We start from the raw sequence: 72,089 nt of genomic DNA, 5'->3' as shown, positions 1-72,089 counted from the left end.
TTTCTACTAATTATCCATCTCTCAATTCCTTCAAATCTTTCTCCAATTCATTATTCCCACAATCTCTACATGTCCTGTTTTCTCTTCCTACTTCTGTCCCCCTAGTCTCTGACTCATAGATCTATGCTGTCAGTTAAGCAGAGAGGAGTCAAAGTGAGAGAGGAATGGAGAATTGCTGGAAGAAATATCGGGACATCTTTCTGGGAAAGAGAGAGAAGTAGAGAAAGAGAGAGACAGAAAGACAGAGACTGAGCAGAATAGTAGGAAGAGATGGAGAGGGGAGAGAGAGAGAGAGAGAGAGAGAGAGAGAGAGAGAGAGAGAGAGAGAGACAGAGAGAGAGAGAGAGGAGGGAAGAACACAGATAGCATTCAGACAAAGAAGGGAAAATAAGAGAAAGCTAGTGTGTTGGAGAGAGATGAACTGAAATGAGTGACCTTGAAAACTAACAAAGGAGAGGAAACAAGGGGACAAAGACAAAAAAAAAAAAGCTAAAAATAGGGAAAAGCAGGAAAATACATGGGGGGAAGGGGAGAGGAAATGACAGAGACAGATTCTAAGAAACAAAGTCAGATCTAGCCAGGCCAGAGTTAGCATGTGCAGCCTTTAGGTGGGCAGACAGACCAGAAAGAGGGTACCAGGCTGAAAGTCACTCTTACCTGTTGCCCTGCACTGAGGACGAACGAACGACTGGGTGGATGCTGTGGGTCAGGACCTGGCATTTATCCCTTCCTCCTTGGCTCAGCTCCACCCACCCCGCCTTCTGCTGGCCTGGCCTTGCATTGGCCCCAAAGGTATCTTAGGCCCTTCTTAGAGATAAAACCCAATGTAGTCCTCTCTCCCCCCTCTCCCCCAGCATTGGTTCTCCCCTTTCTATTTTATTTCTCTTCTTCCTCTGATGTAGTAAAATGAACTTGCTGGGCTTTGGAATCAGATCATTCATATATAGCTAAGGCACCTTGAGCAAAATTATCTCTCTGACCCTCATTTTCTTCAGCCATAAAAGATGGGCAATCAAACTCAAAAGCAACCGTAGCACAAGTAGGAAGGGCCCTCTCTAGCAGTCAGCTTCCATAGGTGACATCTAGGGCATTGTAACAATTCAATAGCATCATGTACAGAAAACACTAAGCACAGTGCCTGGTCCAAAGAAGTAACAATATCAAGTGCTTATTATGCACCAGACCCTTGGTTAAGTGCTTTACATGGATTAACTTAGTTTATCCTCATGAGGACCTTTCAAGATAGGTATTATTATCCCCATGTTACAGATGAAGAAACAGGCTAAGAAAGATGAGGTAACTAACTGCTAATTAGCCAGCTAGTAAGTACATAGCCCAACTATGAACCCAGGCAGTTTGCTTTCAGATCCACACTTTTTTTTTTTGCTTAATCCCTTCACCTTTTTTCACCAGCTCCCCAACCCCCTTCCCCTCTGACAACTGTCAGTCTGTTCCATGTGTCCATGCCTCTGTTTCTATTTTCCTCCTCAGTTTATTTGTTCGTTAGATTCCACATATAAGTGAGATCATATGGCATTTATCTTTCTCTGACTGACTTATTTCACTTGGCAAAATAATCTCCGGATCCATCCATGCTGTCGCAAAAGGTAAGGTTTTCTTCATTTTTACAGTGGAGAAGTATTCCATTGTGTACATGGACCACAGCTTTTTTTTTTATCTACTCATCTACTGATGGGTATTTGGATAGTTTCGAGATCTTGGCTATTGTAAATAATGCTACATTGAACATAGGGGTGCATATATTCTTTCAAATTAGTATTTTGGGTTTCTTCAGATATATTCCCAGAAGTGGAATCATTGCATCAAAAAGGAAGTTTGATTTTTAATTTTTTGAGGAAACTCCATACTGTTCTCCACAGTGGCTGCACCAGTCTGCATTCCCACCAGCAGTGCACTAGGGTTCCCTTTTCTCCACATCCTCGCCAGCACTTGTTGTTTGTTGATTTGTTGACGAAAACCATTCTGACAGGTGTGAGATGATACCTCATTGAGCTTTTAATCTTCATCTCTGTGATGGTTAGTGACATTGAGGATTTTTTCATATGTCTATTGGCCAGATATCTGTATGTCCTTTTTGGAGAAGTATTTATACTGGTCCATTGCCCATTTTTTTAAAAAAATATATTTTATTGATTTTATTACAGAGAGGAAGAGAGAGGGATAGTCAGAAACATCGATGATAGAGAAACATCGATCAGCTGCCTCTTGCACACCCCCTACTGGGGATGTGCCCGCAACCAAGGTACATGCCCTTGACCGGAATCGAACCTGGGACCTTTCAGTCCCCAGGCCGACGCTCTACCCACTGAGCCAAACCGGTTTCGGCCCATTGCCCATTTTTAATTGGGTTGTTTGTCTTCTTGGTGTTGAGTAGTATAAATTCTTTATATACATTGGAAATTAACTTCTTATCAGCTATGTCATAGGCAAATATGACCTCCCATTCAGTGGGTACCCTTTTTATTTTGTTAATGGTTTCTTTTGCTGTGCAAAAGCTTTTTAGTTTGACGTAGTCCCATTTGTTTACTTTTTCTTTTGTTTGCCTTGCCTCAGGAGATATATCAGCAAAAATATTGCTATGAGAAATGTCTGAAATTATACTGCCTATGTTTTCTTCTAGGATTTTTATGGTTTGTGACTTATATTTAAGTATTTAATTCATTTTGAGTTTATTTTTGTGTATGGTGTAAGTTGGTGGTCCAGTTTTATTTTTTTGCATGTATCTGTCCAATTTTCCCAACACTATTTGTTAAAGAGACTGTTTTTACACCATTGTATGTTCTGGCCTCCTTTGTCAAATATTAATTGCCTGTAAAAACATGGGTTTATTTCTGTGCTATCTATTCTGTTTCATTAATCTATATGCCTGTTCTTGTATCAATACCATGCTGTTTTTATTACTATGGTCTTGTAGTATAGTTTGATATCAGGTAGTGTAATACCTCCAACTTTGTTCTTCTTTCTCAAGATTGCTGAGGCTATTTGGGGTCTTTTTTTGGTTCCATATACATTTTTGGATTATTTATTCTAGATCTGTGAGATATGTCATTAGTATTTTAATAGAAATTGCAATCATTCTACAAATTGCGTTGAGTAGTATGGACATTTTAATGATGCTAATTTTTCCTATCCATGCTTCCACTTATTTGTGTCTTTCTCAATTTCTTTCTTCAGTATCTCATAATTTCCCTAGGACAGGTCTTTTACCTCATTGGTTAAATTTATTCCTACGTACCTTATGTTTTTGTTGTGATAGTAAGTGAGATGGTTTTCTTAATTTCTCTTTCTGATAGTTCATTATTGGTATATAAAAATGCCACCAATTTCTGAATATTTTGTATCCGGCTACTTTGCTTAATTCATTTATTAGATCTAGAAGTTTTTTTGTGTGGAGTGTTTACAGTTTTCTATGTACAATATCATGCCATCTGTGAATAATGACAGTTTTAATTCCTCCTTTTCCATTTGGATGCCTTTTATTTGTTCATCTTATCTTATTACTGTGGCTAGTGCTTCTGCCAATACTATGTTGAATAAGAGTGGTAAAAGTGGGTCCTGTCTTGTTCATTTTTGCCCATTGAATATGATATTGATTGTTGGTATGTCATATATGGCCTTTATTATGTTGAGATATGATCCCTCTGTTCCCACTTTGCTGAGAGTTTTTATCATAAATGGGTTCTGATTTGATCAAATGTTTTTTCTGCATTTGTTGATAATATTATGTGATTTTTATCCTTCATTTTGTTTATGTGATGTATCACATTTATTGATTGGCTAATATTGTACTAACCTCGCATCTCTGGAATAAATCCCACTTGATCATGGTGTATGATCTTTTTAATGTATTGCTGGATCCAGTTTACTAATATATTGTTGAGGATTTTAGCATCTATTTATCAGGGATATTGCCCCAGAGTTTTCTTTCTTTGTAGTGTCTCCATCTGGTTTTGGAATTAGGATAATGCTGGCCTCATAAAAAAGAGCTTGGAAGTCATCCCTTCTCTTGAATTTTCTCGAATAGTTTGAGAAGGATAGGTGTTACTTCTCCCTTGAATGTTTTTTTAAAATATATTTTATTGATTTTTTACAGAGAGGAAGAGAGAGGGATAGTTAGAAACATCGATCAGCTGCCTCTTGCACACCCCCTACTGGGGATGTGCCCGCAACCAAGGTACATGCCCTTGACCAGAATCGAACCCGGGACCTTTGAGTCCGCAGGCCAACGCTCTATCCACTGAGCCAAACCGGTTTCGGCTCTCCCTTGAATGTTTGATAAAATTTACCTGTGAAGCCATCTGGTCCAAGACTTTTTTTTTTGCCTGGGAGTTTTATTATTATTGTTATTATTATTACTGCTTTGTAATTGGTCTATTCAGGTGTGTTTTTTTTTTAATTCTTCCTGATTCATTTTCAGAAGATTGATTGTATGTGTCTAGGAATTTATCCATTTCGCTGAGTTTGTCCAATTTCTTGACATATAGTTCATAGTATTTTCTTACAATCCTTTGTGTTTCTTTTATTTTTATTGATTTCAGAGAAGAAGGGATAGATAGAAACATCAATGATGAGAGAGAATCTTTGATTGGCTGCCTTCTGCACACCCCACACTGGGGAACGAGCCAGCAACCCTGGCATGTGCCCTGACCGGGAATCGAACCGTGACCTCCTGGTTCATAGGTCAACCACTGAACCAGGACAGCTGGGCTATCCTTTGTATTTCTGAGGTGTCAGTTGTTACTTCTCTTTCATTTCTGATTTTACTTATGTGAGTCCACTCTGTTTTTGTGGTATTTCACATAATTATCAGATAAAATTTTTAAATTTTTAACAATATTTTATTTACTATGCCAAAGATTGCTGCTATTTTCTCTACTGTCTATTTTGCTTTCTTCAGGCTTGCTTGTTGAACAATTTTGAAAATTTAGTGTTGTTGTGGGTTTTTTGTTTGTTTTTTTAGTTTCTCTTATTTAAAAGAAAAAGAAAACAGTTCAAGATGAAAATTAGCCTGAAGATAGACTTGAATCGTTCCTTTAACTCCGAATTTATAATGTTTTTACTGATTCCATTTCAAATTATCATGTAATTGCATTTTAAAAATTTCATCTTTACCCCAAGATAACTTAGAAGTTTTTTTGTTGTTATAAACCAATGAATATGGGTGAAGGTAGCTGTTGTGGAGTAGAGTATAGGGTCTTAGCTCCAGCCTACAGCCGGGCCTCTGAGAGGGAGGCTAGGACTGGGACTTATATCAGTAAGGACACCCAGATCACTTGGAATAGAGATAAAGTTATAAACATATCTTCAGCTCATCAAGCTCTTTCCTCACAATTTAAGCTTTGGTTGCTTCCTTTAAATTGTTCTGTTTTCTTTTTCTTTTTTTTAAAATTAATCCTCACCTGAGGATTTTTTCCATTGATTTTTAGAGTAGAAAGGAGAGGAAGAGACAGACAGAGAGAAACATCAATGTGAGAGACGCACCAATTGGTTGTCTCCGGCACACGGATCAAGCCTGCAACTAAGGTATGTCCCCTTGACCAGAATTGAACCCAGGACCCTTCAGTTTGCAGGCCAATGCTCTATCCACTGAGCCAGTGGTCTGCAAACTCATTAGTCAACAGAGCCAAATATCAACAGGACAACGATTGAAATTTCTTTTGAGAGCCCAATTTTTTAAACTTAAACTTCTTCTAACGCCACTTCTTCAAAATAGACTCGCCCAGACTGTGGTATTTTGTGGAAGAGCCACACTCAAGGGGCCAAAGAGCCGCTTGTGGCTCGAGAGCCGCCGTTTGCCGACCACGGCACTAAGCCAAACTGCCTAGGGCAAATTGCTCTATTTTTTACAGGGAAAATATTGGCAATGATATCCTTATCCTGCATCTCCTGCTCCCTGACGCCCTGTGGGGGCTGGGAATGGGGAAACTGGGGTTAAGAAAGGATAGAGGTGCACGGGAGAGAATTTAGAGGCCTTGATGTCCAAAGCCCTATAAGTGGTAGGAGTCTTTTAGGCCAAGAAAGAGAGGATTTGAATGTATCCTTACACCTTGTTGCAACTAAAAACTAGAATCCAGAAAGGGATAATCTTGAGGCCAAGATGATAGAGCCAATCTAAGGGCATATGTTTGAGGTTTGCTAGCATTGAAGTTTATCCCAGATAGTTGGATTTCTAGGAAGCCCCTTTGAAGTGTGATAAGAGTCACAAAATGGTTTATTGTGGGAGGATTCACAGTAGATGTTGAGAATTAGAATGGTGGCATGGATGCCAATGAGGATGATTTAGAGTGAGAACACAATGCTGGACTGGAGAAGATGAAGGCAGGTCTCAAACAAAAAGCCTTCCTTTATAATGCAATGTGGAGGCATTGATAGGAGTGACTGAAACCTCTGCTTTGGAATAGCTTACCATTTAGGGATTCCAGGAGTAGTGCTGGCCCCTGTCTCCTCCGTAGGTCAAATTTCTTCTCTTCCCTCACTCATTTCAGTAGACATGAGGAGATGGAATAGGAGAACAAAAAAGTATAGAGCTGTTTTCTATGATTAGTGATAAAAATCCTATTCTATATTTCAGAGAGGCAGGAAGGAGTAGAAATAAAGATGTCAAGGGTTCTTAGTCAAGAGTCTCTTGTCAAGAAAACCTCAGAGCCTAGCTGGTGTGGCTCAGTAGTTGAGCATCGACCTATGAACCAGGAGGTTAGGATTCGATTCCCGGTCAGGGCACATGCCTGGATTGTGGGCTTGATCCCCAATGTGGGGCATACAGGAGGCAGCCAATCAATGATTCTCCCTCATCATTGATGTTTCTCTCTCTTCTCTCTCTCTCTCTCTCTCTCTCTCTCTCTCTCTCTCTCTCTCTCTCCTCTCTCTTCCTCTCTAAAATCAATAAAAATATATTTTTAAAAGAAAAAAAACCTTAGATTTTTACCCCAGATGCATAGATGGGAGCAAGGGAATTTGGACTTTACATGTGGGATTAATCTCACTCAACATCATCCACAGATTTAATTTATTTTTGTGGATAATGGCTAGAGTGGTAGAGAATTATTAGACTGTGGTAGGGAAAGGCAAGGGAGATAAGGTATAACATTTTTTAGCTTCCCTCCCCCATTCTTTGTTTTTCCTTTTCTCTCTCTCATGACCAGAAGTCTAGACAGGAAGCAGTTTGGTTGCCAAGGAAACTGAAGCTGAACATGCTTGATTCCTCAGCTTGTGAGATAAAAACCAAATTGGTATTCAAAATGCACAACCTTATGGAGGATGAGTGTTTTTCATTTTCTACTAAATTTATTGGGGTGACATTGGTTAATAAAATTATATATGTTTCAGTTGTACAATTCTATAATATATCATCTGTATATTGTATTATATGTTCACCATCTTGTCAAGTCTCCTTTCATCACCATTCATCCCCCCTTTACTCACTTCTACCTCCCCGCTCCCTTTCCTGCTGGTAATCACCATACTATTGTCTGTGTCTATGAGGGATTTTTTTTGTTTAATCTCTTCACAGTTTTCACCCAGTTCCACTTCCCCCTCCCCTCTGACAGCTGTCAATCTGTCCTCTGTATCTATGAGTATCTGTTTCTATTTTGTTTGTTGGTTTATTTTGTTCATTAGATTCCACATATAAATGAAATCATATGGTACTTGTCTTTCTCTGACTTGCTTATTTCACTTAGTATAATACTCTCCAGGTCCATCAACAAAATGAAAAGACAACCCACTGAATGGGAGAACATATTTGCCAATGATACATCTAATAAAGAGTTAATATCCAAAATTTCTAAAGGACTTATAAAACTCAACACCAAAACAACAACAACAACAAACAAACAAACAAAAAAAACCCCAAACAATCCAATTAAAAAATGGGCAAAGGACCTGAATAGACACTTCTCCAAAAAGGACATACCGATGGCCAGTAGATATGAAAAAATCCTCCATGTCACTCATCATCAGAGAAATGCAAATTAAAACCACAAGGAGATATCACCTCACATCTGTCAGAATGGCTAACATCAATAAATCAACAAACAAGTGTTGGCGAGAATGTGAAGAAAAAGGCATTCTTGTGCACTGTTGGTGGGAACGCAGACTGGTGCAGCCACTGAGGAAAGCAGTATGGAGTTACCTGGAAGGTGGGTTTAACCAAACAAGCAGACACATCCATCCTTATAATTCTTTTACATACACTATATAAATACACAAAGATAAACAGAAAGATTTTTTTAGAAGTTTAGTTAAGAATAACTCTATGGAATGACTTAGAATCCAGACCCTGCTGCGTGCTATTCTCCCATTTGATGCTGTGTCTCATGCTGAGAGACAAAGGCCTCACTTCATCTAGCTTTAAAAGCAACAAAAGTATATACCACACCAGTCAACATCTTCCCCTAGAGGTCCTCCTCAAATCCCAGAAAATTGGTCCCAAAGTATCAGTCTTTCAATTTCTAATTAATATGTATTTGTTTTTGGTCAAATATTACAGTCTGTTAGAAATGTCATGGGAATCAAGAACCATTTCTTATATGTTGCTGCCCCTAGTGTAAAAAATGTAGACTGCACGCTCTTGACAGCTGCAGGCAGCTCAGAGCAGTTTTGCTATTTGAATGTTGTATAAACACTTTTAGCCTCTTATCTGTACATTTTCACATATACAATTGTGAAATAAACAATAAATATGTTAATGTTTTTGATTATAGAGTATTAAAACAGGTAGTCTACCACTGGCGATAATACTCTTCTGATGATAAAATAGATTCTGCTCTGTGGCAACTGCTTTTTGATTCAGTCCCTGTTGTTTTAATCTTGTGATCACCACAGAGACGTTATAAGTTAAAGTGAACTGCCTTTAACGTTTAAGAAGGGATTAAAAGGGGGGTGATTTATATCGGTCTGTAATCTCTTCTAAGACTGGAGGATTTTCATAGAAATAAAAAAAAAACAGATTTGAGTAGAATTTGTGGTATGTGTGTGTATAGAGTAGATAAGAGCAGGGTGATAACTTGAATGTATCAATATTTATTGAGCACTATTGTGGTAGGCAGTTAGACAAACATGAGCAGAGCAAGGACGTTGGGCCAGGTACAGAAGGACACTAGAGTGGAAAGCTCTGAGTGACTAGCAACAGACAATTATAGGGTGGGACCTCATTCCCAGGGTGACCTTTCCTCACTTAGCATATCACTGGTCATACTATGTGGACCCCCTGACCTTTCAAATCACGAGTCATTCAGTTTATACCTCCTGACTTTTCCTTCTTAGAGATAACATCTGGGCCTCAGTTGTATTTCAGCTCCAGACCCAGAAAAGCAGCAAAACCAGACAAGGGATATCACAGCTGATTCAGGACAAGCTGCACTGAATAATGACCCCAGCCCTGGTACTGAATCAATCAGCACACACTTGGAAAGCTGCTGAATATTCTATTGAGATCTTCCCCTAGGACCTCCCCTAAAATCTCCACCTTAAAAACCCTTAGAATAGAGGGGAGTACTCTCTCTCTCCTGAGAGTACAGCCTGATGTTCCCCTCCCTCTCCCCATAAGCTCCACGGGCCCTTCCTTTGCCTCTATAACTTATTTCCTAAGCCCATTTCTTCTAAGAATTATTTCTTCTACCTCTGTGATTTTCTAAATAAACTAGAGGCTCAGTGCATGAAATTTGTGCCCTGGGGTGGGGGGTGTCCCTCAGCCCAGACTGCACCCTCTCCAAACTGGGACACCTTGGAGGATGCCCGACTGCTGGCCTAAACCAGCAGTCAGACATCCCTCTCACAATCCTGGACCACTGGTTCCTAATCGCTCACCTGCCTGCCTGCCTGGTCACCCCTAACTGCCCCCCTTGCTGGCCTGATCGCACCTCACTGCCTCTGTGTGCCAGCCTGATCACCCCTAACTGCCCCCCCTGCTGGCCTGGTTGCCCCCAATTGCCCTTCTCTACTGGCCTGGTTGCCCCCAACTGCCCCCCCCACACACACTGGCCTAGTTACCCCTCACTTCCCCCCCTGCCAGCCTAATCACCCCCAACTGCCCCCCTGCCAACATGGTCACCCCCAACTGCCCCCCCCCCCCCCGCTGGCCAGGTCACCCCATGCAGCCTGCTGTTCCGTCTTTTAGTCATCCCTCACTAACCCCCCTGCCGGCCTGGTAGTAGGCAGCCATCTTGTGAGGGCATGAGGATCAATTTGCATATTACCTCTTTATTATATAGGATGTTCTCTTATAGTTTGAGTCTTGGCTCTGAATTCTTTCCTAACCAGAATTCAAGTAGTGAGGTTGCTGAACCTAGGTCCAGCCTGACCCCACCAGTCTAACACCTGGTGCTGTCTTCCCTGCTGCCAACACTATTAGGTGTGAGATAATTTGTATTGTTTATTTCATCTGACCATTACTAACTTGCAATTGGTTGGGTATATGGTGTCCTTACACAGACCAACATGGGAGGCCCTATATAGGAGTCAAGAAAGACTGGTTGATTAAACAATGAATGGGTTATCAATGAAGTCCAAGGAATAAAAAAAAAAACTCCCTGGAAACAAATGAAAATGAACATACAACAACCCCAAATCTATGGGACACAGCGAAAGCAGTCCTGATAGGGAAACTCATAGTACTACAGGCCTACCTCAAGAAATAAGAAAATTTTCTAATAAACGATCTAACCCTAAAAGTTAAAGAATTAGAAAGAGAACAACAAGAAAAGCCCAGGGTAAGAAGAAGGAAGGAAATAATAAAGATTAGAGCAGAAATAAATGACATAGAGACAAACAAACAAACAAAACACAAACAAACCAACCACCACAATACAAAAGATCAACAAAACAAGAGCTGGTTCTTTAAAAAGATAATAAGATCGATGAACCTTTAGTCAGAACTCATCAAGAAACAAAAAGAGGACCCAGATAAATAGAATCAGAAACAAATGAGGTGAAGTAATAACTGACACCATAGAAATACAAAGGATTGTAAGAAAATACTGACCAACTATATGCCAACAAGCTGAACAACCTGGATGAAATGGAAAAATTCCTAGAAAATTACAATCTTGCAAAATGGAATCAGGAAGGATTAGAAAACCTGAACAGGCTGATAACAATTGATGATAGTGAAGCTGTCAACAAAAATGTTCAGTGCAAATTTTATTATGATCTCTGAACACATAATAATCTGGCCACTCAGTGTATATCCTATCTAATAATAGACAAATATGCAAATTGCCACACCTCCGACACACCCACAAGCCACGCCCATAAGCCACACCCACCGTCCAATCAGAGCAAGTATGCAAATTAACTCAAACCAAGATGGCTACAGCCACAGAGAGCAAGGTTTCCTAGGTAACAGAGGAAGCCAAGCTTTCTGCCTGCCCTTGACAGGCCTAAACCTCCACTCAAGCTACAAAGTTTCAATTATAGAAGGTAAACAAATTCAAACAAATGGTGGCAGAATGGAGCTTGAGAGAGCAGGCCAGGGTTGCCTCCGGCAACAGGGGAAGCAAAGCTTTCCACACACCCTAGCCGGGCCCACCTGCTTAAGGCAACAAAGTTTCAATTATAACCCCAACACAAATGGCTACAGGGCCTCGGAGGGAGCCCCAAGCTTGGCTCCGCTCCAGGCTACAAAGTTTCAATTGTAGAAGGAAAATAAATTCCAGATACCAGGGCCTCTGCTTGCATTGCCAGGGGGCGTGGCCGGCCTGCAAACCACCACAGGCCCCTCGCTCAGGCTGCCCCACACCCCAAGGGAACCCCCACCTGTTCCGGGACACCCTTCAGGGCAAACCAACTGACCCCCACCCCTGTACCAGGCCTCTATCCTATCTAATAAAAGAGTACTATGCAGATAGATCATCACTGCAACACACAATATATCTGCCCCCATGTGGTCAAAGATCCTGCTCCCTTGTGGACACAAGATGGCCAGCAGGAGAGGGCAGTTGGGAGGCACCCGGCCTGCTTAGGAGGGCAGTTGAGAAGGACCAGACCTGCAAGGGAGGGCAGTTGGAGGTGATCAACCCTGCAGGAGAGGGCAGTTAGGGGTAACCAGGCCAGCAGAGGAGGGAAGTTGGGGGCAAACAGGCTGGCAGCAGAGTGGTTAGGGGGGTGATCAGGCTGGCAGGCAGAAGCGGTTAGGGGCAATCAGGAAGACAGGCAGGCAAGCAGTTGGGAGCCAGCAGTCCTGGATTGTGAGAGGGATGTCCGATTGCCTGTTTAGGCCCGATCCGGCATCGGGCCTAAACGGGCAGTCGGACATTCCTCGAGGGGTCCCAGATTGGAAAGGGTGCAGGCTGGGCTGAGGGACACCCCTCCTCCATGCATGAATTTTGTGCACTGGGCCTCTAGTCCTATATAATAAAAGGCTAATATGCAAATTGTCCCCCCAACCAGGAGTTCTACCAGCAGGCAGGCTGGCCAACCGCCCATGTCCCCTCCCCCTGGCCAGGCTGGCTGGACCCCACCCATGCATGAATTCATGCACCGGGCCTCTAATATATATACAGTATAATCAGTTATAGGTCCATATCACCCTCCTCCACACTTCCTTGACCAGAGAAAATATAGTTATTTTCTAAAAGATTAACTGTGGGAGACAAGCCCTGATTATAGCCCAGAACTGTTGTAGGTGGGGACCCACCAGCTGGGTGTCATGGCTGGGTGAGGCCTGGGATACCAATTCTAGTCCTCCTGTTCTACCTTGGGTGAAAGACACACACAGCCTAGCATTGGCCTATAAGGAGGCATTCACACTGTGCCTGGGTAAGCTACAATCACTGTGGAGAGAAGGGATGCCAGACCATTGGGGTTCTAGACTGTCTTTGGCTTGTCATGACAGCATTGGGTGAAGGGGCAGGGTTGGTTCTATTTCTAGAATTTTCTTTCTTTTTTTAAATTTACATAGCTTATTAATCATAGGTGTGCTGTGCTCACAGGAATTAAAATGATAGACTCTCAATGAATAAAGGCCACCCTCACAGGTCCGTCTTTAATCACTGGTGCATACCTAATATTTATAAAGAACTCATAGGCCTTGGTAGAACCAAAATGGCAGCACAGGCAAATACCTGTACTTGCTGCCTCCCACAACCACATCAAAATTACAACTAAAATACAGAACAACCATCATCCAGAACCACCAGAAATCTGGCTTAATGGAGGCTCTACAACTAGAGAAGTAAGGAAGAAAGCACACTGAGACTGGTAGGAACTACAGGCTGTAAAAACTAGTGCAGATTGGGGCTCAGTGACATAGAGGCTGCTGGAGACCCAGCTGCTCCTCTTAAAAGGCCAACACTACGAAATGAACTTACAAGCTCCCGCTTCCTCTGAACTCCAGTGACAAGTGAGGCTCTGGGGGGATCCAGACACATATGAGGAGACACTGGGCTGTTTGGCATCGGGGCAGGAACTCGGGGGTGGCTTTCTCCCAGATAGAGGTGGTTGCAGTTGTCATTGTTCCTATGTTGGGCCCTTCCCAGTTGTAGGGCTGACTGGCAGCCATTTCTGTTTGCTCAGCCCTGGTGATTCCCTGAGACCCCGCCCCACCCATTTACAACCCCACCCAAGCTCTGTGCAGCAGCTTTTGCATATGATGGGCCTGTCCTTTCTCAGACTAAAACCTGTCAAAGGAGCTGCAGCTGGATTAGGGATCCCCAAACCTATCAATAAAAGGCCCAAGATCCAGCACCAGCACCAGCTTGCCTTGCTTCACAGCTGGGCCTCATCTGGGCACTTCCAAACCAGATACAAAGAGGAGGAATCTGCAGATCTCTCTGTAGCTCCTGCTGGGTGGCCCCAGGCAATGGCTGACTTTGCACCTCCCTGGAGACCCAAGAGCCAGCGTACCCAGTGGTCAGTGTGAGACCATACCAGATTACAACTCCTCAGATCCATAAGGGACACACTCAAGGGGCAGACTCAGTGAGCACCAAAGCCCCACTGAAGCAAGTCCTGCCCCATAAGGGAGTCTCCTGAACAGCAGCTCTCCACTGTAGTCGCAGCTGGTCCCCACAGCCAATTGGCCTGGAGGTCAATTCCTCCCAGTGACACCAACAGAAATCAAGGCTCAACTACAACAAGACTTTGCACACAGCCCACAAAGGGGTGTATCAAGAGTGTCCACCTCAGGTTATTGGGGAGGCTGAGCCACTGGGCCCTATAGGACACCTACTACACAAGGACTCTCTATGAACTCAAGGAGACTTAGCCCAGTGTGGGGCATACAGGAGGCAGCTGATCAATGTTTGTCTCTCATCGATGTTTCTAACTCTCTATCCCTCTCCTTTCCTCTCTGTAAAAAATCAATAAAATATACATATTTTTAAAGTCCTGGATGGAATAAAAATAAAAAGTAATTTATAAAGGTCACTGTTCTGATGACATTACAAGGGGACTATGCTACTTTCATATTGTTGTTCTTTCTCCTTTATTGCACATTTCCAGGATACATTCTCAACAGCAGTAATGTGCAGTGCAAAATGTGGAGCTGATTCTTTCCATGTGTTTCCTATTAAGACCAAGGAACTGTCTACTAGAAATTACATGTTCTTTCAGACTCTGTTTCTACTGGGTGTATTCTGAATACTATATTAGTCCAGTGGGGAAAGATATAAAGGGTTCCCATCACATTCCACTCAGTAAAAGTTTCACATCCTTTCCTTTTGCCTTTTCATCCAGATATAACCTTCACTGGAAGATTAAGAAATTAATCTATCCTCATCCTAACATCTGGTCTTCAACTCTGACACAATTTATTCAAAATGGTGTACCAGGTAATATGCAAGTCTCTTGGAATTCAGGGCTCTTGCTTTTATGGAGGTCATTATATCAGAGACAATATCTATACTAATAAAAGGGTAATATGCTAATTAGAGTGGACAGCTTCTGGACGTCCTTCCAGACAAAGCTGCAGCAGCTGTGAGGGCCGAGGCTCAGGCAGCCGTGGGCAGCTGCGAAGGGCTGAAGATCAGGTCGGCAGTGGCAGCAGCAGTGGGGTAATGGGGGCGGTGCCTTCCCCTGATCTGCCAGGTCACATCCCACAAAAGGAGGCCAGACTGGGGGCCGAGGCAGAGGTGGTTAGGGTTGATCAGGCCAGCAGGGGGGCCAGGTAGGGGTGATCAGGCTGGCAGGGAGGCAAGGTAGGGGCAATCAGGCTGGCAGGCAGAGGGGTTAGGGGCAATCAGGCAGGCAGGCAGGTGAGCAGTTAGGAGCCAGCAGTCCCGGATTGCGAGAGGAATGTCCGACTGCCAGTTAGGCCTGATCCCTCAGGGGTCCCAGATTGGAGAGGGTGCAGGTGGGGTTGAGGGACACCCCCCCTCCCCCATGCAGGCAGAGGTGGTTAGGGGCGATCAGACAGGCAGGCAGGCGAGTGGTTAGGAGTCAGCAGTCCCAGATTATGAGATGGATGTCCAACCACCAGTTTTAGATGTAGATTAATTTATTGCCTTTTCTATATTCTATTTTATTATAGTAATATACCAGAGATTATGATCAATTTTTTTGTTGATGGACATTTGAGGGATTTTTATTTTTATACTGTGAACATTACTATACTTATACTAGAGGCCCTGTGGGATCAAACCTAAACTGGCAGTTGGACATCCCCCAAGGGGTCCCAGATTGGAGAGGGTGCAGGCCGGGCTGAGGAAACCCCCCCCCCGCCCCCGCTCTGTGCACAAATATTGTGCACCAGGCCTCTAGTTAATAAAATAAGCAGTGCTGCAATCTGAGAAGACGTCTCTCTATCACAGGGCCATTCTGTGGGCCCTAAGAGAGAGCTTAGCCAGAAAAACTCATCTAAGGTTAGTAGAAGTTAGGCAGGTGTAGGAAGAGGGTATAGAGGAGTAAAGTTTTATTTTAAAGACCTGGTTATTGATTGGATGGATGTGTTAGGGGTGGTGAGAGTAGTGGAAGAGTCTGAGGTGGCTGGAACTGCTGAATAGATGAAGGTATCTTTCACAGTTACTGACATCAGAGAAGGCACACATTTGCCAAGGCTAAATTTAGGGGTGTACATGTTGAGTGTCAGGTGTTTATGGGACCATAAGACAAAGATGTGCAGAGGGTTGCTGGATACTCAAGACTGTCATCAAGGAGAGAGACTGAGCTGAAGATGTGGATCTGGGAGTCATCAGTGGATGGCAGCATAGCATAGTGGTTAAGGTCCAAGATGATCACGAATCTAGGCTCCAACACTTACTGCATTTGTTACTTTGTGTAGCATACTTAAGCTCTCTTAAGAACCTAAAGTGCCTCAGTTTTATTTATTTGTTCTTTTTTTCTTTTCAAGTGCCTATTTTATCATCTAATACATAAGGATAATGACAATCATTTGCAAGAATCACATCTGCAGTGAACACTTAGTATAAAACAATGCTCCATTTTTTAAACGTTATCTTTGAAATTCTAACCATTGAGCAACACCGACCAGGGCCATTTTTTAGTCTTTAAATAACTATTCAAGTGTCAGTTATCCCCTAGGCAAAAAGAGAATGAATTCCTCTGTGTGTGCTTGCATATGCATACAAGATACATTGAGTTTTTTCAACATGTGTATGTATTCTCATTAAAAACAGGTGTAAATAAATGCATACAAATTGTATTCTTTGATGTGTATGCTAAAAGAAATAACACCAGTCAGTCACATAGAGATTTATGCATCCTATAAATCCTTCTACCCATCACCTCCTCCTGCCTGGACACACCCTCCTCTCCCCCGTCACCACAGGGATGGGGTTTATGACCTGTTTCCCAATCACTCCACTGTTACATCATCTCTAGTGCCTTGGAAACTCTTATTTTGTCATCAGGTGTCCCAGTAAGCATCTAAAGCCTGGGGGAGGGCCCCCTCAGTGGTGCCACTGTCCAGCTAGAGGTAGGAAATGGGGTGTTAGTTTCAGGGGTCTCAATCAGGGTTAGTGATTTATTTCACATGAAAAGAAAAAAAAATTCTAACCCACTTGTAACACCAAGAAGCTGATCACCATTAAGCCCCTGAACAGTTGTTCTCTAGTCACCCTAGACCAAAGGGGGGGAAATTTGGGGCCCTGTTTATCTCATTTGTACTATCCCTGTAAGGAAAGCTCCAATCCTTCAGAAAGTCCTGCTTTTTCTCAAGAATCACTTGCCACATCCAGTCACTACTCCCTACAGGTTGGCTGCTGGAAGACTCCGCTTCTCTAGAATTTCAAGAGGACTTCTGCTCCGAGTGGTCTAACTTCTATCTTCTCCACGGGCCAACACTTCGAGACAAGTGATCCAGAGAGAGAAAGAGAAAGAAGATCTCCTGAAAAGGCCAGGTGAGAGTTAGTATCTCTATACCTTATGTGAATGTACTCTTTATTGCTAACCAAAAGTGCGGCTTTCGAAGTGAACAATTGTATTCCTCAGATGCCCTGCCTCCAATCTCAGATTTCTCATTTGAAACTCTGTGTGGAAAATTTTATTTTTCTGGTTGTAGAAACAGGATCTTTAGACTTTCTATGGTGCTCAGGAACTAACTGAGTTTGTTAATCCTCACCTGAGGATATTTTCCATTGATTTTTAGAGAGTGGAAGGGAGGGGGAGAGACAGAGAGAGAAACATTGATGTGAGAGAGACACATCAATTGGTTGCCTCCCACACGCACCCCAACCGGGGCCGGGGATCAAGCCTGTAATCGAGGTACATGCCCTTGACCAGAATTGAACCCACAACCCTTCAGTCCACAGGCCGACGCTCTATTCATTGAGCCAAACCAGCTAGGGCAGGAACTAAATGAGTTTGAATCAGTGTCCGAGATCATTCCTTGGCACAGTGCCACAAAATTCACCAACATCTCTAAAAATAGATTAATAATAATAATTTCAGTAAATAAACGTGTGGTAGGCAAACATCTAAAGATATTCCCACAAATTCCCTTCCCCTGGTTATTCAACCAAGTACATATCTAGGCACTACTGTTGAAAGTACTTTGCAGCTGTAATTCAGTTGACTTTAAAACCGATGATCTTGGATTATCTGAGTGGGCCCAATGCAATAACATGAGCCCTTAAAAGCAGAAGAGGGAGGCCAGAAAAGTCAGTCAAAGAGATGCAGCAGAAGGGAAAGGCAGAGAGATTCAGAGTGTCACAGGGGGACTTGACCCACTGTTGCTGGAGAAAGCCACATAGTAAGCGTGAGAAGGGATGCAGGCAGCCCCTCGGATAAAAAAACCGGCCCTCAGCTGACATCTGGCAAGGAACCATATCTACTAACAACCTGAATGAGCCTGGAAGTAGGTTCTTTCTCAGAGCCTCCAGGAAGGCTTGATTTTGGCCTTGTAAGACTCTAAGTAGAGCACCCAGCCAACCCCCGCTTGGACTTCTGACACAAAAACTGTGAGATGGGAACTTAATATTGTTTGAAGCCATGAAGTATGTGATAAATTGGTCAGGCAGTGATGTAAAATTACTTTGATATGGAAACCTACATTTTCCATATTGAGGTCATTGAAAAACCTCACTGAAATATTGTGTGTTCACCATCCAAAGTCAAGTCTCCTTCCATCACCATATATTTGACAGTCTTTACTACCCACCACCCATAGTTCCCTCTGGTAACCACCATACTATTATCTGTATCAATGAGTTTCTGTTTGTTCGTTGCTTTCAGTTTTATATCCCACATATGAGTGAAATTATATGGTTCTTGACTTTTTCCATCTGACTTAGCTTGTTTAACATGATATTTTCAAGATCCGTTCTTCTTGGCCACTGTGAGTAGTGCTGCAGTGAACATAGGGATACATATATCTTTGCAGATAAATACCTTCAAAAATTTTAAATAGATTCCCAGAAGACAGATCGCTGGGTCATACAGTAACTCTAGTCTTAATTTTTTTACAACCCTCCATACTGTTTCCCATAGTGGCTGTACCAGTTTACATTATATGTCTATAGGAGAAGTATCTGTTCAGGCTCTCTGCCCATTTTTTAAAAATTGGATTGTTTGCTTTTGCCTTTTTGTTTTGTTGATGGTTTCTTTTGCTCTGCAGAAGCTTTTTAGTTTGGTATAGTCCCATTCATTTATTTTTGCTTTTATTTCCCTTGCCTTTGAGGTCAAATTAATAAAATCCTCTCTAAGACCGAGGTCCATAATCTTGGTACCTACATTTTCTTCTATTTTTTGTTTGTTTGTTTCAGTCCTTATATTTAGGTATTTTAATAATGATAACTTTTTTCCTCACCCATAACCACCTTGTTCATCATCCTCTAACCAGACTCAAATTCTCTCCATTTATTAGCATCTACTAGAGTGCTCAAAATAATTTTATCATTTTCATTTTCTAAGTTTTTCAGATTTTCCATTAAGGTTTCTCAATATGTTATTTGAAGAGATTTTCCGACGTATTCTCTTGCCTCTCTCAGGTAAACAATAATATCAATTAAAATTAATGATGGGATATGTCACCCAGTAAGTAACACAGTATTTATTACTAGTAGTTTTCATAGTATTCTATATATATAAAAAGCCAGCAACTGGAACGCCATAACGACCGGAATGACCAGTTGCTATGACACCCACTGCTGCTAGTGAACCAGCCTGATCGGGGGTGGGGCTGGAGGCCAACCTCCCACGCCCCGCCCCTGATCAGCCTCTCCCACCCTGAGGGAGGGCAGGGTGGCTGGCCAACCCCCCCACAGCCCTCCCCTCAGGCCGGCCCCACCCCCAATTGGCCAGCCCTGCCCCTGATCGCCCCCCCCAACCCCAATAGAGGGTGGGGCTGGCTGACCAACCTCCTGCAGCCCTACTGCCTGGCTGGCCCTACCCTTGATGGCCCCCCCCCAACTCTGATCAGGGGCAGGGCCAGCCAGTCAACCACCCATGGCCCCTCCCCTAGGCTGCTGGCCTCCAATAGCCCCCCCACCCCAATCAGGGGCGGGCCTGCCAGCCAATCGCCCGTGGCCGCTCCCCCCAGCCAGCCCAGCCCTGATGAGGCCGGCCAGCTGGCCAACTTCCTGCTGTCTTCTCCCCACAGGCCTGGCCCCTATCCGCCCAGTAGTTATACTGTCTTCCAAACAATCCTTTTTTTTTTTTGGTCTGTTTTTTGGGGGTGTTTATCTTATGTTCTAAATCAGTGGTTGGCAAACTGCGGCTCACGAGCCACATGCGGCTCTTTGGCCGCTTGAGTGTGGCTCTTCCACAAAATACCACGTGCGGGTGCGCATGTACAGTGCGATTGAAACTTCATGGCCCATCAGCAGAAGTCGGTTTTCGACTCTCAAAAGAAATTTCAATCATTGTACTGTTGATATTTGGCTCTGTTGACTAATGAGTTTGCCGACCACTGTTCTAAATAATTACATTTATAGTTAGAAGAACTATAAATAATTATATAAAAGTGCTGAATGTAAAACTATAAAGAGAGCATCATCTCAGTGGTGTAAATTATACATATACCCACAGCCACACATAAAGACAGAAAAAAAAGATTAAAAGAAATATGTTTACTTAGGTGTCATTTATTTTTCTCTTTTCATAGTTTGATGACTCTTTAAATATTCTATTTCATAAGCATATACAATCTTTTAGACATTTTGTGACACTCCAAATAGTCTACTTTCATAACAACCCTAAAATCACTCAACCAAAATAAAATATTTTACAAACACGAATTCTAGCAAGACAAAGATATCAAGTGTAATAAGCAGAAACTACTTTTAAGTATCTTTTTCCTGAGCCAGAATTAGACTTTAGTCCATTCAGGAAATTTTAAATCAGCCTCCTTCATGTTCCCTCTGGTAAAATTTATGTGTTATTGCTGTTAATTTTTCAAACAGCTTGATGAATAGGAAACCGGCCAAGCATTCCAATCTGCCTATTAACCCCACCCCAGTGGTTGTCCTTCCTCTGTGGTACAGTTTTCTCAGCAAAGTCGATATTATCACTTGAAACATGATGGAAAGTTCACAGGCTTTAGAGCAAGCTTACCATGATTTAAACCAATGTTCTGTCACTTACTAGCTCTGTAACCTTAGTTCTGTCACTATGCTTTGTTGAGCTTTGTTTTTATCCTCTGTACAAAGGGGTTAATAGTTATTATTATAATGTTGACATTTTCAAGACATAGTGATTGGAAATAAAATCCTTGTCATTACTTTTTTTTTGTTGTCATTGTTTAATAAAAATTACTTTCTGTAATGAACTCCTAGATCAATTCTTGTTGAAAGAAACCGGAATTAAATTTTTGATCTTCCCATATGTAATGCCTTCAATTCAATGATGAATTACCAGAGTCAGCAGTTATCTGACATTTCAATGCAGTGCACAACATGGTACAAATTCCTTGTTTGTTGGCCTGACGTGGAGGGAAAGCAGACCCACTGGAGTGCACTTTGTAATTTAGCGAAGCTGTTTGATAGAGGCTTTTTTCTTTATTCGGGGAGAATTTGCCATTTTTAACATTTAGATTTATTTGCTCTCAAAACCTCTTTTGGGTCACTGTATTATATATAATTTTTTATTAATCTTCATCCGAAGATATTTTTCTATTGATTTTTAGACAGAGTGGAAGGGAGGGAGAGAGAGACACAGAGAGAAACATCAATGTGAGAGACACATCGATTAGTTGCCTCCCTCACACACCCCGACCAGGGCTGGGGCTCGAGCCTGCAACCAAGGTATATGCCCTTGACCAGAATCGAACCTGGAACCCTTCAGTCCTCAGGCGACACTCTATCCACTGAGCCAAACCGGCTAGGGCCACTGTGTGAATATTAATGACTATATGCACATTCAGATACATTATTTTTTTATTTTTAAAAATATATTTTATTGATTTTTTACAGAGAGGAAGGGAGAGGGATAGAGAGCTAGAAACATTGATGAGAGAGAAACATGATCAGCTGCCTCCTGCACACCCCCCACTGGGGATATGCCAGCAACCAAGGTACATGCCCTTGACCGGAATTGAACCTGGGACCTTTCAGTCCACAGGCTGATGCTCTATCCACTGAGCCAAACCGGTTAGGGCCAGATACATTATTTGTGTGACTTAAGGCAGGCTGTATTGCCTCCCTTTGTTTTCTGTTTCCTGGTCTTTGAAATGAAAGGATTAGATCAGGTAGGTAGCTGTTTGCCAAAATTCTGTAGATGGCACTAGATGTTAAGAAAAAAATTAGAGAGATGTTAGATTCAATGACGTCAGGACTTCTGCTTTTAACAATGCCAATTGTTCCTTTTCTGTTTCTGCTCCAGCCCATAAAATAAGAACTTATCCCAACAGGCCTGCCCTCTCCAGAGAGTATGGGAGCAGCTTTGACCCTAAGCTCCTGTAACTGGACAGATGAGAGGGGCTTATCATTTTCTCAGGCTAAGGACACAGCATCCACCTCGTAATTCTTCTCGATTGTTCTTTAACAAAAGGGAAGGATCGTATTGCAACAAAACATTCATATTTCATGGGGTAATAAGCCTCTTGTTAATATTTATAACAAGAGGTGACTGGGAGTTTGAAGCATTTATAAAGTAAACATGAGATTTTATGAGATGTCGTAGAGGAAGCTATAAAGGAATCCAGCTCCTGCTTCCTGTTTTAGTGTCCCTTTACATGCTGGACAAACCTAGGAAGTAACATCTGGCTCCTGTAGAAAAGGGTGGGTGGTCTGACTAATAAGGATGACACCTCCTCTGGGGGAGAGAGCAGCATCTACTTAGTCGAAAACAACTGCCAGGGCTTGGGTCGGGGCAATTAGATGGATGGTGCTTTCCTCCCTCTGTGTTCAGCAATTTGCAATGTGCTTTCATCGACTGTGTCCTCTCCAGCATCACTGAACCAGGGAAGTAGCAATCATAAAGGCTGCCGTTCACTGAGCACCTGCTCTGCACTAGGCACATCATTCCAGCCACAGATATTTATTGAGATCACCTGCATGCTCAGCAGTGTTCTAGGAGCTGGGGGTACACCAGTGAACTAAGCAGATTCAAGTGCCCACCCTTGTTGTGTTTAACTCTAGCTGTAGAGAGAGCGATGAATATAAATAAATAAAATACTACAATCCAGTAGGAGCAATATAGTCTATTGGAAGAACAGAGCAGGGAAGTGGGATTGGCAGTGCTGATCGGTTTGTATACAGTTTTAAATGCCTCACTGAGAGGGTGACATTTGAGCAGATCTTAAATATGATGTGGGATCAAAGCACAAGGGTATCTGGAGGACTAGTGGGAACAGGCAGCACAAACATGTGAGGTGGGCGTGTGCCTGGAGTCTTTGCCAGAACATGCAAACAATCCTGTGCTAAGTATAGGGAATAGTGACTTAGTAGGGGAGATAGTTAAATATGCAAGCAATTACAACCAAATGGTAAATATTATCTCTGATATAGGGAATGACAATTAACAGGATCATGGAAAGCTGGCCATTGGAAGTACCATGTGAGTTGAGATCTGAAGCATGACTAGGGTTTTGTCAGATGTGTATGTGGGAGGGTGATGGTAATGGGGAAGTTTCAAGAAGGATGGAACAGCATGTGTGATGTCCTGGGAGTCCAAGATAACACAGACAGTTATTTTAAATCCTTTTCTACAGGAGTCAGATGTTACTTCCTAGGTTTGCCTGGAAAATTTGAGGCACACTCAGAGGGTTAAAGCCATAACATACCATTGCAAATATGAAGGCTAATTTATCCAACCAATCCCTTACTCATGGTCTTTGTTTCCCATTTTCCACTGTTAAAAAAAAAGCTTGGGTAAATATCTTTGATCATAAATCACTTTATGCATCTTCGGTTATTTCTTTAACATATTTAGAAGGAAAACTGTTAATATATCTAAAACCTCTATAATGGTGGGGTAGGCATAAAAATCAAGTAACATTTATTCTGGAAAGAAACAGTTAAAATGTGCAAGAATTAGGGAAATTTGAATATTGACTGGATGTGTGATATTAAGGAGATATTTTTTGTATAAAATCCAAAGCATAGCTTTTAAAAAAAACAGTACAAGTAACCTAACTGTCCGTCAACAGATGGATCAATAAAATCGGAACATACATATGACAAATAACATTCAGCTTTAAAAAAAACACACACACAATGAAAGGTAAAAAACTTATAATGAACAGGCTCTGTGCTAATCAGACATACACAACATTCCCGGAAATGGTGGATCTTATTAGCCTCATTTACAGAGAGCAATCAGATTCAGAGAGGTCAAGGGTCTTGCCGACAGCCTCTTCTTCCTCTGTTATAGTGTTCTCTCTTGTTCTTCCAAGCATCAACCCCTTCACCTGGATGCTGAGTTCCCACCACCACATATCCATATCTAGGAATCTATCTATAATAATAAAAGCATAATATGCTAAATAGACCAGACAGCCAAACGACCTTCCGGACGTCCTTCCAGAAAAAGGCGTGGCAGTGGGGGCCGAGTCAGAGGTGGTTAGAGGTGATCAGGCGGGCAGGTGAACAGTTAGGGGTGCTCAGGCAGGCAGGCAGAGTGGATAGGGGTGATCAAGCAGGCAGGTGAGTGGTTAGGAGTGACCAGGCAGGCAAGCAAATGGTTATTGGTGATAATACAGGCAGGCAGAGTGGTTAGGGCTGATCAGGCAGGCAGGCAGGCAAGTGGCTTGGGGCGATCAATCAGGCAGGCAAGTGGATAGGGGCAATCAGGCAGGCAGGTGAGTGGCTAGGGGCGATCAGGCAGGCAGAGTTGTTAGGGAGGATCAATCACGAAGAAGAGTGGTTAGGGGCAATCAGGCAGGCAGGCTAGTGGTTAGGGATGGTCAGGCAGGCACACAGGCAGAGTGGTTACGGGCGATCAGGCAGGCAGAGTGGTTAGGGGGGATCAATCATGCAGGCGAGCTGTTAGGTGCCATCAGGCAGACAGGTGAGCAGTTAGGGGCGATCAAGCTGGCAGGCAGAATTAGGGGCGATCAGGCAGGCAGGCAAGCAGTTAGGGGTGATCAAGTGGTTAAGGGCAATCAGGCAGAGGTGGTTAGGGGTGTTCAGAGAGGCAGACAGAGTGGTTGGTGGCGATCAGATGGGTGGGAGAGCAGATAGGGGTGATTAAGTGGCAGTTAGGGGCGATTAGGCAGGTAGGCAGAGGTGGTTAGGGGCCATCAGGCAGATAGGTGAGCAGTTAGGGATGATCAGGCAGGTAGGCGAGCAGTTAGGGGCGATCAGGCAGGCAGGCAGAGTGGTTAGGGATGATCAGGCTGGCAGGTGAGTGGTTAGGGATGATGAGGCAGGCAGGCAAACAGAGTGGTTAGGGGTGATCAGGCAGGCTGGTGAGTGGTTATTGGTGATCATAAAGGCAGGCAGAGTGGTTAGGGGCGATCAGGCAGACAGGCAGAGTGGTTGTGGCTGTCAAGCAGGCAGGTGAGTGGTTAGGAGCAACCAGGCAGGCAGGCAGTGGTGGTTAGGGGTGATCAGGCAGGCAGGCAGGCAGAGTGGTTAGGGGAGATCAGGCAGGCAGGCAGAGTGGTTAGGGGAGATCAGCAGGCAGGCAGAGTGGTTAGGGGAGGTCAGGTAGGCTGGCAGAGTGGTTGGGGCAATTAAGCAGGCAAGCAAGTGGTTAGGGGCGACCAGGCAGGCAGGCAGGCAGGCAGGCAAGCAGTTAGGGGTGATCAGGCAGGCAGGCAGGCAAGCTGTTAGGAGAAATCAGGCAGATAGGTGAGCAGTTAGGGATGATAAGGCAAGCAGGTGAGCAGTTAGGGACGATCAGGTTGGCAGGCAAAGTTAGGGGTGATCAGGCAGGCAGGTGAGTGGTTAGGGATGATGAGGCAGGCAGGCAAACAGAGTGGTTAGGGGTGATCAGGCTGGTGAGTGGTTAGTGGCAATCAGACAGGCAGGCAGAGTGGTTAGAGACAATAAATCAGGCATGCAGAGTGGTTAGGGGTGATCAGGCAGGTGTGTGGTTATGGGTGATCAGACAGGCACAGAGGCTGTTTGGGGCGATCAGCCATGCAGAGCAGTTAGGGGCGATCAGGCAGGCAGTCAGAGTGATGAGGGGTGATCAATCAGGCAGGCAAGTGAGTGGTTAGGGAAGATCAGGCAGGCAGGCAGAGTGGTTAGGGACAATTAATCAGACAGGCAGAGTGGTTAGGGGTGATCAGGCAGGCAAGTCGTGTGGTTAGGGGTGATGAGACAGGGATGCAGAATGGTTAGGGGCTATCAATCAGGCATGTGAGTGGTTAGGAGCAATCAGGCAGGCAGGTGAGTGGTTAGGGGCTATCAGGCAGGCTGGCGAGTGGTTAGGGGTGATGAGGCAAGCAGACAGAGTGGTTAGGGGTGATCAGGCAGGCAGGCAGAGTGGTTAGGGGTGATCAATCAGGCATGTGAGTGGTTAAGGGAAATTGGGCACGCAAGCAGAGTGGTTAGGGATAATCAGGAAGGCAGTCAAGCAGAGTGGTTAGGGGTGGTCAGGTAGGCAGACAGAGTGGTTAGGGGCGATGAGGAAGATGGGCAAGCAGTTAGGGGCAGTCAGGCAGGCAGGTGAGTGGTTAGGCGCAATCAGGCAGGCAGAGGTGGTTAGGGGCGATCAGGCATACAGGCAGAGGTGGTTAGGGGTGATCAGGCAGGAATGTAGAATGGTTACTGGCATTCAGGCAGGCAGGAAGAGTGGTTAGGGTTGATCAATCAGGCAGGCAAGATGTTAGGGGCAATCAAGCAGTCAGGCAGAGTGGTTAGGGGCGATCAGGCAGGCTGGCAAGTGGTTATGGCCCATTGGGCAGGCAGGCAAAGTGGTTAGGAGCAATCAGGCAGGCAGAGTTGTTGGGGCTATCATCCAAGTAGGCAGAGGCAGTTAGATGCGATCAGGCAGGCATGCAGAGTGGTTAGGGCTGATCAGTCAAGCAGGCAAGTGGCTTGGGGTGATCAATCAGGCAGGCAAGTGGATAGGGGCAATCAGGCAGGCAGGTGAGTGGCTAGGGGCGATCAGGCAGGCAGAGTTGTTAGGGAGGATCAATCACGAAGAAGAGTGGTTAGGGGCAATCAGGCAGGCAGGCTAGTGGTTAGGGATGATCAGGCAGGCACACAGGCAGAGTGGTTACGGGCGATCAGGCAGGCAGAGTGGTTGGGGGGGGGGTCAATCATGCAGGCGAGCTGTTAGGTGCCATCAGGCAGACAGGTGAGCAGTTAGGGGTGATCAGGCTGGCAGGCAGAATTAGGGGCGATCAGGCAGGCAGGCAAGCAGTTAGGGGTGATCAAGTGGTTAAGGGCAATCAGGCAGAGGTGGTTAGGGGTGTTCAGAGAGGCAGACAGAGTGGTTGGTGGCGATCAGATGGGTGGGCAAGCAGTTAGGGGTGATCAAGCGGCAGGCAAAGTAGTTAGGGGTGATCAGGAAGACAGGCAGAGTGTTTGTGGCTATCAAGCAGGCAGGTGAGTGCTTAGGAGCTACCGGGCAGGCAAGCAGCGGCAGTTAGGGGCGATTAGGCAGGCAGGCAGAGGTGGTTAGGGGCCATCAGGCAGGCAGGTGAGTGGTTAGGAATGATGAGGCAGGCAGGCAAACAGAGTGGTTAGGGGCAATCAGGCAGGCTGGTGAGTGGTTATTGGTGATCATACAGGCAGGCAGAGTGGTTAGGGGTGATCAGGCAGACAGGCAGAGTGGTTGTGGCTATCAAGCAGGCAGGCGAGTGGTTAGGAGCAACCAGGCAGGCAGGCAGTGATGGTTAGGGTTGATCAGGCAGGCAGAGTGGTTAGGGGAGATTAGACAGGCAGGCATAGTGGTTGGTGCAATCAAGCAGGCAGGTGAGTGGTTAGGGGTGACCAGGCAGGCAGGCAAGCAGTTAGGGGTGATCAGGCAGGCAGGTGATCTGTTAGGGGCAATCAGGCAGATAGGTGAGCAGTTAGGGATGATAAGGCAGGCAGGTGAGCAGTTAGGGGTGATCAGGCAGGCAGTTGAGCTATTAGGGACGATCAGGCTGGCAGGCAGAGTGGTTAGGGGCAATCAGGCAGGCAGGCAGGCGAGTGGTTAGGGATGATGTGGTAGGCAGGCAAACAGAGTGGTTAGGGGTGATCAGGCAGGCTGGTGAGTGGTTAGCGGCGATCAGACAGGCATGCAGAGTGGTTAGAGACAATAAATCAGGCAGGCAGAGTGGTTAGGGTTGATCAGGCAGGCTGGCTAGTGGTTAGGGGTGATCAGGCAGGCAGACAGAGTGGTTAGGGTGGATGTAGCAGACAGGCGAGCAGGTAGGGGTGATCAAGCAGGCTGGTGAGTGGTTAGGGATGATAGGCAGGCAGGCAGAGTGGTTAGGGGTGATCAGGCAGACAGGCAAGTGGTTAGGGGTGATGAGGCAGGCAGGCAGAGTGGTTAGGGTGATCTATCAGGCAGGCGAGTTGTTTCAGGCAGGCAGGCAGGTGAGTGGTTAGAGGCGATCAGACAGGCAGGAAGAGTGGTTAGGGGCAATCAATCATGCAGGCAGAGTGGTTAGGGGTGATCAGGCAGGCTGGCTAGTGGTTAGGGGAGATCAGGCAGGCAGGCAGTCAGAGTGGGTAGGGGCGATCAGGCAGGCAAGTCGTGTGGTTAGGGGTGATGAGGCAGGCAGACGAGTGGTTAGGGGCAGTCAATCAGGCAGGCAAGTGGTTAGGGGTAATCAGGAAGGCAGGCGAGTGTTTATAGATGATGAGACAGGCAGGAAGGCAGAGTGGTTAGGGGCGATCTGGCAGGCATGCAGAGTGGTTAGGCGTGATCAGGCAGGCAGAGGTGATTAGGGGCGATCAGGCATACAGGCAGAGGCAGTTAGGGGTGATCAGTCAGGCAGGCAAGATATTAGGGGCAATCAGGCAGTCAGGCAGAGTGGTTAGGGGCAATCAGGCAGGCAGAGTTGTTGGGGCTATCAGCAAGTAGGCAGAGGCAGTTAGATGTGATCAGGCAGGCAGGCGAATGGTTAGTGCTGATTAGGCAGGCAGGTAGGGTGGTTAGGGGAATCAGGCAGGCAGAGTGGTTAGCGGTGATTAGACAGGCAGGCAGGTGAATGCTTAGGGGCAATCAGGCCGGCAGGCAGATTGGTTAGGGCTGATCAGGCTGCAGGTGAGTGGCTTGGGGTGATCAATCAGGCAGGCTGAGTTGTTAGGGAGGATCAATCATGCAGGAGAGTGGTTAGGGGAAATCAGGCAGGCGGGCTAGTGGTTAGGGATGATCAGGCAGGGACACAGGCAGAGTGGTTAGGGGCAATTAGGCAGGCAGGCTGAGGCAGTTAGGGGCAATCAGGAAGGCAGGCAGAGCAGTTAGGGGAGATCAGACAGGCAGCAGAGTGGTTGGTGGCAATCAGATGGGTGGGCGAGCAGTTAGGGGCAAACAGGCAGGCAGGTGAGTGGTTAGGGGTGATCAGGCAGGCAGATGGAGTGATTAGGGGTGATCAGGCAGGCAGGCAGAGTGGTAAGAGGTGATCAAGCAGGTAGGCAGAGTGGTTAGGGACAATCAGGCAGGCAAGCAGGTAGTTAGGGGCGATCAGGCAAGCAGTCAGAGTGGTTAGGCATGATTAGGCAGGCAGGCAGAGTGGTTAGGGGCGATCAGGCAGGCAAGTCGTGTGGTTAGGGGTGATGAGGCAGGCAGACGAGTGGTTAGGGGCAGTCAATCAGGCAGGCAAGTGGTTAGGGGTAATCAGGAAGGCAGGCGAGTGTTTATAGATGATGAGACAGGCAGGAAGGTAGAGTGGTTAGGGGCGATCAAGCAGGCTGGCGAGTGGTTAGGGGAGATCAATCAGGCATGTGAGTGGTTAGGGGCAATCAGGCAGGCAGGCGAGTGGTTAAGGATGATCAGGCAGGAAGGCAGGCAAGGTGGTCAGGGGCGATCAGGCAGGTTGGCTTTGCTTAGGGGTGATCAGGCAGGTAGGCAGAGTGGTTAGGGGCGATCTGGCAGGAATGCAGAGTGGTTAGGCGTGATCAGGCAGGCAGAGGTGATTAGGGGCGATCAGGCATACAGGCAGAGGCAGTTAGGGGTGATCAGTCAGGCAGGCAAGATATTAGGGGCAATCAAGCAGTCAGGCAGAGTGGTTAGGGGCAATCAGGCAGGCAGAGTTGTTGGGGCTATCAGCAAGTAGGCAGAGGCAGTTAGATGTGATCAGGCAGGCAGGCGAATGGTTAGTGCTGATTAGGCAGGCAGGTAGGGTGGTTAGGGGAATCAGGCAGGCAGAGTGGTTAGCGGTGATTAGACAGGCAGGCAGGTGAATGCTTAGGGGCAATCAGGCCGGCAGGCAGATTGGTTAGGGCTGATCAGGCTGCAGGTGAGTGGCTTGGGGTGATCAATCAGGCAGGCTGAGTTGTTAGGGAGGATCAATCATGCAGGAGAGTGGTTAGGGGAAATCAGGCAGGCGGGCTAGTGGTTAGGGATGATCAGGCAGGCACACAGGCAGAGTGGTTAGGGGCAATTAGGCAGGCAGGCTGAGGCAGTTAGGGGCAATCAGGAAGGCAGGTAGAGCAGTTAGGGGAGATCAGACAGGCAGCAGAGTGGTTGGTGGCAATCAGATGGGTGGGCGAGCAGTTAGGGGCAAGCAGGCAGGCAGGTGAGTGGTTAGGGGTGATCAGGCAGGCAGATGGAGTGATTAGGGGTGATCAGGCAGGCAGGCAGAGTGGTAAGAGGTGATCAAGCAGGTAGGCAGAGTGGTTAGGGACAATCAGGCAGGCAAGCAGGTAGTTAGGGGCGATCAGGCAAGCAGTCAGAGTGGTTAGGCATGATTAGGCAGGCAGGCAGAGTGGTTAGGGGCGATCAATCAGGCATGTGAGTGGTTAGGGGAAATCAGGCATGCAGCAGAGTGGTTAGCGATGATCAGGCAGTCAAGCAGAGTGCTTAGGGGTGGCCAGGCAGGCAGACAGAGTGGTTAGCAGCAATGAGGCAGACAGGCGAGCAGTTAGGGGCAGTCAGGCGGGCTGGTGAGTGGTTAGGGGCGATCAAAAAGGCTGATGAGTGGTTATGGGCGATCAGGCATGCAGGCAGAGTGGTTTGGTGTGATCAATCAGGCAGGCAAATATTTAGGGGCAATCAAGAAGGCAGGCGAGTTATTAGGGATGATCAGGAAGGCAGGCAGGCAGAGTGGTTAGGGGCGATCAGGCAGGGTTGTGAGTGGTTAGGAGTGATCAGGCAAGCAGGCAGAGGGGTTAGCAATGATCAGGCAGTCAAGCAGAATGGTTAGGGGCAGTCAGGCATGCACACAGAGGTGGTTATGGGTGATCAGGCAGGAAGGTAGAGTGGTTAATGGCAGTCAGGCAGGCAGAGTGGTTAGGGGGGATCAATCAGGCAGGTGAGTGGTTAGGGTCAATCAGGCAGGCTGGCAAGTGGTTAGGGGTGATCAGGCAGGCAGGCAAAGTCATTAGGGGTGATCAGGAACACAGAGGCAATTAGAGGCAATCAGGAAGGCAGGCAAGTTGTTAGGGGTGATCATGCAGGCAAGCAGAGTGGTTAGGGCGATCAGACAGGCTGGTGAGTGGTTATGCGCAACCAGGCAGGAAGGCAGAGTGGTTAAGGGCAATCAGGCAGGCAGGCAGGCTAGTGGTTAGGGATGATCAGGCAGGCAGACAGAGTTGTTAGGGGTGATCAGGTAGGCTGGCGAGTGGTTAGGGGTGATTAGGCAGGAAGGCAGAGTGGTTAGGGGCAATCAGGCAGGCAGACAGAGTGGTTAGAGGGGATGAAGCAGACAGGCGAGCAGTTAGGGGCGATCAGGCAGGCTGGTGAGTGGTTAGGGCCTATCAAACAGGCTGGTGAGTGATTAGGAGCGATCAGGTAGTCAGGCAGAGTTTTTTGGGATGATCAATCAAGCAGGCAAATGTTTAGGGGAAATCAAGCAGGCAGGTGAGTGGTAAGGGATCATCAGGAAGGCAGGCAGGCAGAGTGGTTAGGGGCCATCAGGCAGGCAGGCAGAGTGGTTAGGGGCAATCAATCAGGCATGTGAGTGGTGAGGGGAAATCAAACAGGCAGGCAAGTGGTTAGGGACCATCAGACAGCCAGGCAGGTAGAGTGGTTAGGGGGATCAGGCAGTCAGGCAGAGTGGTTAGGGGCAATCAGGCAGGCTGGCAGAGTGGTTGGGGTGATCAATCAGGCAGGCGAGTTGTTTCAGGCAGGCAGGCAGGTGAGTGGTTAGAGGCGATCAGACAGGCAGGAAAAGTGGTTAGGGGCAATCAATCATGCAGGCAGAGTGGTTAGAGGTGATCAGGCAGGCTGGCTAGCGGTTAGGGGCGATCAGGCAGGCAAGTGGTTAGGGATTATCAGGAAGGCAGGCAGGCAGACTGGTTAGGGGCAATGAGGCAGGCTGGAAAGTGGTTAGGGGCGATCAGGCAAGCAGGCAGATTGGTTAGGGACGTTTGGGCAGGCAGGCAGAGATGTCAGGGGAATCAGGCAGGCAGGCGAGTGATTAGGGATGATCAGCAGGCTGGCAGAGTGGTTAGGGGCGATCAGGCAGACTGGGTTGTGGTTAGGGGCGATCAGGCAGGCAGGCAAGAGGTTAGGGATGATCAGGCAGGCAGGCAGTATGGGTAGGGGCAATCTGGCAGGCAGGCAGAGTGGTTAGTGGCAATCAGACAGTCAGGCAGAGTTGTTAGGGGGTTCAGGCAGGCAGGCAAGTGGTTAGTGATGATAAAGCATGCAGGCTGGCAGGCAGAGTGGTTAGGGGCGATCAAGCAGGCTAGCTAGTGGTTAGGGATGATCAGGCAGGCAGGCAGAGTGGTTAGGGGCAATCAGGCAGGCAGGCAGGCAGTGTGGTTAAGGGCAATCAGGCAGGCTTACTGAGTGGATAGGGGTGATCAGGCAGGCAGGCAGAATGGTTAGTTTCGATCATGCAGGCAGGCAGGCAGTGTTGTTAGGGGGGGATCAGGCAGGCAGGCGAGTGTTTAGCAATGATCAGGTGGACAGGCCAGCAGGCAAGTGGTTAGGGACGATCAGGCAGGCAGGTAGAGTGGTTAGGCTAATCAGGCAGGCAGGCAAAGTGGTTAGGGGTGATCACGCAGACAGACAGGGTGGTTAGGGCCGATCATGCAGGATGGCGAGGGGTTGGGGTGATCAGGCAGGCAGGCAGAGTGGTTTGGGATCATCAGGCAGGCAGGCAGGTAGAGTGGTTAGGGTAGTGGTTGGCAAGCTCATTAGTCAACAGAGCCAAATATCAACAGTACAATGATTGAAATTTCTTTTGAGAGCTGAAAACTGACATCTGTGCATGGGCCACGAAGTTTCAATTGCACCGTACATGCACGCCCGCACATGGTTTTTTGTGGAAGAGCCACACTCAAGAGGCCAAAGAGCCACATGTGGCTCGCGAGCAGCAGTTTGCCAACCACTGGGTTAGGGCAATCAGGCAGGCAGGTAGAGTGGTTAGGGGCAATCAGGAGGCTGGCAGAGGGATTATGGGGTGATCCGGTATACAGGCAGAGGTGTTTAGGGGTGGTCAGGCACGAAGGTAGAGTGATTAGTGGCAAAAAAGGCAGGCAGGCAGAGTGGTTAGGCGGGATCAATCAGGCAGGCGAGTGGTTAGGGGCAATCAGGCAGGCTGGCAATGGTTAGGGGTGATCAGGCAGGCAGGCAAAGTGCTTAGGGACAATCAGGCAGACAGAGTTGATTAGAGGCAATCAGGAAGGCAGGCGAGTGGTTAGTGGTGATCATTCAGGCAGGTAGAGTGGTTACAGGCAATCCGTCAGGCTGGTGAGTGGTTAGGAGTGACCAGGGAGGAAGGCATAGTGGTTAAGGGCAATCAGGCTGGCAGGCAAATGGTTAGGGATGATAGGCAGGCAGGCTGGTAGGTTGGTTAGGAGCATCAGGCAGGTAAGCAGAGTGGTTAGGGGCTTTCAGTAAGGCTGGCAAGTGGTTAGGGGCAACCAGGCAGGAAGGCAGAGTGGTTAGGGGTGATCAGGCAGGCAGGCAGAGTGGTTAAGGGCTATCAGTCAGGCTGGCGAGTGGTTAGGGGTGATCAGGCAGGCAGGCAGTGTGGTGAGGGCAATCAGGTAGGAAGGCAGAGTGGTTAAGGGTGATCAGGCAGGCAAACAAGTGGTTAGGGGTAATCAGGCAGGCAGGCAGAGTGGTTAGGGGCGATCAGGCAGGCAGGCAGAGTGTCTTGGGGCGGTCAGGCAGGCAGGCAGTGTGGTTAAGGGTGATCAGGTAGGCAGTCGAGTGGTTAGGGATGATCTGGCAGGCAGGCAGAGTGGTTAGTGGTGATGAGGCAGGCAGGTAGAGTGGTTAGCGGCGATCAGACAGGCTGGTGAGTTGTTAGGGGCGATCAGGCAGGCATGCAGATTGGTTAAGGGGAATCAGGCAGGCAGGTGAGCAGTTACGGAAGATCAGGCAAGCTGGTGAGTGGTTAGGGATCATAAGACAGGCTGGCAGATTGGTTAGGTGCAATCAATAAGGCAGGCAAGTGTTTAGGGATGATCAGGTAGGCAGACAGGCAGGCAGTATGGTTAGGGGCGATCAGGCAGGCTGGCGAGTTGTTAGGGGTTATTAGGCAGGCAGGCAGAGTGTTTAGGGGTGATCAGGCAGGCAGGCAAAGTGGTTGGGGCTATGAGGCAGGCAGGCAGAGGCGGTTAGATGTTTTCAGGCAGGCAGATAGGGTGGTTTGGGGCATCAGGCCAGCAGGTAGAAGTGATTAGAGGCGATCAGGCAGGCAGAAGATTCATTAGGGGTGATCAGGCAGGCAGGTAGTATGGTTAGGGGTGATCATGCATGCAGGCAAGTGGTTAGGGGTTATCAGGCAGGCAGACGACCAGCTAGGAATGATCAGGCAGGCAGGTGAATGGTTAGGGGCAATCAGTCAGGCAGGCAGAGTGGTTAGGGCTGATCAGGCAGGCAGGCAGTGTGGTTAGGGGCGATCAGGCAGGTTGGGAGTGGTTAGGGATGATCATGCAGGCAGGCAGTGAGGTTAGGGGCAATCAGGCAGGCAAAGTGGTTAGGGTCAATCAGTCAGGCAGATATTTTGGGGCTATCAGGCAGGCAGGCAGAGCGGTTAGGGGGGATCAGGCAGGCACGTAAAATGGTTAGGGACAATCAGGCAGACAGAGGCTATTAGATGTGATCAGGAAGCCAGGCTAGTGGTTAGGGGCAATCTGCCAGGCAGGCAGAGTGATTATGTTTGATCAGGCAGGCTATTGAGTGGTTAGGGGCGACCAGGCAGGAATGCAGAGTGGTTAAGGACAATCAGGCAGGCCGGCAAGTGGTTAGGGATGATAGGCAGGCAGGCAGAATGGTTAGAGTTGATCAGGTAGGAAGGCAGAGTTTTAGGGGTGATCAGGCAGGCATGCAGAGTGGTTAGAGGTGATCAGGCAGGCAGGCAGAGTGGGTAGGGGTGATCAGTCAGGCAGGCTAGTGGTTAGGAGTAATCAGGCTGCAGGTGAGTGGTTAGGGATTATCTGGCAGGCAGGTAGAGTGGTTAGTGGCGATCAGGCTGGCAGGCAAAGAGGTTAGGGGTGATCAATCAGGCAGGCATCGTGGTTAGGGGCAATCAGACAGGCAAGGGAATGGTAAAGGCAGATCTGACAGGCAGTCAGACAGGCAAGGGAATGGTAAAGGCAGATCTGACAGGCAGGCAGGCAGGCAGGCAGGCAGGTAGTCAGTGTGGTTAGGGGCAATCAGGCAGGCTGGCGAGTGGTTAGGGGTGATTAGGCAGGCAGGCAGAGTGGTTAGGGCTGATCAGGCAGGCAAGCAGAGTGGTTAGGGCTGATCAGGCAGGCAAGCAGAGTGGTTAGGGCCAATCAGGCACGCAGGCAGGCAGAGTGGTGAGGGCCAATCAGGCACGCAAGAAGGCAGAGTGGTTAGGAGTGGTCAGGCATGCAGGCGATCGGTTAGGGGTGATCACGTAGGCAGGTGAGCTGTTGGGGGTGATCAGGCATGCAGGTGAGCAGTTAGAGGCAATCAGGCAGGCAGAGTGGTTAGGGACAATCAGGCAGTTAGGCAGAGTGGTTAGGTTTGATCAGGTAGGCTGGTGAGTTGTTAGGGGCATTCAGGTAGGCTGGCGAATGGTTAGGGGCGATCAGGCAGGCAGGCAAGCAATTAGGGGCAATCAGGTAGACAGGTGATCAGGCAGGCAGGTGAGCATTTAGGGTCGATTAGGCAGGCAGGGTGAGGGGTTAGGAGCCAGCGGTCCCGGATTGTAAGAGGAATGTCCGACTGCTGGTTTAGGCCAGATCTCACAGGGATCCCTGAGGGATCAGGCCTAAACTGGCAGTTGGACATGCCCCGAGTGGTCCCTGATTACAAGAGGCTGAGGACCCCTCCCTCCGTGTGTGATTTCGTGCACCGGGCCTCTTTTATATATACAACTAGTGGCCCAGTGCATGAAATTCATGCACATTAAAAGGGAAAAAAGAAAAAAGAAAAAAAAGGGGGGATTAATTAGAGGAAATAATTTAATATTGCTATTTGCCCTTTCTCTATAATAGAAGTGTCAGAGATGAAAGAAAATTAGTAAAATGTATATGAAAACCTTTCTCCAGTCAGAGTCTGGGGCACACCACGGGACACAGAGTCAAGTTCCTTCCCACCCACATGTGCCTCAAAATCACATGAGACCCAGACCCGGCCGCCCCCCCAGCCCCGCATTGGGCTAGATCCAGACCCAGCCAGTCCCACTCTTGTCAAGCCCCACCGGGCAGGGGGTGTAGCCTCAGGTCCCCTCGCCCAGTGCCAGGACAGGTGGTGTGGCCTGAGGTCCCCCAGCCCAGACCGGGGTGGGGGTGTGCCTTCACGTGCCCCGTCAAGCCCCGCCAGGTGGGGGACATGGCCTGAGTTCCCCCGTCAAGCCCCACCAGGCAGGGGGGGCGCAGCCTCAGGTACCCCAGCCCAGCACCGGGAGGGGGGCACAGCCTCAGCTCCCCCATCAAGCCCCACCAGCAGGGGAGCGCAGGATCAGGTCCCCCGTTAAGCTCCACTGGGTGGGGCCGCGGCCTGAGTTCCCCCGACCCAGCACTGGGGGTGCACCTTGAGGTCCCCCATCAAGCCCTGCTGGGTGGGGGGCACGGCATGAGGTCCCCTGTCAAGCCCAGCCAGGCAGGGGGGGCACAGCCTCAGGTCCCCTGGCCCGGTGCTGGGGCAGGGAGTACGGTCTGAGGTCCCCCGGCCTGGTGCTGGGGTGGGGGTTCAGCCTGAGGTCCCCTGTCAAACCCTGCCAGGTGGGGGGAGCAGCCTGAGGTCCCCTAGCCCAGCACCAGGATGGGAAGTGCACCTTGAGGTCCCACATCAAGCCCCATTGGGCGGGGGGAGGATGGCCTCAGGTCCCCTGGCCTGGCGCTGGGGCGGGGGTCGATGCCTGAGGTCCCCCGGACTGGTGCCAGGGCAGGGGGCTAGGCCTGAGGTCCCCTGTCAAGCCCTGCTGGGTGGGGGGCGTGGCCTGAGGTCCCCTGGCCTAGTGCCAAGGCAGGAGGCTCGGCCTGAGGTCCCCCAGCCTGATGCCAGGGGATGGGGCACAGCCTGAGGTCCCCTGTCAAGCCCCATGGGGGCAGGGGAGGGTGTAGCCTCAGGTCCCTGCTGATTGCTCGTTAAGGCTCCTTATGGGAACTTGGCCTCAGCTGTGGGTGCAGCCATCTTTGTGATGGAGTGATGGTCAATTTGCATATTCCCTCTTTATTATATAGGATAACCCTGTGGTCGGCAAACTGTGGCTTGCGAGCCACATGTGGCTCTTTCGCCCTTGAGTGTGGCTCTTCCACAAAATACCACAGTCTGGGCGAGTCTATTTTAAAGAAGTGGCATTAGAAGAAGTTTAAGTTTAAAAAATTTAGCTCTCAAAAGAAATTTCCGTCGTTGTACTGTTGATATTTGGCTCTGTTGACTAATGAGTTTGCCAACCACTGGGATAGGGGCTTAATCACAAGGCACAGCAACAGCCTGTAATTATTGGAATCGAGAGTCTAGGCCAGTGGTCGGCAAACTCATTAGTCAACAGAGCGGCAAACCGCCGCTCTGGTTGACCAATCGCTATGATGCACACTGACCAGCAGGGGCACACGCTCAACACAGGAGCTGCCCGCTGGTGGTCAGTGCTCTCCCACAGTGGGAGAACCGCTCAGCTGACCCACCCGTCTTGGTGGCCATCTAGCTGGACGGCAGCCACTCACTCCCGCAATAGTCCTACAGGTCCAATCTCCAGAGAACTGGTCTGGCACCTACAGATTAGTGCCGCTGGCAAGATCCCGACAACGCTGCCAGCCTCCTGGAAGTCGGCCTTGGGCATCACAGCTGCTTCACCTCCCTAGACGCTCCGCAAGGAAAAAATGATATAAAAGCTGCTGCCAGGTGGCTCCTGACAGCTGGCGCGAATGTCAGCGGGATGAATCTGGATCCTGGGCTGGCAAGGGCATCCCGCAGCCTGCCCTGAGGGCCTATCAAGTCCCAGCCCCTCCCCCACCCGCCTTGGAACGGGCTCCAGATGCAGGGCTCACCACTGGTGGCTGGCGAGCTGGGGTGCGGCGCAAGCCTCTCCTGATCAGGAGTGACTGGGCGCAAGCCCACAGCAGGTGCCCCGATGAGCGGAGCAGCAGGCAGGAGCAGAAGGCATTGTTGGACTGCGGGTTTCAGCTGATCCCTGCAGGCCACCCAGAGGGATCCCACCTGAGCACGAATTCATGTACCAGGCCTCTAGTTATAAATATATAACCCCTTAATATTGTAGGGATCAGTTGAGCATTCATGCTCAGTTCTGCCCCCAGAGGGATTGCAAATGTAACTACTTACTTGACGGAGAATGTTTCAGGCTATGTCTGTACCTTCGTTGCTGCTCTTACCATGAAATTCAATGTCCCCCTACCTCATGACCCAACCATCAGTTCCCCTTCATTCTCAGCCCAATTTCACTTCCACATTCACAAGTATCATTGACATTGGCTTTGGTGTAATATGGAACACATATGAATTCCAGTGCTGGCCCTGACACTTAAGTCATTCTGTTATTAAGCCTCAGTTTCCTCATCTGCAAAATGACAGCCTTACCTACTTTGAAGGTTTTGGGATAGAATTAATGAAGGATGGATGTAAAGCATCTAACTCACTGTACCGAATCCAAAAGTATCCTTAAATTAATAAATGGTGACTCTTGCTCTAACCGGTTTGGCTCAGTGGCTAGAGCGTCGGCCTGCAGACTGAAGGGTCCCAGGTTCGATCCCGGTCAAAGGCATGTACCTTGATTGTGGGCACATCCCCAGTGGGAGGTGTGCAGGAGGCAGCTGATCGATGTTTCTCTCTCAACGATGTTTCTAACTCTCTATCCCTCTCCCTTCCTCTTTGTAAAAAAAAAAAAAAAACAAACAATAAAATATATTTAAAAAATAAATAAATGATGACTGTTATCTGTCACATATCTCTGTATTACCTGGCACAGGGGAGGTCATGCGACACACACTCAGTAAATATATTTTGGATTGGATTAGAGAGAAATGTTGTCAAAGGTTGGAAGAATAAAACATGAGAAATCACATACAAAACTGGATCTGTGGCCAATAACTTCCTCTTTAGGTTCCTTTCTCTCCTTTAAAGTTTTTTACTTGCCTTATAAAAAGGGGCATGAGTTGGTGCAGGAAACCCAAGGTAGTGGGCAAATTAAGCATATATTTATTTCTAGGAATTTCGGGAGTTTTTTCCCATCTGGGGAGAGGGACTGTAGCTGAGGGAAATAGGGGTCATGAGGAGTTAAGGACACTTACTTTCATTGTTTCTGTTCTTCCTTCCCAAACAAATGGCAGTGTAAATATGTCACTGTGCTTAACACCTTACCTTCTAGGATCAGGGATAAATTTATTTATGGGACCTTGAGATTCTCAGGTCATATGACATTACACAAAGTTTATGAAGAGAATGAGGCTTCTTTTTTAAAGTTCAAGAGCAGGCTTGCCCTGGCTGGTGTTGCTCAGTTGTTTGAGCATCATCCCACTCCACCAAGAGGTTGCAGGTTCTATTCACCTGTCAGGGCACATACCCTGGTTGCGGGCTCGATCTCCAGTAGGGGATATATAGGAGGCAGCCAATCGATGTTCCCCTCTCACATCGATATTTCTCTTTCTCCCTCTTCCTCCCCCCCCTCTCTAAAAATCAATAAAAAATATATTTTTTAAAGATAGCAGGTTTTTTTGTGAAGTGATGCTTCAAAATATATCAGTATTTGTACATTTGAAACTATGTCTATAGATAACAATACTGTATACTTTTAAAATTTGCTAAGAGGGTAGGTCTTATATTAAGTATTCTTATCACACACAAAAAAATAATCAATGCAATTCATTAAACTAACAGAATAAAGGAGAAGAACCAAATGATCATTTCAACTCGGGGTGAAGGAAGAGAAAGAGAAAGAAACTATGATCTCTACTCTCCACTTGAAGAAATGTGATCCTGCAGTTTCTTGTGCCATGTGTAATCCAGGAGGGAGGAAATTGGCTTAAAGCCATGATTCCAAAATTTTAGACTAGATTGTTTTCTTATGTGGGTATTCATCAAAAGAAATGACCAAATAATACCCTAGCTGGTTTGGCTCAGTGGATAGAGCGTCGGCCTGTGGACTGAAGGGTCCTGGGTTCAATTCCAGTAGGGGGCGTACAGGAGGCAGTTGATCAATTATTCTCTCTCATCATTGATGTTTCAATCTCTCTTTCCCTCCCTCTCTGAAAGCATTAAAAAATATTTTAAAAAAAGAAGAAGTGACCAAACAAATAAATTTGAAATACAGATTTCAGTTGCTTAATTTATCAGGGACTCTTTCTGAAATGTGTGTATATGTGTTTGTTAGTAGGTGTCCTATGAATGATATCACAAGGCATGTTTTAAATATACTCTTTGAGTTTCTAATATATGTACCTTTTTAGAGGATGGAAGAAGAACAACAATGGGAAAGTTCAAGGTTACCTCAGAAGAAAAAGGGAAAAAAGTTAGTGGAACGCTCCAGATGGAGATATCTCAAGTCTGCGGCACCTTATCAAACTGACAGAAAAGCAAAAACCTCTTCTTCACGTGATACAGAACAGAACAGATTCAAATGTGAATGCTACTACTGCCTGAAATATGTGGGCACCACTTCTGGAATCTCAACTGGGAAGGAAGCAACCACCTCTCATTCTTTCTCCTGTGATAAGCTTATACAGCAACTCCACAACTTAAAGCTCAACTCAGATAACACCCCACCCCCTCTCTGACAAGAGAGAGCAGGAAAGGGATGAGAAGAGACAAAAAACAGAGAGCAAAAAAGCAAAAGGATTTTTCAGAGGTTCCTAAAAGAATGGGCAGATTAAATCTAAGACTTTCACCCTCAGGCGAAGAAAGATCAGAAGAGGTGGGTTCATGCGTGCCAACATTGCCAACCCCTCAGGTGGAACGCTTTTGGGAACAGAGAACAAATAACAGCATCCAGCCTATGCCAAAGACTTACCAGCTGGTGAGTCAATCCAGCTCCAGAAATATAGCCATCTTTCCTTTAGTAATTTTAGGACCACCTTGGGGCATGCTGGGAGCGGTTCCTCCATGGCAAGAGCAACTAGATAGCAATGTTTCCATACTCTCCACAATACTCTTCCCTTAGTGCAAAGACATCATTTTTCCTCTTTGGGTTTCGACTTTTCTTCCCTTACCTTGTCGCCAATAAATTATAAATCATCTGTGTAGTATTTCTGGCTCGTTTTTTAAAAATACTGTCATTACATTTTGTTGATTGAATCCCAGAAGAAGCACTAGGTCTGATGGTGTGTGTGTGTGTGTGTGTGTGTGTGTGTGTGTGTGTGTCTGTTCTTTTTTTTTTTAATTTTTAAAAATCATTATATATGCACAGGGAAGTTGCAAAGATAGTGCAGGTAGGTCTTATGTACCCTTCACCCCGTCTCCCTTAAGATATTTACTATTCATATATCCCCCAAGGTAATTATATCTTGCAGAACTGTCATACCATATCAAAACCAGGAAATTGGCCGAGACCGGTTTGACTCAGTGGATAGAGCATCGGCCTGCGGACTCAAGGGTCCCAGGTTTGATTCCGGTCAAGGGCATGTACCTTGGTTGCGGACACATCCCCAGTAGGAGGTGTGCATGAGGCAGCTGATCGATGTTTCTCTCTCATCGATGTTTCTGACTCTCTATCCCTCTCTCTTCCTCTCTGTAAGAAATCAATAAAATAAAAAAACAAAAACAAACAAAAAAAAACCCACAGGAAATTGGCATTGGCACAAAGCATGTGTATGATGCTATGTGATATTGTCATATGTGTAGCTTTGTGTAACCACAACTACAATCAAGAGGCAAAACTCTGTTCTAGCTGGTTTGGCTCAGTGGATAGAGCGTGGGCCTGCAGACTGAAGGGTCCCGGATTCAATTCCGGTCAAGGGCACATGCCTGGATTGCAGGCTCAATCCCCAGTAGGGGACGTGCAGGAGGCAGCCGGTTGATGATTCTCTCTCACCATTGATGTTTCTATCTCCCTTCCTCTCTGAAATCAATAAAAATATTTTTTTAATTTTTAAATATATTTTATTGATTTTTTTACAGAGAGGAAGGGAGAGGGAGAGGGAGTTAGAAACATTGATGAGAGAGAAACATTGATCAGCTGCCTCCTACACACCCCCTACTGGGGATGTGCCCGCAACCAAAGTACATGCCCTTGACCAGAATCGAACCTGGGACCCTTCAGTCTGCAGGCCAACGCTCTATCCACTGAGCCAAATGAGTTAGGACAATAAAAATATATTTTTTAAAAGAGGCAAAACTCTCCCATCACCACAAAGATCTTCCTTGTGCCACTTCTTTGTAGTCACACCTACAGCCTTCCCTAGTACCATCCCTAAGCAACCACTAAACTGCTCTCCATCTTTATAACTGTTTCATTTTCAGATTGTTACATAATAAGAAATGCAAAAGAGGGGGAGGCAGGAGGAGGAGGTGGGTAAAGGGGTAAATGGGAGGAAGCCTGCAATAATGTCAACATTAAAAGTTTTTAATAAAAAAATGTAATCATGCAGTATGTGACCTTTTGGAATTGGATTTTTTTTTTTTACTCAGCATAGCTCTTGAGGTCCATATAAATTGTTGTATGTATCAAAAGTTCATTTCATTTTATTGCTGAGTAGTATTCCATGATATGGATGTACCACAGTTTCTTTACCCATACATATGTTGGTGAACATTTTGATTTTCAGATTTTAGCTATTACAAATAAAGCTGCTATGAACAGTGGTATACAAGTTTTTGTGTGGATATAAGTTTTCATTTATCTGGGATAAAGACTCAGGAGTATAATTGTTGGGTCATATGTTCAGTGTAGGTTTAGTTTTTTTAACAAAATATTTTTATTGATTTCAGAGAGGAAGAGAGAGATAGAAATATCAATGATGAGAGGGAATCATTGATCGGCTTCCTCCTGCACATTGGATTGAGCCAGCAACCCAGGCATGTGCCCTTGACCGGAATCAAACCTGGGACCCTTTGGTCTGCAGGCCGACGCTATAACCACTGAGCCAAACTGGCTAGGACTTAGTTTTTAGTTTTTTGGGTTTTTTTAAGAAACTGCCCAACTAATTGCCAGAGTGTCTTCCTTTTCATGTACCCACCATCAGTGTATGAGACATTCAGTTTCTTCTAATCCTATCCTGCATTTGTTATTTTTATTATTATTTTTATTTAGCTGTTATAATACTTGCATACCCATAAAGCAGCACTATGTTAATTTGCATTTCCCTAGATGGTGAATATATTTTCATGTGTTTGTTAGCCACCCATATGTCCTCTTCTGTGAAATGTCTTTGTGTCTTTTTCCCATTTTCTAACAGGTACGTTCGTATTTTCACTATTTTGAGAGTCCTTGATATATTCAAGATATGGGTCCGTTGTCAGATATGTGCTTGCAAATGTTTTGTCACAGCCTGGAGCTTGTCTTTTCATCCTCTAAACAGGGACTATATAATTTCTTTTCTTTTGTGAATTGTGCTTTTGTTGCATTTGTCTCACCATGTGACAGAGAACTGAGCCTAAATCCCAGCTCCGTTATCTGAGGGTATTGCTAAGCCATACACTGACCGAATGACCACAGGTATTTTCAGAGAAACGGTGACCGTGTGGAGATGTATGCACGGTAACACAAGCAAACCAGTTAAGAAAACAGGGGTGAATGTATTTAATTTATGGAAGTGAGCGAATTCCTTGTATGCATGACACAAATCCCAGATTCAGAAGGCAGTGAATATGTGTAAACATGGTATTAAAATATGTTTCTGTCATGACCATGTTTTTGAGACATGTTCTCCATTAATATTACACTTAGCTTGTCTGTCCACAAAGTTTCTAGAAGCATTAGAATGATTGGGGGGAAAAAAAACACTTCAAGTCCATTTTCTTGTCTACTGCTGATCTGGTGGTTTCAATGCTCTGTGGCTTTACCAGGAGAACCTCAACTCCTGTCTCAGGAGCCCAAGTCAGGGCACATGCCCATAGCTGCGCATGCTCATACCTGCGCATGCCCATTTCAGAGCATGCCCACTGCTGCGTGTGCCCATAGCTGCGCATGCGCTTTTCAGACCTTGCGCATTGTTGCGCAAGCCTAAGTCCGTTGCTGCGCATGCGCCTTGGTGTCTGAGTTCTGAGTGGGGAACTGCGCAACAGGCGGCCGTGTTCCTTCCATTTTGATTATTTCACGCTGGTTGATATCCAACAGGTAGGTCCACAGAGCAGCCCTCCGGGACAGAGTGAGAGGAGAAGGCCCGCGGGTTTCGGTGGGGGCAGGGCTGCGGGTCCTGTGGCCTCCTAGGGGGAAGGTCCTCGAGGTCAGCGCCTTTGTCCTCTCGGGCATCATGGCCGCCATGGCCCTTGAAGTCCTAGTGTGACCTGGACTAGGAGGGTGCGGGGCCGACCAGGGCAGGGGTCCGATAAAGGGTTTCGGGGACATTATTTCGGGTGTCTGGGTCCCGGAGGCACCTGGAACGGCCCACAGAACACAGAATCCACAGTCCTCCTTGGGGCCCTGGGAAGGGGGGGGGGGGGGGGCGGCAAAGGAAGGGCCTAGAAACGGGAATGCTGAGGGCCTGCCCCGCCGAGGCCCTGGAACTGCGTCCCCTCCCTCCCGAGGTGTGTAGCGCCCCAAGCAGAGTCCCGAGGGAGAAACGGGCACCGCCCTCGGTATGGCAAAGACTTTTGAGAAAACAGAGACATTAAGTCAAGAAATGAGCCTGTCTGTACTTTCCCACAAAACGTTATTGATGGGGGGAGAAGGTGCCCAGTAAATAGGAGTATGACAAAATAAGTTACTCAAGTTCTTTCATTCATGAGTTTAGTTGTGAAACCAGACTTAATCAGAAAAGTTCTCTGTTTTTCACCACATGCGTAAGGCTGATTGTATGCCTGTTTGATGCTCACATAAACAAGGGCCTATTTGGTGTTATTAGAAACCATGAGCATTTGCCTGGGACTGACCTTGAAAGTACTTTTGAAATTAAAAATAAAATTACAGATACAGCTATCATCTTAAGTGAATTTTCTAAATCTCAGTATTTCAGTGTGAAATATGAGTGAGCAAGCAAAATCAGCATCCAAACCTAAAGAAGAAGGAGATGATCAAGAGTTTTCACACTTGGTTGAACCTATGACTGTAAGTGCTTTGATATTTCATGTTTTCTATTAGCAGATATTTATTTTGGGGGAACTGTTTTTGAGTTAGTATAGATACACTGATGAAAGTCTTCCATGCTGATAAGAAGTAAAAATTGAATCTCATGAAGGAAACATTGATCCAGGAGGATTACATTCTAATGTTGCCTAGATAGATGTTGTTATGATTCCCGGAAATTGCACAACTCCTTTCTCATGTTTAACAACAGATTGTTCACATCCACCCCAGTGTAGATTAAAATAGCTTCTTAAGTCCTTGTTGATAACTTTTCTTGGAGTAGCCTCTCATGGGAAGAATAACTTTGTTAAGAATAATTATATAGAACTAGAGGCCTGATGCATGAAATTCGTGCAAGGCGCTCGGCCCTTGCAGCCGCGGCAACTTGCCTCAGCCCTTGTAGCCCCGACTTCATCCAGAAGGTCATCCGGATGTCCGGTCTAATTAGCATATTATGCTTTTATTATTATAGATAGTACTGGAAAATGTCACTAGACTTACTTATGGTTACATTATTTATGTGTTACGTATATTTATATTATTGACATTCCCCTAGGCCCAGCAGCCCAGTGATGAGCAACTTGAACAAGCAGAGCCACCAGTTGAGAATCAGGATATTATACCTGGTCAAGAGCCAGAAGATGCAAGAGTATCTGAGGTGCAAGGTGAAAAGAAAGGGAAGAAGACTGCCTGTGGGGGGAAGAATTGTATGCGTGCATCATGCATTATGACACACCAGTAATAGGAGGAAATACAACATTAGAGAAGATATTAAACATTTTCTACAATTTGGCTGGAAAATTAAAGCAAGCCTGCAGCCAAGTGCAGTTAACCTACTTCATAAATGAGAAAACTGAAGCTTGGTAATTGTCTTACCAAAGAGCATTTGAATGGTGGAGAAAGAACTCATGTTTCACCCCAAAGTTTGTGTTCTTTCTACTATCCATGTTGCTATAAGAAAATGTGATTTTGTTTCACGTGCTTAATATTCAAATTTTTGTGCTGTAAGATAGCTCAGTACTGGCACAGGAATAGACTCAGTTCAAGGGAATAAAGTCTAGATAAGGATAGAGTCTAGAAAAAGAGTTTAATGAATGGTAGCCATTGTTTACTTTGATTGATATTTTTATGTGGTAGCTTGGTAAAAGCTGGATAGTTCAAGGTATTGGCACACAGGTATCTGGTTTAGTGTTATTATGTAAGTGGCTTTTAAATGTTGGCTAAATCATTTTATGGTTAACAAAGTAAAAAGATTTTGTTCCTAAAATTAAATGCTAGTGAGAGACACGAATTCTGCCTTGAGCCCACAATCTAGTCAGAGAGACTTAAATCACTGATTTAATGTGAAAAATATAATGACAAATACAATAATAAAAGTACAGAAAGAGCAACTAAATTGTCTGAGGACAGTGTTGAGAAAGAAAAAGGGTAATGACTTTTGAAAAACCTTGCTTTCCTTTTTTCTGGCACCAGAGTCCTGAAATAACCCCTTTTGGGGTTCTAATGTATCATATTTATCACCACACTAGCCTACAGGCTTTCCTTGTATAATACTGACAGGATGAAAAAATATATATACAGTGCTTAAATTGATAACCGTTTTATTTGTAAGGGCCTGTCCTGGAGGCTGAGCCACAGGAACCGACTCTGGAAGACACTAGGGATCAGTGTGGAGATGGTCCTAACATCATGGAGCACATTCTATCAAATTTGGAGCCTGTTACAGTGCCGGAAGCAGGTATGTGATTCATTCAGAATGAAAGTTAATGAGGTTTCTGTTTTTCACAATATTTTTATTATTATAGAGGTATCATTACTGATACTTTAGCCTATGTATAAATATTCTTTGAAAGGTAGTTTCAATTCCACATGCATGACTTATAAACTATGAGAGATAGAAACAAATTTGGTCAAATCCATATCCTATCCTATATAATAAAAGCCCAGTGACCAAACAGCAGAAAGACCAGTCGACCAGTCGCTATGATGTGCACTGACCATTAGAGGGCAGACGCTCAATGCAGGAGCTGCCCCCTGGTGGTCAGTGCACTCCCACAGTGGGAGTGCTGCTTGGCTGACCGGGATGAGTGGTGCTCCCACAGTGGGCTGATCCCCGCAGGCCATGCCCCTCACCAGTGCACAAATCCCATGCACTGGGCCTCTAGTTGAATTATAAAACGTGAAGACATTTTTCTTATTGTTTAATATTAAGTCCTTTAATGAACAGCTAATAATTTCCAGATACTATTATAAAGGTCTGCTTTTTACAAGTATATAGTACATTTGTAATACAGATCAATTTGTGTGAAACATGTTGAAGCATGGAAGTAGGTTCGAATACCAGCTCTAACATAATTTGTATGACTCTGTACAATCTCTTTCTAACCCCCATTTTGTTATTATAAAAAATAAAGTTGAAATCAGGTATTGAATAATAAATTTCAATTTGTATTTTTGCATTCTCTGGTTCTGTTGAATACAATGCATAGGATACAATGATAACCTGCTTCTCATGAGGTTTTTTTTTATCATAAATCATCAAACACTAGTCAGAGTCAAATTATAACATCTGAGATGAAGTTTCATGGCTTCTAAGAAAGTGAACGTTCTACTTGATGTTTGTTTTTCCATATGGAGACCTAGATCTTGTCTTAGATTCTGTCAATTTTTTTCATTTTTCTGATTCTAAATAATAATTTTATTTAAAATTCTCCCCCAAATGAAGCCTCAAATGACTGAATAATAAAATGGCAGGAAACAGTCTAGTTTCTAGTTTTTGCATTTGAATAGTAGGGACCAATACACATAATCAGTGATGTTCAAGGTGGGGATTAGTAAGATACATATGATAAACACACTCCCTATCTCTACCATCAGTCTTAATGAGCTACTGTTTCAATAAAAAAATATCACCTCTAATCATGTCAAAGGTTGTATATCTCCAGTTTTTGTACTTGAAACCCCAACTGATAAGATTTGAAGTTCAAAGTCTATATAGGTGATGTATTTTCTGAATAAGCAACATAAGTATTTCTTACACTTGTGTCTTCCAAAGTGCGTACTTTCAATTACAGAGGTACTGAATTTAAAGGAGACACTTGAGTTTAGGAGAAAAATTATCCTGCATTATCTCCTATTTGTGTTCACTCTACATTTCTGATTCATTCCATCAGAATATTTGCATTAAAATATTGTTTTCAGAATATGTTCACAAACCAATTGAATACAGCTAAAATACATTCATGTGTACAAGATGCTCACACATGTTAAGTATATTATATATTAAAAATGAATACATTCTTGAACTCTAAACATTTTTAAAATATGGATGAAATTTGCTAGGAAAACAAAAATTATTTAACAGACCACAGGAGTAACTGCATATCTAAACATTAAACAAACTATGGGTGGACTTTTAAAATTTGTCTAAGTTACTCCTTAAAAGCACATATCTTTTAGAAGCAAATAATGATCTACATGTGAGATCATTCCCTTCCTTATGTGTGTTGTCTCTCTCCCTCTCCCTCGTGCCCTCTTCTTGCCAGATCTCAAGAAATGGTAGTATTTTCCTTCATATTCTGTTGTCCCCATAATGATATGGCTTAAAACTAATGTGGCCATATAGTTTATTTTGTAAACCAAAACACCTTTAACTGCATAAAGCTGCATTAATTATAATTAAATCAGGGATATGAGTGGAAAAGAGGACAAATTATTATACTAATTAAAACAAACACATAAAGCCTGAAATAGCTCAAAGAAACATTTTTGCACTTTTCCACAATACAGAGAAAACAATTGAACTGGCTTTTCTATTTACTTTACCTAAGCAGTTCCAAGTAGGGCATTATTATTTTGCCTATCCTTTTTTTTTTTTCAGAGTGTTATTTCTAGTCAAAACATCTAAAATTATACTTTAAATTTTTTATTTTGTTTGCTAGGTTTTCACTTTACTTGCATTTTTACTAAAGTTACAGGATTTTTGCTTTCTACTTAAATCTCACTTTAAATAGTTTTCTTTGATTTCATCTGTTCTGAAGTCTTGGTGTCCTACACCGCTAGAAAGAGTGGTATGTTTTAAAATATCATTAATATATCTTAAAGTCTACCTCCAAAGTCTTTACAGAGGTTTAAGTATATGTAAGCCAAAGGATCACCCTTAGAATTCTAGTTTTAGTCAGCTTATAAAACCCAAACTGTAGTGTCCTTTGTATATCTATAATGTAAATAAAACTCTGCTAAGTGATGTTCCCAACTGTTATGTTTACATTATAGGTGAAGGGCAACCTTACCTGTAAATGAAGACAAGCAGAAGCCATGCACCATACATGCTGTCCTTATTTTGGAAATTGGACTATTTAAGTCCTCTCAATAAAGTTTGACAGTTTTCTCAAAAAGAATTCTTGCTCATGTACTGTTAAATTTATTCCTAGATGTTCGATGATATCATAAATTGTGTCTTTTTCTGAAATTTTATATTCCGTTGGTCTGATATATAAAGGTACATTTTTTTAGATATTGATGCTTTATCCTGAAACCTTGCCGAATAATGTTCATTAATTTCCAGTTCCCCCATCTTTCTCATGAGTAATCAGTGAAAGTACATTCAGAAGAACTTGCAGGAAGATGTACTGACCCCTTGTATCTGTGACTCTCAAGAGTTCCATACTCACATGCTAGCCCTCACTGGGCCCTTATCAACTTGTTAAAATGTTAACTGAAGTCTTCTCATCCACTTGTATGATGTCCCCGTACTCTGACTATCTCTGGCCTAGGTGAGTCAGCGAAGCTACAGGCTTTCTGGACAACTGTTAGTCCCACAGGGAACTAATACTCAACATATCCACACTAAACTCATCTTCCCTCTGCTCTGAAAATGTGCACTCTTCTAGTGTAGCCTAACATAGTGAATTTCGCTCTATCAGTTTTTAACAAGCCAGACATCTTTAAGGCCATATATTACTTTGAGAGACTTACTCTGGCCCCTCAAACTAAGGTGGGTTTCTCCTGCTATGCACAGAGCAGAGACTACAGAAAACTCTATTTTAATGAGCACTCTACCCACCATTGATTGTTTCATTACCTTGTTCTCCAGTGCCATGTATGTTTTGCTTGCCTCTTAAACCCAAGTACTAATGCAGTTTCTGGCACCCAGTTTTGGGGAAAGAAAACTGTGTCACCATTATAAAAGGACTAATAAACCAGTGTGTATATGGACATAATTTTCCAGTTCATCAAGCAGAGTTTGAACCTTAGTGAACAGATAAAACTAAAGGACTTGAAATTTTAACTAATTAGAACATGTTGACTATTGAACTCCTTAGCCAATGTGGAAATCAATAAAATGTTAACATGGGTTGGAAGGAGAATTGATAAACAAGGATGTATACACTGAGTGGCCAGATTATTATGATCTCTGAACGCATAATAATCTGGCCACTCAGTGTATATCCTATATAATAAAAGGCTAATAGACAAATTGTCCCCTTGACCAGGAGTTCAACCAGCAGGCAGGCTGGCCCCAACCACCCATGTCCCCTCCCCCTGGCCAGGCTGGCCAGACCGCACCCATGCACGAGTTCATGTACCGGGCCTCTAATACACACACACACACACACACACTGAGTGGCCAGATTATTATGATCTCTGAACGCATAATAATCTGGCCACTCAGTGTATATTCATGTAAATATATACTTAAAATGGGTTTGTTAATAGATACAAACGTGGTTAACAGCCTAAAAAGCCATAAACTATAAGATTTGGGGTTATCTTTTCAACCTGATGTAAATTGCCTCTCTGCGCTCTATACCACACAAACTTCACTTGCATTGACATAGAAACAATTTGTATTTCACTCAGACAAGAATTATTTTCATTTCCACCAGTTTTCTTCAAAGTGACCTCTACCTCTACAGAATTGTAAAAGATCCCAGCCAATAGAAAGTCAATCAATACTATAATACCCAGGACTGCACTAAAAGAACACCCAAATTTTGGATAAATTTTCAAGGTCTCCTCCATTGTGGGTACAAATAATTTCACAAAATGCCTGCTCTCATTTAATTTGGCATAATTATTTTCATAAGTAATATGTAAATTACTTTTAGCTAGTATAACTATTTTTTAATAATATTGACATCAATAAATTTGATTTTCAAATCTACACTAGTAAAATATTAAGCAATTCCTAATCCCTAATGATGAAATCTTCCAGAAAGTTGTCATAATGAATCTTGAATTAGATCTTTAAGAATGTCTTGTATTATTTATTCTTCTACCCTAAGAATAGAAAACCAAGCCCAAGAAATTAACTTTGCCATATTTCACTTGAAGCCCCTGTAAATTTCAGAGGGTTTTCTCTCTTAAAATCCCCCCAAATCTATGGTTCCTTACCACCTCAAAGAATGGAGCCCCACCCTGTAAGTTAGGTATGAGGATTGTTTTCCAGGGAATATGTTGCAGGCACTAGCTCACATGTAAAGTCAACACTTGCTTAGCAGTGGACTTGATGTAACTAATTCAGTGAGAATCATTCAGAGGTGACACTTAAAGCATTGCCTGGGTCCACAATGATTTGCACAACAGTCTTCAATGAGAGGTGGAGGGGACCTCCCTTCCAACAGGGAATATTCAGCAACATCTGCAGACATTTTTCCATTGTCACACCTGGAGAGTGTAGGTTACTTCTAAAACCTAGTGAATAGAGCGAGAAACCAAGATGGTGGCATAGGTAAACACCTGAACTGCTGCCTCATACAACAATTTCAAAACTACAACTAAAAGACAAAACAGACATCATCCAGAACCACAGGAAGGCTGGCTGAGTGGAAATTCTACAACTAGAAGGAAAGAGAAAAGCACACTGAAACTCACATGAGCTGTGGAAGGAAGAAGTACGGAGGCGCATGGGCGGAGAGGGCTGGCAACTGAGTACTCCGCTGGCTTTCTTAATCAGGAGGGAGACAAAAGCTCCCGACTGCTCTGAACTCCAGTTCCGGGCGAGACTCTGGGGACCCAGACTCGAATGGGGAGAAACTGGACTGTCTGGCAGTGGGCGAAACTCGAGGGCGGCTTTCTCTCAGAGGTGCTTGCATCGATTACCACGGGACACTGAGACCCAGGGGCCTCTTAGGGCAGGGCTGATGGGAAGCCATTGCTGTTTGCTCCGCCCTGAGATCCCGCCCCATCCAAGCTGAGAGCAGAGGCTTTTTCATATGAATGGCCTGGTCCTTTGAATTCTAAACTTACCTAATAAACTGCAGCTGAGTCAGAGAGACCCAGAACATCCAAAATAAGGCCCAAGGCCCTACAGCAGCTTGCATTGCTTTACAGCTGGGCCTCATCTGGGCACCTCCAAAACCCAAACAAAGAAGAGGAATCTGCAGATCTCTCCATAGCTCCTGCTGTGTGGTCTCAGGCAGAGGCTAAATTAGCACTTCCTTGGAGATCCAAGAGTCAGTGTACCCAGGGGTCAGAGTGGGACCATCCAGATCACAACTCCTCAGATCCATAAGGGACACACTCAGGGGGCAGACTCAGTGAGCATCAAAGCCCCACTGAAGCAAGTCCTGTCTCATAAGGGTATTTCCAGCACAGAAGTTCTCCCATCGTAGACACAGCTGATCCTCACAGCCAATTGGCCTGGAGGTCAATTCCTCCCAGTGATACCAACAACAATCAAGGCTTAATTACAACAAGACTGTGCACACAGCCCATAAAGGGGTGCACCAAGAGTGTCCACCTCAGGTAACTGGGGAGGCTGAGCCACTGGGCCCTATAGGACACCTGGCACACAAAGCCACTCTATCAACACAGGGAAGCAGCCAAAATGTGGAGACAAAGAAACAGGTCACAAATGAAAGAAATGGAGGAAAGCAAATGACTGGATATAGAGTTCAAAACCACGGTTATAAGATTTTTCAAGAATTTTCTAGAAAAGACCGATAAGTTTAGCACAACCCTTGAGGATATGAAAAAAAGGACCAACTAGAAATTAAGCATACACTGACTGAAATAAAAAATAATATACAGAGATCCAACAGCAGACTAGAGGAACACAAGAATCAAGTCAAAGATTTGAAATACACAGAAGCAAAAAACACCCAACCAGAAAAGAAAAAAGAATCCAAAAATATGAAGATAGTGTAAGGAGCCTCTGGGACAACTTCAAGCGTACCAACATACGGATTATGCAGGTGCCAGAAGAATAGAGAGAGCAAGATACTGAAACCCTATTTGAAGAAATAATGACTGAAAAATTCCCCCACCTGGTGAAAGAAATAGACTTACAAGTCCAGGAAGCGCAGAGAACCCCAAACAAAAGGAATCCAAAGAGGACCACACCAAGACACATCATAATTAAAATGCCAAGGGCAAAAGACAAAGAGAGAATATTAAAAGCAGCAAGAGAAAAACAGTTACCTACAAGGGAGCACCCATACAATTGTCAGCTGATATCTCAACAGAAACTATGCAGGCCAGATGGGAGTGGCAAGAAATATTCAAAGTGATGAACAGCAAGAACCTACAATCAAGATTACTCTACCCAGCAAAGCTATCATTCAGAATTGAAGGTCAGGTAAAGAGCTTCACAGATAAGAAAAAGTTAAGGGAGTTCATCACTGCCAAACCAGTATTATATGAAATGCTGAAAGGTATTCTTTAAGAAGAGGAAGAAGAAGAAAAAGGTAAAGATAAAAATTATGAACAACAAATACATATCTATCAACAAGTGAATCTAAAAATCAAGTGGATAAAAAATCTGATGAACAGAATAAACTGGTGAATATAATAGAATCAGGGGCATAGAAAGGGAGTGGACTGACAATTCTCGGGGGGAAAGGGGTGTGAGGGGTGCGGGAAGAGACTGGACAAAAATCGTACACCTATGGATGGGGACAGTGGGGGGGGGAGGTAAGGGCAGAGGGTAGGGTGGGAACCGGGTGAGGGGAGCTATGGGGGGAAAAAAGAGGAAGAATTGTAATAATCTGAACAATAAAGATTTATTAAAAAACAAACAAAATAAAACCTAGTGAATAGAAGCTGCTAAGATCCAATAATTCACAGGACAGCTCCCTAGCCCACACACAAAATAATTACCTGACTCAAATGTCAATAGTTCCAAGATTAAGGCACCCTGCCCCAGAGAATTAGTTATTAAACTTACTCAGAAAATTATGGAAATCATTAAGTAAGAAGCATATGAAATAAACTTGCAGATGTCAATGCCTTTCATATATAAAAATACTCAGAGCATGTGATGGTAGAGAAAATCTTACAGTTTGTATATGTGATAATCAATTTTTAATTCTAAAAATCTGTGAGCAGTTATTTTTTGATATGCACTGATTGCTTGGGTTATTTGCTTCATGTGCAGTGGTGAAAACAACAAAAATAATGATGATGCTTTATATTTCCAAAGCACTCTTAATTTATTTTACCAGATGTTCCCAATAGCTGTGCCTTTACTCTTGAATGTTAAGTAAGTTCATGGCTGGGACCACAGTGTTCCGTTGCCATGGTTTCCCTGGATTTCATAAACTGTTGCTTAGCAATCCTACTCATCATCCAGCTACTTTCTCTTTGTACTGTCTACACAGTTTGTCCTCAGTAAAACGTAGCTGAGCCTCTTAACAAGGGAATATACTAGTACTAGTCCCCGAACATAATTTCATCTTTCCTTGTATTTTCTTCTTTTTAAAAAGTCAGGATGCCAGATGTCAGAGAGCTTTATAGTTTAGTTGTAAAAATAAGATCTGTGTTGTCAAATACACCTGGATTAATATCCTGGGTTTGCTGATTTATTAGCAATTTGACCTGCAGTCTGTCATTTAATCTCTCTGTGTCTCCTAGCCCTTATCTGTTAAGTGTGATAATTATATTCATATCATAGGTATAGTGTGAGGATTAAATCAGATAATACATCAAAAATGCTAAGTGACAAATGTCAGACAGAAAAGGCCAAGCATCTTTTTTTGCTATATTGATATAAATAACAGGAGAAAAACTGGGAAAATCACAAATATGTGGAAATCAACACATTCCTGAACAACCAATGGATCACAAAATAAATTAAAAGGGAAACAGAAAAGTTTTTGAGGCAATCAAGTGTGAAAATATAATACATCAAAAACTTATGGGATTCAGCAAAAGCAGGTCTGAGAGGAATATTTATTGCAATAAATGCATATATTAAGAAATTAGAAATATCTTAAACAACCTAACTTTACACCCAAAGGAACTAGAAGAACAACAACAAACTAAGCCCAAATTCAGCAGAAGGGAGAAAGTAATAAAGCCCAAATTCAGCAGAAGGGAGAAGTAATAAAAATTAAAGCAGAATTGCCCTAACCGGTTTGGCTCAGTGGATAGAGCGTTGGCCTGCGGACTCAAGGGTCCCAGGTTTGATTCCGGTCAAGGGCATGTACCTTGGTTGTGGGCACATACCCAGTAGGGAGTGTGCAGGAGGCAGTTGATCGATGTTTCTAATTCTATCCCTCTCCCTTCCTCTCTGTAAAAAATCAATAAAATATATTTTAAAAGTTAGAGCAGAATAAAAGAAAACAATAGAAAAAAGAACAAAACTGAGTTTTTTCTTTAAAAAGATTAGCAAAATTTATAAAACTTTAGCTTATACTAATCAGAGAAAGAACAAACAAAAACCAGAGAGAAGACTCAAATTAATATAATTATGAATGAAAGAGGAGACATTACCACAGAACTACAAAGGGAAATGAGAGGCTACTATGAACAACTATATGTTAACAAACTGGACAATCTAGAAGAAATGGATAAGCTTATAGAAACCAACAATTTACCATAACTGAATCAGGAAGAAGTAAAAATTCTGAATAGATCAATAATGATTAAGGAGATTTAATCAGTAATTTAAACCCCCCCAAAAAAAAACAACAAAAAAAAAACAACCAGAACCACATTGCTTCACTGGTAAATTTTACCAGACAATTACAGAATTAATGCCAATCCTCAAACTCTTCTAGGAAAAACTGAAGAAAGAGAAATACTCCAAAACTAATTTTCAAGGTTATCATTAACTTGATATCAAGCCAGAGAAAGACACTATAGAAAAAAACTATAGACCAATATCCCTGATGAATATACATGCAAAAATTGTCAACAAATACTAACAAATCAAATTCAGCAGCACATTAAAATGATCATATGCCACCATCAAGTAGGATTCATCCCTGATATTAAAGAACGTTTCAACATATACAAATCAATAAATGTGATACATCACATTAATAAAATGAAATACAAAAATCATATGATCATCACAGTAGATGCATAAATAGTAATTAGCACAATTTAATATCCATTCATGGTGAAAACTGTGAACAAATTAGGTATAGAAGAAATGCACCCCATATATGACAAGTCAACAGCTAGCATCATTCTCAATGGTGAAATTTTGAGAACTCTTTCTCTAAAATCAAGAACAAGACAAGGATGCCCACTCTTGCCAATCCTATTCAACATAATACTGTAATTCCTAACCAGAGCAATCAGGCAAGAAAACAAAATAAAGAGTATCAGATTTAGAAAGGAGAAGTAAAATTGTCACTATTTGTAGCTGACATGATTTTACATAGAAAATCCTAGTGACTCCACAAAAAACCTGTTAGATCAAATCAGTGAATTCAGTAAAGTTGTAGGATACAAAATTAACATACAAAATCAGTAGTGTTTCGATACACAAACAAAAATTATATATAAATGTAATTAAGGAAACAATCCCATTTACAAAGCATCAAACACAACAAAATATTGAGGAATTAATTTAACCAAGAATTTGAATGATCTCTACACTGAAAACTAAGACATTGGTGAAAGAAATCGAAGAAGAAACAAATAAATGAAAAGACATCCCATGTTCTTAGATTGAAAAAATTAATGTTGTTAAAATGTCCATATGACCCAAAGCCATCTATAAGTTCAGTGTAATCTTTATCAAGATCTCAATGCCATTTTAGAAAAAAAAAATCCTAAAATCTGTATGGAACCACAAAAGACTTTGAATAGTCGAAGCTATCCTGAGAAAGAAGAACAAAGCTGGAGGCATAATACTTCTTAATTTCAAACTATATTATAAAGCTACAGAAATCAAAATAGTCTGGTATTGGCATAAAAACACATGGACCGCTAAAGCAGAATTGAGAGTCCAGAAATAAACCCATTTGTCAGCTAATAAGGTCAACTAATATTTCATGAGGGTGCCAATAACACTCAATGGAGAAAAGAGAGTCTCTACAATATTGAATATTCACATTCAAAAGACTGAAACTAGACACCTTTTTTGCATCACTCTCAAAAAATCAACTCAAAACAAATTAAAGATTGTAATGTGTGACCTGAAACCATAAAACTTCTAGAAAAAAACATAGTGGGGAAAGTTTCTTGACACTGGGCTTAGCAATAATTTTGGGGATATGATACTTAAAGCACAAGCAACAAAATAAAAAAGTAAGTGGGATTACATCAAACTAAAATGTTTTTGAAAAGTAAGAAATAATCTACAAAATAAAAAGATAATGTACAGAATGGGAGAAAATATTTGCAAACCACCCATCTGATAAGGAGTTAATATCCAAAATACATATGTAACTCATACAACTCAATAGCAATAAACAAATAATCCAATTAAAATTGGTCAAAGCCCCTGAATCGACATTTTTTCTAATGAAGATATTCAAACGGTCAAGAGGTACATGAAAATGTGCTCAACATCACTAATTATTAGGGAAATGCAAATCAAAACCACAATGAAATATCACCTCACACCTGTTAGAAAGACTATCATCGAGAGAGAGAGAGAGAGAGAGAGAGAGAGAGAGAGAGAGAGAGAGAGAACAAATGCTGGCAAAGATATGGAGAAAATGGAATCTTTTACACTGTTGATGGGGATATAAATTGGCACGCCCATTGTGACAAAAACAGTATGGAGATTCCTCAAAAGTTATAAATAGAACATACATCTTTTTGAATTACTGTTTTTTATTTCTTTGGGTAAGTATCCAGAAGTGGAGTTGTCGGGTCATATAGTGTATATAGTATATCTGATATAATGTGTATGGGCACAGTAACAGGTAGCAAATATATATAACTCTCCCTGGGTATACTAATCACTGAATTCTTGATAACAGATCCCACTGAGGAAGAGAGAGTGGCATCGGGTCTGGGCAGAGGTAAAAAGAGGGTTTGACCATATCTGTAAAGTAAAAAATAGACTGAAGTAAGGCTTAATTTTTAAGTTTGTAACACAGGGGCACTGGTTATGTAGGATGTTCATAACATTAATCTTGATTCTTGTCCCTAAGTTTTAAATTGATTCACAATAAAAATATTTCATCCTAAAAACCAGCAAACAGCTCTAACCGGTTTGGCTCAGTGGATAGAGCATCGGCCTGCGGACTCAAGGGTCCCAGGTTCGATTCTGGTCAAGGGCATGTACCTTGGTTGCAGGCACATCCTCAGTAGGGGGTGTGCAGGAGGCAACTGATTGATGTTTCTCTCTCATCGATGTTTCTAACTCTCTACCCCTCTCTCTTCCTCTCTTGTAAAAAAATAAATAAAATATATTTTTAAAAACACACAGCAAACAAACCTCAAAAGTAATCACATGATTTTTACTTAATGACAGTAAAAGTGCACATGCTAAAGACTTCCAGGCAAGACCCTAATTCTTGAAAATTGTAAAATAAGTCCATACGTGCACTGTGAAATGATTCAGAGGAATCATCGGAGACTGGAAATAGTAAGGAGTCCTGAGTGAAGGACAGCCGATGGGGTCAGACTCACTTGTTTGAGTAAGCTGTGGCCCACAATCTGTGCACAGGTTGTTGCAAATAGGGTACTGGCCCAAGAGTGCTCTACACCCTGGGAAGTGCTTGCTGGAATTAGAACAGGGTCCACAGAGTAACTGAAAAATGATTGGTTAGGATACAGCAGCAGGGGTAGTGCTGACTGATGCCTGCATTTCTCTCTCTATACCATTCCCAACACTTACCACTAGGTGGTGGCTGTGACAATGGTGAGAACATGTCTGGAAACTTGGGCATACAGACAGGACAGTGCCTGGGATAGGTGAGCTAGTAGACAGCCTCTCAGAAGAACACAGTGCATCAACACCCACAAGAATTGCTGCCAAGGTATCCAGCCCAGTGTCATATTCTACCCCAATTGTTCCCACTACTTTCACTGAAAAGATGGCATTAATAGAAATTCACCTTAACAATAATCATAGCTCTTTTAAAAAATAAGTATTCATTGATTTTAGAGAGAGGAAGGGAGAGGGATAGAGAGATAGGACCACCGATGAGAGAGAGAGACAGCAATCAGTCGCCTCCTGCATGCCCCCTACTGGGGATCGAGCCTGAAACCCGGACATGTGCCCTGACAGGAAATCAAATGGGGGAACCTCTTGGTTCATGGGTAGTCACTCAACCACTGAGTCACACCAGCCAGGCCATGGCTCTTATCAATTAGGCATGCCTTATTAGTGAGTCACAAATATGCCTTGTGCATTAGTTTCTTTTTGCTGATGCAACAAATTATCATAAATTTAGTGGCTTAAAGCAAATACATTTGTTATTTTACAGCTCTGGAGGTCAGAACTCTAAAACATATGTAGGTCTGCATTCATCCTGGAGGCTCTAGGGGAGAACCCACTCTCTTTTTTCCAGCTTCTAGAGACTCCCCACATCCCTTGGCTCATAGCTTCTTCATTCATCTACAAGGCCAAGAGTAATGCATCTTCTTTCCTCTTTGATCTCTGCTTCCATTCTTAGATCTTTAACTAACTCTAACTCTCTTGCCCCCTCCTAAAAGGACTCTTGTGTTTACGTTGGGACTGCCCAGATAATCCAGGATAATCTCCCCATCTAAAGATCCTTAAATTAATCACATCTACAAATTCTGGGGATAGGACGTGAACATCTGTGGGATCTGGGAAGAATTTTTCAGCCTACCCCATCTTGCACGAGCTACTTCCATTTGACCTTTACAACACCACTATGATATACCCATTTTTCAGATGACAAAACTGAGGCTTAGAAAGGTTAAGGGACATGCTGGATATGACACAGCTTAGAAGGGGCAGAGCTGAGTATGAAAAACCTGGTAAGGTGAGTAAGCATCACTGCCTTGTTCTTTCTCACATCTGTCCCTTTTCTCGTGTCTCTTCTGCTCCTATCCCACGGGGAGCAAAAACACTGCCTTGCATGTTAAGCTTCTTTGTACCATCAAATGTGTGTTCCATTGAAGCAACTGTGATGTGTGTGATGGCAGAAGCCAGGGCTTGGAAATCTGAAGATGTAAGCCCAACTATTGGCATTCACCAGCAGTGCTCTGATATTGGGTAAGAGAGTTACACTCTCTCTAGCTTCATTGATAGCATGAAGATATTGTAAAAATTTTAGTTTGCAGGTAGTTTATGCACATAGGCTACCACTACATTGGTTTCCCTCCTCTATTTGTACTTGTAGGGCTCTCATAAATCAGTTGACCTTGCTTTGTCATGTGCTACTTATTTCTAACAGCCCTGTGGTCCCAATGTCCCAAGGCATGGTTTTATTATTTCCTCCTGTTAATAACATGCCTCGTGATATTCTGGGTATTAAATATACGGTGTTTTTAGACTAAAAATCTCCGTGGCCTGTCTAACATGAATGTGATTTCTGTTAAGCTTTTGGGAACACTGAGAGTAGCTCACAACTTAAACCCCGTTGCTGATACTCCTTTGAGGAAATGGGTTGAAAGCCACAGCCCTAGGTTGTACACTCTTAAGGACAGGCTCTGATCTACTTGGGGCTGTCTTGTTTTTGTTGTGGACTGGAGTAAAGGTTTACTAAGACGAAGGCAGTAACCGAGAAATGGCACCTCATCCTCAGTCAGCTGGTTGGTGGGCAGAAGGCAAGGCAACAAAGAGTATGCACTGCCCCCAGTTGGATTATGGCTAGGCTTCCCCAACAGGAGGCCTTGGTAAGCTCTGGGTATAAAGAGCATTTTCAATTAGAAAGTGACCTTTGGGAAGAAAATTCTTTTGCTACATTACATTCCCATAAAATCCCATCAGAATGAAGAAGCTATTTGAAAGAATGCAGGTAATTTTGCAGTCCTCTAGGCACACAGATTCACAAACAGCAAACATAAAACAAGCAGCAAACAAAGAACAGCTGAACTCAAAGGAACCTGCTCTAAGCCAGGGTCAACAAGTCTGGAAGACAAGACTGGAGAGATTAGCTTTTACTTTCTTTCTTTTTTTTAAAATATATTTTATTGATTTTCACAGGGAGGAAGGGAGAGGGACAGAGAAACATCGACCAGCTGCCTCCTACACACCCCCCACCGGGGATGTGCCCGCAACCAAGGTACATGCCCTTGACCGGAATCGAACCCGGGACCCTTGAGTCCGCAGGCCGACGCTCTATCCACTGAGCCAAACCGGTCTCGGCCTTTCTTTCTTTTATATTTTCTTTTCCAGAGGACAAATCACAGGACACAGATGCTAGAAAAATCATCAAGGTCAAGGAACTTGTGACACAGGCTGTGCCAGAACTCATGTTCCCAGGTCTGAGTTCAATGCCTGTACCAGGCATCCCCCTTCTACACATTTTACAGACTTGGCCTCATTGGGTGCAATTCAGCTGGCAATTCTGCTTTCCGAACAAGTCACAGTGCCCCAACCCAGAACTTGTTCACCAGGCATAGAACTTAGTCCACAAACTCTACCAAGGCCTGGGAGACATCAAGTGGCTAGACAGGGCTCCTTCCCTCAGGAAGATTAGTCTGAGGTCCTGACAAGCAAGTTTAATCCTTTCCAGCTAAACTGTAAAAAGTATTCACTTGCTTTTTAATAGTTCAGGTAAAAACATGTGCAAAATCTGCCGAGACTGGTTTGGCTCAGTGGATAGAGCGTCGGCCTGCAGACTCAAGGGTCCCAGGTTCAATTCCGGTCAAGGGCATGTACATTGGTTGTGGGCACATCCCCAGTAGGGGGTGTGCAAGAGGCAGCTGATCGATGTTTCTCTCTCATCGATGTTTCTAGCTCTCTATCCCTCTCTCTTCCTCTCTGTAAAAAATCAATATAATATATTTAAAAAAAGAGTAAATATTAAAACATGTGCAAAATCTTTTCCATCGTGTCCTTCAACATGCATTTATTAAACACCATACATTGCTGAAACATCTTGAGTGGCAAAGGCTGTGCTTCCTGTGTGATAAGCGCTTTTCATTTATTATCTCATTTAATTCTCACAGTCCTAGGAGGCCAGTACTTTCATTAATCTCACTTTAGTTTTTAATATATTTTTATTGATTTCAGAGAGGAAGGGAGAGGGAGAGAGAGAAACATCAATGATGAGAGAGAACCATTGATCAGCTACCTCCTGCACGCCCCACACTGGGGATCAAGCCTGCAACCCAGGCATGTGCCCTGACTGGGAATCGAACCCTGCTCTCCTGGTTCATAGATCAACACTCAAACAATAAGCCACGCCAGCCAGGCTAATGCCACTTTAAAGACACAGAAAAGGAAGGCTAGAGAAGTAAAGTGGCTTGTGCAACATAGTATCTTGGGAATGACATAAGAAAGATATATAGCGCTTTGCCTAAATACTCCTTTCTCAGACGGGGCAGATATTGACTCATTGCCCTTTGGAGCAGACCAAGGCAAGCTGCAGGGACAGAAAGGCCTGTGAGCAGACAGGTGGAATTTAGATACTTGGAGACGAGAGGAAGGGAAATTCAGACAGAGGAAACGGTGAGCAAAGACCTGGGTGGATAACCTCTGAATATGCCCCAAATCACATTCAGATTACCGAATGAAAGGAAGAAGTCAAACAAATCAGGTATTCAGGCAGACTGGAGCCGAGAAACCTCAGAGCCAACCTACACTCCACCCTCTCCCCATTTCCCACTTTCACCCAATCAGACTCTAAAGCCTGTCCATCATCACCCTTAAAATGCCTTTCTGCCTCTCCATCTCCATGGCAACCGCCTTCAGGCTCATTTTCATTCCCTCTGGCTTTTTATCCTAATTGCTTCCTGAGTGACCTTCCAGACAATGGTCCGCTCCTCTGTAAGGCAGCCAATCAGTGCCCTGCTTGATCATCCCATGAATACACAACATTTTAAAGGCTCTGCGTCTCTAGTACGCTGTTTGCTTTTGCAGCTCTATGTCCTCTCATCGCCATGTTATCTGGGTCTTAGATGGGCCCGCGAATTAATTAGTATACACATGAATGCCTTCTGAAAACAGGGCGAGTGAATGAATGCGCTGTGTAAACCAAGACAGGAAATGAGAGCTGATTCCTTCCATGAATACACTCTCCACCCTCCGAGTCTCACCTCCCTCTAACACTCAGTCTTGCCTCACCTGGGATTGGAGTAGAGACACACTCCTTCCCAAGATAAGCAAATTGATCATTATAGAATGCAAGGACCTGTCACTCATTCATTTTTCCCTTGGCCCACTACACCCTCCCTAACTCTTTCCCTCCCACCTTCCCCCACTTGACTGCCTGCTTCCGATTCCCTGTGCCCTAGGAAGTTGGCAAAAATGGATAGCCCCACTTCCTCTGACTCCTTCAGAGGGGACTTGCTGGAAGTAGGGTGGGGTGAAGCCATTGGAGTGGAGCTGGGATGGAAGTGAAGAAGGCTCGAGACAGGCACAGTTAGCCAGGAAGTAGCTTTATTGGAGCTAGCCACATAGGGGCTAAGAGTGGCATTTGGTTGTCCCGTGGCAGGGGCAGCATTGTCCATAGCAGTAGAAGTGATGGCAGCAGTGGGGGTAGCTGTGGTGGCAGATGTATGAAAGGTAGAAGGACAGAGGCTGTGAGTGGGAAAGTAGTGACAGTAGTCCTAGAGAGGAAGCGGTGATATCAGTGAGAGCAGTTTCAGTCTAAGAGACGAGTTTCCCATACTGCTCTATAGTACACTACTCTCTCCTGCTCTCTAGGCTGCTCTGATCTATATGCACCCTTCCCTGACTTGCCTGAGCAACCCTCATCCCCCACCCCTGCCTGGATGGGCATAAACTACAGGAATGGAATAGTGGGCCTCACTGCAGACCACAGGGTGTGGTGGAGATCTGAGATGCCAGCAGCCCATATAAAGGTCTGATGGCTGCACAAGACCCAAGGGCTTCTGGGACCTCCACAGGATCCCTTGGCCCATGCATCTTGGTGATTCCAAACCACTTGGAAACTGTAGGTTCCTATTCTCTTTTCGCAGTCCTTCTAAGAGCATGGGCTGGGGTCCTGACACCCTATGGAGGCTGAGTTTTTCCGCAAGGATTGAACACCTCCTAATGGAAGCCAGCTGTCTGAAGGGGATCCAAAACCTGGCAGAGACCATCTGCTTGGAGCGGGGCGGGGGGGGGGGGGGGGCGGGCAGTGGCTCCAACTTCCTGGTTGGAAGCCCCAAGCACTTCACAAGGCCCGATGGGAGGCCCCAAGCATTTCCAGTAATCCAAATGCATCCACAGGTTCAAGAACCTCAAGGGACCCAAGCATAAGCAAGCATGTAAGTATATGAAATGATCCCAGTACTTCAGAGGCTCCTAGCATCTCTGAGATCCCAAGCATCTTGAAAACTGAGATCACCTCAAAGGGTCCTAGCACTTTGAGGGCCCCAAGAGATTCTAAGAGTTTAAGGATCTCTGAGGCCTTCAGACCCTCACAATTTCTGAGTATCTCTGAGGCACCCCCAAAACCTAAAAAGCTCCCAGTAATTTCAAGGCCCCCAACACCTCAAAGGTCTTCATAATCTTTGAAGCTCCATGCCCTTTGAAGGCCCCCAGCATATCAGGTCTCGAGTTGCTTGAAGGCCCTTAGCACATTGAAAGTTTCAGACACCGAGGGTCCCTCAAAGGCTCTAAGTATCTCAGAGATCCCAAGCACCTAAAGGTCCACGCCACCTCAAAGCCCTGCATATCAAAAGCCACAAACACATCTGAGCTCTCCACCACATTAAGACCCTTAGAACTTTAGATGTCTGAGCTTGTTGAAGGCCTGAAGTAGCATGAAGAACCTCAGAGACTCCTGGTATCTCAAAGGAACTCATCACTTCAGAGATTCCTACCTTCTCAGAGGCCTCAGGCATTTCTCAGAAACAAAAATTCTCAAACACTTGGAGTACCTGGAGGATCTGGGAAATCTCAAAGTCGCCAAACAACATGAAATGACAGAAGAGCTTCAGAAAAGGTCTCCTAAATATGATACTGGACATCATTTTCATGGTGGACACCTGTGCTAAAGAGAGCCTCATCTAGGATATTTTGTAGAACTTAGGAGTGCAGCTGAGGAAGATGAACAGATATTTGGCATGAGAAGGATCACCCAAGAGTTTATACGGCAGGGGTACCTGGAATATAAGCCAGGAAACCATGGAAATCCAGTGAAGTATACTCTTAGATGAAGAAGAGAGAAGATTCAACCAGGGGCATGTCTGAAAGGTGACCTGGCATTTCTCTCGGGAAAACCGTTGGTGAGGGTGTACAGTTTGAAAAGTGCAGTGTGCATGTATGTCCACAGGGTGGGGCAGAATTAGCATTCTGACTGTCTCTTTCAGCCAGTGTGGCAAATCCAGAGGACCATCTGGCATGGTGGTGGCCTCTGGTATATACTAAGTCATGTGGGTTCCGCTTCCTACCCTCCTCCAGCTTTCAGACTTCCCTCGTGGTACCAAGGATTCGATGCCCTTCCCATCCATCCTGTCACCGGGGCCTTGGGAAGCCTCTACCTCACCCTGCAGCAAAGGTGGAGATGTGGGAGTCGTCCCTCACCTTCTTAACAGATACTGGCAAACAACACACATAAGGACCTGTGGCCCCCCCCCAAAAGTGACCACATTTACCCCCTAAAACTCGGCACTTGATGAACAAAGTCCACTGATAGGGAACACAAGGAAGGGTGCCCCACCTGGCTTTGTGGGGCCCTGAGGCCACAGCTATCACACACAAAAGAGGGGCCAGGGACCCTTCTGCCTTTGCCTCCAGTCAGTCCCACTCTGCTTCCTGCTGTGTGCAAGGTCAAGTCCCTGCGGACAGGTTGGCTAGCAAATGACTTCCTGACAAGGACTCAGGGACCCATAGAATGAAGCCTGCAGGCTAAGGGGGCTTCAAAGGAAAGCAGGAACTATGACCCCCACCAGCTTCAAATTCATTCAGCAAACAGGGACCTAGAGGGCCTGCTAGGATTCAGGCAGAGTGGCAGAAACTGGGCTGTGAAAAATCAAAGGGCAGGTGGCTGGCGCTGGAGGGGCCATAGTTCTCAACACCACCTCCAGATGTAGACAGGTGTGAATCCGAGGTTCAGATCCCTAAGTGACTTTCCTGTCTAGAGCCGCAAGGAAAACAGTGACCTATCCCAAACAAGGCCCCCAGTCCATTCCCACAAACCCAGGGAGTTTTCCTGCAGGCCTCCTGCGGTCCCTCTCTGCCTGCCACAGCACTCACAAGGGCCTTGTCTACTGAAGACACCGGAGACGTCAGCGCAACAGGCCTCAGTAACCCCGAATGCAGCCTCGAGTTCTCTTGGGGACAGAGCTGACTACAAATCCTCCCCTTTCATAGAAAGGGGCTCATAGACAGCAGACGGGGCCAGGCCAGGTACCTCAGTTGGCTAGAGCATCTTCCCCATACACCAAGCTTGCAGGGCACATACAAGAAGCAACCAATGATTGGATAAATAAGTGGACACAAACTCTGTCTGTGTCTCTGTCTCTGTCTCTGTCTCTGTCTGTCTCTCTCTCTCTGTCTCTCTCTCTCTCCCTCCCTCTCTCTCATCAATAAATAACAATAAAAATGTCACACAGCTCCAGGTCAGTCAGTAAGTGGGAGAGCTGCAGAGCAAAGATGTACTGAAGATCTTCTCTGTACCAGGGGCTGGCCATATATTATCTCTGCCAGGTCAGTAAAATGATACACGCACCCCAATTTATAGGACGCACCAGCTAGCTCAGGGGAAGAAATACTGCATGTTCATTCCAATGATACCAGTAGGATGGGAGAGCAGAAGGTCACCCTGGACATTCTGCTCTGACCCCCTTTGCCAGTTGGCTGATTACACACACACACACACACACACACACACACACACACACACACGGGAAAAGATAGCTACGTGCAGCTGTGACCTGCAAATGTAACGTGGAAAGAGGAGGGGAGGGGAGGGGAGGGGAGGGTCTGCAGTCCGGCCTTCAGGAGCTCAAAGTCCGATAACAAGGTGACTACTCATCTGTGATGTTACAAACAGCTCAGCCCGTTCCTGGGACCGGAGAATGGTCAGCGTTCCTGAGAAACACTCCCTGAGGGGGTCAGGGTCCGGGCACAGCCACCAAATCAAAGCATGTCCTGTCTTGCTCTGTTCTCAAAATGTATTTCTTTTCTGAAAAATGGATCCATGGAGGCGTCTTATCTCTTGACAGCCTTGTTCCATCCTCCAGGCTCCCAGGGTCTATAAGAAAACTTATCCATAGTTGGCAAGGTGAATTAGACAACTATGGCTCCATTCTTCTTCCGTGCCCTTCCCCACTCCCAGATCCTGTCTGAGTCCATGTTTCCTTTGGCTCTGGTGGGCAATAGCCATCCAAAGATCTCAATGGTTATTTGCAAGCGTGGGTCAAGAAGCTTAACTGGGTCAGAGACCAGTAAAGGGGAGAGAGGGTGGGAGCATGGGACCCCCTGCACTGAAAAACCAGGACTGCTGGACTCCTGAGGGCCCCAGGCAGGAGGCTCCACAGGGAAGTGCAGAGGGTGGAGTGACCTGGCCTACCCAGCCAGGAAGCAGTGACCGCCCCAGGCCCATCACCTCCCCCCTTGGCCTGGAGGTGTAGTGTGTCCTCCCCGCTCCCCACCCCACCCCCTGCGATGGTGCTGCAAACAGTTAACCTTCAACTGATGAGCTCACCAGTACACAAGGCTGGATTTCCGGGGGCCATGAAATGGACAGCAGGGCGGAGGGAGAGGCAGGAAAGGGGGCTCCTGGAAGGAGGTGAGGAAAACAGAATCTTCTTGGTTTCTTTCCCACAGATTCCCACATTCTTACAGAGTCTGTGAGCATCCAGATGGGAACCAGGCTGGGAGCCTCTGCTGTGTCAACCAACAGCCTAAGCTGCCCCCGCCACCCAGCAGAGTTTCCAGAGTGAGTTAAAAAGATGCACTTTTAGTGGCCAGCATACCTCTAAAGTGCATTGAGATTCTGGGTCCTAGAACCCCCCAGTTGTTTAGGGAGCTCAGGTACAGAGAGCCCCAAGCCCCCAGTGCACAGCAAGACCGGCAGCTGCCATTCCCTGTGCGCCAGACACTTTGATGGCCGCTGTCATGCAGTGTCTCTACCTCTTGCAGCAGGCAACAAGGTGGGCGCCCCAGGCCATGGTTACAGAGGGAGAAACTCGGGTCAGATACCAGAAGCAGGTTGCTAGGTTCCCCTGGTCGGTCACTGACAGCCTTGGACGTGGATTCAGGGCCAGCCAAGTCTAAAGCCCCAACAGTTTTACTAAAACAATCACAGGGACACCTGGCTCTCCACCCAACCCTGGGAGTCTTCTGTCTTCACACGCCAGCACAGCCCCTGCGAAGTGAGGAAGAGCACGCTAGGGTGGGGAGAGGGGGCTGGGACAATAAAGACAATGAGCCATTGGGGATTAGAGGGAAGGTCCCTTCCTGCTGATTGGGTGCGGGCCCAGCCACCACGTGTCCTTGAGGGGTTGCCACGTGTGGAAGGAGGATTTCTTTCCCAGACAAGTGTGTCTCTCCCATCCCAGCACATGGCTCAGCCACCTTGCCACCCAGACACTCCATTGATCTTCAGATTCGAGGTCCTGGCTGTCACACAGCGGACCCACCAAACAGCAGACTTTCTGGGCCTGCAACATTGTTTGCTGATCCCCTTTTCAATCCAGAAGGTACACGGGCCGCAGAACTCTCTTACCTTGAGCAGAGTGGGGGCCTGGGGTAAGGCTCAGGCAGCCAGCAGTGGGTATCAGAAAGGCAGGCTGAGGGGTGTGCTCCTTGGGCCCAGCGCTGTGGCCTTGGCCTCAGCAGTCAGGGGCAGAGGACAGACCACAGCCCTGGAGGAAGGCAGATGTGGATGCCGCCTGGCTCACGTGCTCCCCTGGGAGGTGGGTAATGGCCAGGCTCCCACTGTCTCCTTCCTTTGCAGGAGCACACAACCCCCGCTTTCTGAAGGCAATGGTTTTGACGTAGTGGTGCTGTTGGAGATCAGTGGTTGCTATGAAGATGTAATGAGATATGAAGCAGGTCACTGCAGGGCTTGCCATGCGGGGAACAGTGAAACACCAAAGAGCATAAAGAAGAATGACTCTGGAGCAGTCCAGGGCTGGGAGAACAGGCTTTGGGGGGAACGTGGGCTCTGGGCTGGTACGGCTCACCACCCAGCAGGCACAGAGCTCACACAGGGTAGATGAAAGCAGAAGGTAGAGCCCATAAATAGCTGGTGAAAATCAGGCCCCGTTCTTGACAGGTCGGTTTTTGCCGCAGTTTGTGACTAATGACACCCTAGCAAATGTTGTCTCAAAATAAGCAGTCCACGAGAAGTGCCCGAAATCCCTCCTGCAACTCCGACCAAAGAGACTCTTGATCTATTCTCAGCCTACAAAGTCTCAAAAGTAACTGGGCCCACGGTATTTTGGACGCTGAGATTATCTAAGAATTCATTCATTCACTCACTCATTCAACACGTTTTCAAAGGTCTATTTGTGTCGGTCACAGTTCCCGTTGCCTGGGAAACATACATGACACATCACAGGCTCTCTTGCTGGGAAACAGGAAATTGAAGGTAAACCTTTTCAATAACAAATTATCCAGTGCCTCAGACAAACATTAGTCCTCTTAGGGGGCCCACTATGCCCACAGAGAACAGACAAAGGTGCATTGGAAACGTGAGGAAAGAAAGGGAGTATTACATTTCAAGCTAAGGGGTAGTCAGAGCTGTCCTCATTGGAGGGGTGACATCAGCTAAGAAAGGGACGGTGAGGGGATTCGCTCTACTGATAAAGGAAATGTTGTTCATGCAGCAAAACCTGTGCGTGCAAAGGCTCCAAGCCCAGGAGCAGGTAGCAGGTTTGAGGAACGGTGGAGAGGCCAGTGTGACTGGCATGGAATGAGCAAAAAGGACAAGAGTTTGAGAGACAGTCCAAGGCATTAAGAGAACCCCACATTGTGTAGGGCCTAGGAGGCCATTTTAAGAAACTGGGCTCCTGATGGCAATGAAATGTGGGGGCAGGAGGAGGGAGACCAGGTAGGAAGCTACAGCTGTAAGTCTGGCTAGAGTTGGTGGTGATCTTGACCATCCTGGTAGCAGCAGATATGGTGAGAGCTGCTCAGTGTCTGGGCGTATTTTGAGGTTGACCTAACAGTTTCCATGGGGAGTGTCAGAGAGGAGTCAAGGATGACGCCAAGTGTTTCTCCTCACACGGAGTAGAAGGGAATGACGGTCGAATTATATGGGCTTTATAGTTGGGAGAGGGGATCAAGAATGCCGTCTGTACACGTGCAATTAAGTAAATGTCCCTTTGACACTCATGGGGTGGGGTAGGCAGTGGTGTAAATTCAGTTGTGTGGAAGTCAGGAATGTGGCTGAGAGGTTTGCCTAAGAAGCCATGACATGATAGGCAATCAGGTAGGGGGTGAGTGCATACAGAGAGACACAGAGGAGCAGAGGATCACGGACAGTCGCCTGCAGCATGAAGGTCAGGGAGAACAGGAGGTACCGGCCCAGGACAGGGAGTGTTGTCACCAGAGCTAGAGACGGAGAGTGCAGTGACTGCAAAGCCCAGGGAAGCAAAGTGTATCCAGGGAGAGCCAGTGGGCAACGATGCACAGCGGGCTGATGCCAGGTGAAATGTGAGTGAGGGTGAGACGTGACCATGGCATGTAGTGACGTAGAGGGTCCTCGAGACCTCGATGAGAGCAGCATTCAGTGAAGGGAGGGGTCCTGTGGAGAGCAGTGAAGTCCACAGCACAGGGCGGCACAGAAGTCCTGGCACAGCCACCGTGAGTGGGCAGGAGGGCATTGGACCTTGCGTGAAGAGGGGGCCACAGCATGCACAAGGAGTTGCAAGTCATGCGGGTACTGGATGACAGAGAGCTCAGCTAGCCTTTCTGGGCCCCCTGACCTCCTCTACCTGAGGTCAGGCACCTGCTGATTTGATGTGCCTCCCTGTCTGTTGAGCATCAGTTATGTGCCAGGCTCCTTCGTGACATTTAATACTCCAAACAGCTCAATGTAGGTTATATCCTGATCCCCATTACACAAGCTAGAGATGTGATGCACAAGGGGGCAGGTGGACTGGCAAGGGCACTTAGCCATTGATTGGAGGACGAAATCCTGAGCCCAAACAGGCTCATTATCAAGACCGACTTATAACCATAGGCTGGGACCTGCTGGCAACTCAAAGTGTGCCACAGTGCTTGCTGCCCGTCACCCCTGGTAACAAGGCTCCCCGGTAAACCACAGCTGCTTCGAATGACCTCGCCACAGCCAGGCAGGGCGTCTGAGCACGTGCCTCAGGCTCTGAGTGACATGCTCCCGCAGAG

The 72,089-nt window shown here is 45.4% G+C and overlaps 1 long non-coding RNA gene across 2 annotated transcripts; it reads left to right on the top strand.

The window, feature by feature from the left end:
- Window positions 1-16,853: 16,853 nt before the first annotated feature.
- On the top strand, window positions 16,854-49,909 carry LOC114228577 (uncharacterized). 2 transcript variants are annotated; one of them, XR_008556506.1, is made up of 6 exons: window positions 16,854-16,891; window positions 17,170-17,315; window positions 45,391-45,490; window positions 46,065-46,173; window positions 47,121-47,246; window positions 49,784-49,909. It is a non-coding gene; the product is annotated as an uncharacterized LOC114228577 (long non-coding RNA). The 2 variants fall into 2 exon arrangements; XR_008556507.1 differs by lacking the exons at window positions 16,854-16,891; window positions 17,170-17,315 and adding an exon at window positions 44,479-44,560.
- Window positions 49,910-72,089: the final 22,180 nt, after the last annotated feature.

This window comes from Eptesicus fuscus, chromosome 1, assembly GCF_027574615.1.
Source record: "Eptesicus fuscus isolate TK198812 chromosome 1, DD_ASM_mEF_20220401, whole genome shotgun sequence".
Taxonomy (NCBI): Eukaryota; Metazoa; Chordata; class Mammalia; order Chiroptera; family Vespertilionidae; genus Eptesicus; species Eptesicus fuscus.
This window is presented reverse-complemented; position numbering and strand designations above follow the sequence as displayed.